The sequence below is a fragment of the Ochotona curzoniae genome, unplaced genomic scaffold (genome assembly GCF_017591425.1).
Source record: "Ochotona curzoniae isolate NIBS_2020 unplaced genomic scaffold, NIBS_Ocur_1.0 scaffold_4506, whole genome shotgun sequence".
NCBI lineage: Eukaryota > Metazoa > Chordata > Mammalia > Lagomorpha > Ochotonidae > Ochotona > Ochotona curzoniae.
The window spans coordinates 15876970-15949058 of NW_024467119.1; the positions used below are offsets into that span (position 1 = coordinate 15876970).

A 72089-nucleotide genomic window follows, 5' to 3' on the forward strand; every position below is an offset into this window, starting at 1 on the left:
AAATCAAAGGTATGATTAATTTTTAAAAATCTTAAAATTGCAATTTTGAGCAAAATTTTAGTTCATGAATAACTATGGCAACAGTGCAATAAAAACTAAAAAAAAAATACTACTAAAATAGTATGTCTGAGATTAGGAAAACAAAACTTCATCCGGTGTAATCTGTAATATTACCAACATTTATAGGACAGTTACAATTCTTTCTTAGTAAAAACGTCATAGTACACACATTATAAATTATTCCACAATGTAAAGACATGTATTTTTATTGGAAGAGAAGATTTACAGATAGGAGATTTAGAAAGAAAGATCTTACTTCTGCTACTTCACTCCCCTAGTGGGCAAAACAGCCAGAACTGAGGCTATTCAAAACCAGGAGCCAGGAGCTTCTCCCAGGTCTCCCACGAGGATGCAGGGTCCCAAGGCTTTGGGCCGCCCTCTACTGCTTTCCCAGGCCACAAGCAAGGTGCTGAATGGGAAGTAAAGTAGCCAGGATACAAACCGGTGCCCATATGGGATCCTGGTGCATGGGAGGCAAAGCTTTAGCTACTGAGCCATTGTGCCAGAGACATCCCAAAAAGTAAACAATTAAAAAATATAATTTTGAACAATTATTATTTTAAGAGGTAAAGTAATGGCCTACTTCATAATATTTGAGATTTTCATGATCCTATTTTGTCTCCAGGATTTTCTTTTTAGAAAATTGTTTCAAAAAGATGTTTTCAAAATAACATTTTATTAAATATTATAATTTTAATTCTACAACATAAAATTTTTCCTCTAAGAATAAATTTGAAAATGTTTGCCTTTCAATTTGTGTTAATGCGAATTCATATCCTGTACAATCTGTTCTCATAGCATGAATCACTCCCTTGTTGAAAACTCTCCTCAGAATTTCCTGGAAGTCGAATTGGGTAGAAAATTCATTTCCTATTTGGGAAAATTGTTAGAATTTAAAGAATCCTATTGGTTGAAGTAAAACCACTAAATTAGCATTTTACTGATCACTGGGTTTAAATAGTCATGGAGCAAAGACATTAAGCATCACCTTGATCATCTACCTGACTTGAAGCTTCTCAGGCTTGAGTTTAAGGTATTGTGTCTTCTCGTAACCAGTTCATATGTGTTCACATTGTCTAATGTCTTTCTTCAACCTTTTATTAAGATTTATTTGTAGTTTTCCATGTTTGCATTTATTGACATGCCAATCATTTTAAAAGGACTTTCAAAGTTTCAATAATAGTTCATAATTGTAGGTGAAAAGTGGAAATCATATTATAAAGATCAAATCATTTTTAATGAAGTTTTGACTAAATCTCATACTCTCTTCTTTCTTACTTGGGGCAAATCAATTTTTTTTTCTTCAGTGTCACAAAAGTTGTTATGCAAACAATTTGTCATTGTAATTGCTGTAGCAAAAACCATTTGGGCAGAATATTTCAGACTAGCTTTGTTCAATATCACTGGCTAATAAAATTAATCTTATTAAATATATGTCAAAAAGAGATAATCATCTAGAGAGAATATTTTTGAAATGGTAATTAAACCTAGATATTTGAAAGGACAGAAAATTGGATAAATAACAAATTGGCTTTGATTTTAGAAACATGCATTCCTTAACTTTTGAACTTAGTCAACATAAACTGAATCAATACACTATTCATTTGTTGACAAATTGTTAATTTAGCCTGCTTTTGTTCTAATTTTTCTAAAAATCATTTTCCCCAGGACATGGAAATGTATTTCTAAGTTTTTCCAAAGTGATAGAACTACAGACATCAAGTATGATTTGATATCTGAATCTCATGACTCAGTCTACTTATACTTTTCAGTCATCTTCATCCAGCTGAGTATCTGAGTATTCCAGAAACAAGAGTTTATGTCTGGATTTCTTAAGAAAATAATTGATGGGAGTAGTAACTCCTACATAACATACTTACAGGATTTTTCAATAAAACCTCAGGAAAGAACAATAACTATCAAGTAGATTTAGAAGAGAAGCATTTCTTTTAAAGCTACCCCAACAAAATTAAAAGTCAAATCTCATTGAATTTTTATTTCTAACTTTAATTGTTCTGATAGTGTAGATGAAAAAAATATAATCATAGTTAAATGTTGGTGTTTTTTTATTCTGCTAACAAAGCCAGTCAGCACAATAGAGATCAAATGTCTTTTTTGGAGTGTTAGTGAATAAAAGTGTTGATAAGAAATTTGTAGTTCTAAGTATTATAATAAAAATAAAAAAGATAACCAGAGTGGCATTCATTTTGAACAGTAAAATTTTAAATATTAAGTTTGTAAAAGCATTGCTATTCATATGAATCCATTATCAAAATTTGCTCCTTGTTGAAAAGGATTTTTTTTAATTTTTATTTTTATTTCAACATCTACATTTTGTAAGTACATTGAGAAAGAGAGAGATAGAGAATCTTTCATCTATTGGTTCATTCTCCAAATGCCTACAATAGGCTAGGCTGGGCCAGACTGTCTGAAGCCAAGAGCTGATAGTTCAACTCAGAACTCCCAGGTAGGTGCACAAGACCCAAGTAACTGAGACATCGCTGGTGTCTTGGTAAGAAGCTGAATCAAAGGCAGAGTCCAGTGTCACAAGCCAGGCACTCCTTTATTGGATGAGAGTCTCTACCAGTGACTTAACCACTTCTCTATAATATGCCAGCCCCAGAATATTCTCTCATTTTTTTTTTAAAGCGCTCTAATAAAAACTACTTTTTTGTCCCCTTGCATAGGCCTTGACCACCATGAAGCTTCTCATCCTCACCTGCCTTGTGGCTGCTGCTCTAGCCAGGCCTGTAAGTACAGTAAGGAATTTAGAAGATTCTAAATTCTTTTGAGAAGGGATACCACCTACCTGATCGAACACATCATAAGAATAATAATCTTAAAATATTCATGGTGCTAATGCTTCACATTTCCAGTAGTACTAATGCGTTCGAACTCTGCTTCAAGGAACATGCCAAAAGCTTCAACCAGATCTCCCACATGAGCAGGCAGCTGCCCAAGCACTCAGGCCTGGTTCCAGTGCTTTTCCAGGTGCATTAGCAGGGAGCTGCGTTGGAAGTGGTGCAGCTAGGACCTGAACTCATGGGGAATGCTCACATCACTGGCAACAGCTTAACCCACGACACCACAATGCTGAGTCTGTGTTCTGCTTTGTTTTTTAAGCAGATGATTTTTTTTAAAAAAATTATCTTAAAGATTACCATAAATAGTTCAAAAAGCTAAAGATTTATTTTTTCATCATCTGGATTAACTCAAATAGCAAAATTTTTCCTCTTTAGACACATTTTATATCAAATTTCCAAGTGTCTGTCTGAAAAAGGAAGTTAAACCTATTCTGCTTTGATATTTGTTAATAACATAAATATACCTCAGTTATTCCCAATTTTTGCTATCAAAAAACATGGGTTTTGACAAATGTTGCTATTTAACAACAACAACAACAAAATTCTTAAATAGCAATAGTAAAATTCTTATCATGCATGTATTGAAATTTTTTAATAGTTTTTATCATCACTTTGTTTTTGCTTTTCTTTTTGTTTTACAATTCTTGTATTTTTTTTTACAGAAATTCCCTTTTAGACACCTAAAATTTGTCGAAGTAAGTACTTTATTTCATGTGTCAAGAATTTATGGTAATTATGGTTAAGTGTTGATTATTGATAGCAATGTTGCTAAGCCTATTTTTGTTTTCGCTAGTCAACAGCATTTTTCACATTTGCTGAGATATCATTTCTTGAGTTAAATTGTGGAAATCACTTGCTCTCAAAAAGCTGCTAAAGAGGAGGTGACATGGATTTATGAGAGCATTTATGTTTAAACTCTTATTAGTCATTGATGAATTAAACAGAATAATGATGTCATGGTTGCTTTTAGAGTGGTCTTGCCTGTCTTTTTCACCAGTTCAAGCATTCACTTTACTAGGCAGTCTCCTTTTATAGACTTCTTTGTAAATTAGTTTCAGCTAGCCCATCCTTTTACAAGAATCAATCCATGACCCTCCAGTACCTGAACTAATAGTATTTTTTACATGATTCTTTGCAGAATCAACCCATCAACAGTGAGGTAAGCTCCTTTGGAAGTTCAGCCTTTTCTTTCCTCCATGCTCTGTCATAACATAAATGCTAAATGTCTTCTCCCATTCAAGTACTAAGCAAGCCCGACCCTGCTTAGCTTCCGAGATCAGACAAGATTGGGCACGTTCAGGGTGGTATGGCCGTAGACAGCCAAATGTCTTCTAAATTCAAGTTTGGGTTACCTCCTAATACTCAAGCATCTAGGTTTCTCTTTTACTGCATTAGAAGAAACACAGATTTAGTTTCTTCCTTAAACACTTTAGTGAATATTGATTCACTTGATCTGTTGGTCTGCAATGAAGGAAATTTAAAAAAAAGATATTCTCAAGAGATTTTAATACTAAACCATAAAAATAAAATTATCTATTTCTTCTATTTAAAAATATAGGATGGCCTGTCACATTAAATGAATACCTGCAATCAGACAGAAAATAAATCTTGCCTTGTTTGATGTTTTTATCATTTTTATCATTCAAAATTTAATTTCCACAGGAAATCATCAAAGAAAGACAGCCTCTGAGTTTTTTCCAGGTAAATGTTATCCATTTACTCCTAAGGGATAAACACACTCTTCTCAGAAACCTATTTTAGTTTTTGTTTATAAAAATGCTTCTTGTCTTGATCAACATGTCCCTTCCTTAAAGATATGTGCTAGATTTTAGTTGGTACTAAATGGTTATCTTTTTCCAAAGCATTTGTGCTTTCCTTTGCATGAACTATGTATAAATTTACAATTTCAATACTCATATGATACAATGTGATTTAACTGAAAATATTTCACCTCTTATATTTTCCAATGATTTTATAACCTAAAAATTGAATAAAACATCAAATGCTAATTCAAGGTCATTATTTAAAAGATGTTATAATGTAACTGTGGATAAATTTTAATACACTTTTCCACTTTTCTTTGTTGTAGACTGCCCCCATTGAATTAGGACAGGTAAGAATGACTCCACAGGACCACGTGTGAAACAAGGTGAAAGACAGACTGACAAAAAGTAAATTAAATTTAGAAATATTTGAATTGCACATTCACATACCAGGAGCATATGTAAAGAAATGTAGCACAGGTTAAAAATCAGCAATGTTAGTATATTTAAGAAAATAGATTTTTAAATTTGTATTAGCTAAATGATCATTTTATACTATCATTTTTACTCAAAAGAAGTTTATCTTTCCATTCCATTCTTTAGGAATATATCAATGAATTGAACAGGGTAAGAAACATGAAAAAATTTAAACCGTTTTAAATGTTTGCCCTTTAAATGCATTTGATAAGCTATATTTTTGTTCATTTTAGCAGGGAGAACTTGAGAGAGAAAAACAGATTGATGAAATCAAGGTATCCAAGTTTTCTTGACTTTTCTTTCTTTTTTAAATATTTGATCAGAGGTGTGATTAGCTGAGAGAAGAGGGAGTGGATGGGAGGCAGTATTACAATGTGCTGATTCATGCCTCAAAATCCTGTGACCTGCCAGGGTCAGACAGGAGCCAAACCCAGGAGTCAAACTCCTTGAGCCACTGGCTCCCTTCCAAAGTCTGCATTACCAAGAGGGTTAGGAATTTTTGAGTACTCCAATGTGGGATGTGAACACCTTAAATGATACGCTAAATGCACTTTTCTTAACATGTATCATAAAATATATATCCATGTAAAGTAATTTTGTTTAACAAATGTTTTTTTCTAAGACACTTATTCATTCCTTGAAACTTTCTCAGGTTATTCACACATTCAAAATAACTAGTGATCTTACTGAGAATTCTAATACCATTGATTTTATTCATTTAACTGAGTAGGCATGATGAGATTAATTAGTGTGGCTGAATAAGTAAACAATTATATAAATGTAATTATGTACTCTTCAATTGTTTACACTTTACCAAAGCTGAAATACTACTTTATCGATGGTATTATATAAAGTAATATACCTGAATCAAGAATGCTTTGCATAGTCACACTTGATTATGCTTTCTTTAAATAAATGGTTTCTTTTATATGTACAGACAAAACGCACACAGAGAGAGAAATAGAAAGAGAGAGAGAGAGACTGAGAGAGAGAATGTCCTCCCATTCACTAATGGCCAGCCCTGGGCTAGACCAGAGCCAGGACCAGGCTGATCACTGGGAAGCTAGAATCTGGAGCAGAGCCTAGGTTTCACCCATCCACTTCAGTTGGCGTGCAAGCCTTAAACTCAACATCTTATTCTCTAAACAGTTTTCAGCTGCATTATGAACTAATTTACAAATAGCTTCAATATTGAGAGATCACATGGCTACTCACAATTTTTAAGGTGAAATATATATTTTCTTATATATTCCCTGAAACCTGACTGTCTTTTTTGGCAGGAAATTAGAAATGAAGTAACCCAGGTAAGGCCCTTTGTTTTAATATTATTGAGACCAATGCTAAGGAAAGAAACACAATATTTCCTTTAGGCACCCTGCTATAAATAAGTCTTTTAAGTTAAAAGTAAAGAATATGTCTCTAATCCAAAGGGGGGAAAAAGATGTTCTATACTCTGTATTAGCCAGAAATAACCAGCTAATGAAACAAGCTTCAACACTGATGCTGAAATTCTGTTAATAATACCACTACTGTTTGACTACTGTAGATACTAGATGGAAAAATGTCTGCCTAAGTATTTTTATGCACCACTGAGGCAGTACTCTCTTTTGGCATTCTTATATTTATCACATGATCTTCAATTCTATGCTTCTGTTTAATGTTTAAAGCTAACTTTTTAAAACAAGAAATTACATTGATTAAAGGAAAATGCAAAGTTTTCAGACTGATTTATCACAATATACAAGAATGAAAAATGATTTTATTAAACTCTAAAGTATAGATTAAGAGGAGAAATTTCCAGTAAGCTTAGAACAACAGCATACTGTTTGTTTTCTTAATTATTAGAGGATTGCTTCAATTTTCCAGTTTCTTTGGCATCTATCCTATCCAGCAGTTATTAATCTAAATTTGATTATTTATTAAAAACAATTAAGTTAATCATTTTTTTCTCCCCCTAAGGAACATGTTATGGAAGAGCGTGAGGTAAGACATTTTTATTCTAATAAAGTTAGGTATCATACATAATGAATCCAGTATGCTCATTTTAAGAAAACTATCTTTTCAATTTGATAAGGAATTAGACTTTGTTGTATAATGTTGTGCTAGCAAAATGTAAAATTGAGAGAGGAAATTCAAGCTATTTGAAAGATTGTGAGTGAAAACATTTCTTATACTTAAAGAGTGAAAAAGAAAATGTGCTGGGATGTTTGGAATGAGATTCCAAAAGAATTCTACCTCTGGTGCCCTTGGAATGGCTCATTCTTTTCTACTGAAAAGGATAGATGTTGGGCAAAATTTGCCATCCGTTGCAGCAATCACCTGGGATCAAGGGTTCAGGTTACCCACTCTGAGAAGAACATGCAAAATGTACTTCTCAGAGATGAAATAAAATTTACCTTTTAACATACGAATCCTAGAATGAAACTTAGATCTCAATGCAAAGGTTGACTTAATACAACTTAGAAGAAAAGCACATAGTTCAAAGTGTAGATTTTTTAAGACTTCATACGTGTTAGTTCCATGTTGAGATTGTTTTTAAGTAGTCCTGACAGCAGATTACCATGCTTAACCTTGTGTTCTGAAATGCCAAGCTCAATGTGACTCCTCCTTTCAGGTTTCATTTTTATCAGAAAAATCAATATAATTTTTGTGTTCTCTTCAATGATACACTTGTGTTTACTTTAATGAAGTAAACTCCTTGGAAGTTGCTAAATTCCCTCACACTGGCATTCTTCAAGTAAAATTGACACTGTTAGAATACATGAATCTTTTCACACCACCTGCTTAAATTCTGACATCCTCCAGGATAAGCTCTCTCTCAGGATCGCACAGATCTATCTTTTTTAAAAATTCTCCAAACCCTGGCATGTCAATAATGCTGATTTTCTTTCTTTTAGCCAAGAGAAGTTAGCAGCAGTTCATCAAGTGAGGTAAATTATGGTGATGATCATTGAGTGTCCTGATTAAGTGGTTTGAAAACTTTATTCTATAAATACCACAAATCCTACAAGACCCTCAGCACTGTATATGGCATTATCCTAATTTTAGTATGCTATTGTCAAGTCAAAAGAAATTTTTAAAGATTATAGAATTATTCTGGGCAAACAATCCTGTCTGATCACCCATAGGGTCTGAACTATTCTTTTTCCTATGTATTTTTTCCTGAAGTTTGGGTAAAATGCAATTTTATCATTGAGAATTGCCAACAATAATACAATCATTTGTTACACGAAACAAAATCAATCAATTCAAAGTTAATCAGACACTGGAATCCTCTAAATTCTGTCCAATGTTTGTGCTTGTTCATAGAAAGAGAACAGGCAGAAAAAGTGATGGGTCCTTTCTCCTTAGGGGAAAATCTCCATACAAGTTGTCAACTAAGAACTAATTCCATGGGGTTTCTTAGTAATGTCTTCATGAAAACAGTGAGAAAAGGAAAGAAAGGCAACATATATTTTGATTTAGTCATGCAAGATTCTGTGGCTAGTTGTTACTTAGTATCTGATTGATAGTATTCTTATTTAAATGTAAAATCTTTACCATAATATTAAAACTGAATGTGCATGTTTTGTTTTTAAGGAGGTTGTGATCAACAGCACTGAGGTGAGACATAGGTGTTAAATTTAAAATATATTAGTATTGTCCAGGATAAGTTAAAATTTACTGAAACAATTGTTGTTTGTGTTTTTTTAGAAGCAGTTCATTCCCAGGGAAGATCTGCTCTACCCATTCTACCCGGTAATATTTAAGATTTACATTGCATATGTACCAAATAATGAGTGAGAATGTTGTCTTGAAAAGTAACTTTCTTCTCAGTAGTTGGTACAACTATACTCATTGGAAGTAATATTTACAACTTTAAAGGTTTACTCATTGCGCTCTAAAAGCAAACATTTTTATATCAGTATGTAAGTCATACTTTTTTTTGAAACAAGTATTTGTAAGTCATACTTTTAAATACATTTTGTTATTATGCTTTGAATAAGAATAACATATAAGTTTTTCCAAACTTCCAGTGAACTTAAACTTTACCTGTATATTTTTCTAAAGTCAGAAAATAAATGTGTTTTGCTGTTTTTGCAATCATGGCATAGAATACAGCTTATTCTAAATTTCACTAATGAGTACATACTCTTGGTATTTTGTGAGATGAGTTTGTTTTCCAGATGTCTAAGTAATTGGAATGTATTCCCTTTTAAGCAACAGCAACTTCTCAGAATGAATGAACATTACCAAATCCAGGTAGGAATACTTTGTTTAATATAATTGCATTGTTTAAGTTTAAATATGCTTACTTTTTCATATCCAGACTTCAGAAGGGATTTGTTTGTTTCTAAGCATCTCACATTGCTCATTTCCTGAAATGGTTTACATTAATTCATCTGAGCAGTAAGAGCTATTTGTCATTATTTTGCAGAGTGAGAAAGGTTCCGTCTGTCTGAAGTTGATGTGGGCTTTACTTTTATAATCACAAGCGTGTTCAGGAATTAATTACCTCCATTCTTCTTAGCATGTTTCTTCATTTTATAGCTTTCGATTCATAGTTCTGACTCTTAAGCTTAGCTTCGTTTAGGAATCTAAAAACCAGCTACCATTAAGCAAGATGTATTGGAGATTTGCTAGCCACCACACATTTTTTTTTTAAAGAACCGTCAGGAGAGGCTGAGTGTTCTGATACTCTGATCTTGTTTTCTATGTAGAATGTGTTCATGAGCAATGCAAAGCACATACTAGTTCTCCCCTTGCCTATCTTCAGTTGGTTCCTGAGTGTTTCCAGGATTATGACCTCATTTTAAAATCAATAACTAATTGTCACAGCAATTCTGGTTCCTCGGAATAGCGAGGCCAGTTTTAGCCTTCAACCGTCACCTACTTTACACAAATAGATCAAGATGAGGATGTCCCATATATCTCAGAAAGTGCAATTTCTAGGTCATCAAATGTAAATGGCAAAATCAATGTCAGTTTCCAAATCTATTCATGCGACAATATTTAAAAATGGGTTGTTTAGAAGAATCAGTCTTAAAAATAATCCTAATTTATTTTCTTTCCAGAGAGAGCCGATGAGAGTGATGAATCAGGTAAATCAGGAAATATGTGCATGTGCATTTATTTGTGTGTGTCTCTTAACACTGCCCTAAGTATTATCTATGAGCAGCCACTGTTTTCATTTTCAAAAAACTATTCAACTAGTACAGCACTAGCTAATACAATTTTAGCATTTCTAAACAGTTGACTAGGACCGGATTCCTCAGTGTTAGTCCTTTCATTGCTGTAGAAGATTGGGTCTCAGTTAACAAAGAAAAATGAAAACTGATTATCTGGTCATCTCCAAAGTGTGATGAAGATAACTTCAGGACAACGTTAAAGTTATGGAAAAAAAACTCAACTGATCGTTCATGATACCCAGATTTGAATCTCCTATTCAATATTCCTGTGTGGCAGAAATAATCTGAATTTTATCCCTCAGGAATATACTTTTAAAAAACTATGTGTTTAAAAGGCATAATGACAGGGAAACAGAATAGTATACACAGAGAGATCATCCATCTCCAGATACCCACAACAACCAGAATTAGGCCAGGCCAAAGCCAGGAACCGAGGGTACTTGGACCATCATTTACTGCCACCCTTAGCTAAATGGGAGGCTGAGAAGCCAGGATTCAAATCAGACACTCCAATACTAAAAGCAGGCATCTCAGTAACAGATAAACCAACTGCTACAGAACACCCATCCCAGGAATGACACCTTCTAATAATATGACTGACTATTCTCTTTGACTTCTGACTTTTTATTTGTGGAAAATTTTACGTATCTTTTGATCCCTTCCCTTCTTCATAACTCCCATATCTTGGTGTTTGTAGTATATTGATGAGGAGGTTTTTTTTAAGCAAGAATTTGGTCCACCATGGTATTCAATTGGCTATAAACCACAGTTTTTTCAAAGATCTCTCTGTCTCTCTCTCTCTCCAGCAGCAGGAGGTTCAGTTCTATCCTCAGGTAAGATGCTTTTTATGCTTATTTGCAATCTAGTACTTTAACAAGTAAAAAGAAAATCACATAAATTATATCTGTTTCAATCTAAGTCCTGTGTTATAGTGGAAGTTGAAATGCTCTGCTATGTTTTCCATCTCAACACATAATTGCATGTAATCGTATGCTTGAAGACAGAACCATAGAAATGGTTAAGTAAAATGACAGACATAGAATTTCAGAAAGAAAAACATTGTTTGGCCCAAAAACTCCAGTGTTTGGCAAGAGCATGGGCTAGGTGAAAGTTGAGAACTGCTCTCTTTTTATTCCTGGCATAACTCAAATTCAACTGTGTAGACACAGCACGTGGAGCCCCTCCTTTGATGGCAGTGACATCATGCAAAATCGAAGTATTAGTATAAATGACAAAAATCATTTTTTAGAGTTTAAAGCCCACAAGTCTATACATTAAATGACAATGAAATTTCAGAAAGGATGAAATGATTTCTGAAACATTCAAAGAGCAATTGGTTCATGCAGGGCTATTTTTCAATCACCTTTCCCTTTAGCTTCTCCAACCGTTCTACCAGCCTGATGCCTACCTCCCTGCTCCTTGGTACTACCCCACAGACGTGATGCAGTATGTTGCCTTCCCACTTATCTATGACATCACTACACCCAACACCCCTGTGAACGTTGAACAAACTGATGTTATGCCAGAGTGGTGGTGAGTATATGTTAGTTACTGCATACTTATATTCTGCCAAAGAAATAAGACCACTCTCAGTAAGAACATAAAAAATTCAAGCCTAGAGTGGAGTCCTAGTATATCTGAAATATAAACTTAACTCATATGCTCTGGCATCCATGTCCAATATTAGCACATCGGTTAGTAACAGGTGTAGCATGTTAACTACTCAATAAGAGAAGTTTATTCTAATGAGGGTAGGAAAAAGCTTTTCTCCAAATTAAAACTAGACTATGACTTGTAAAATCTCCTTTTGCTAATATTTAAGTGCCTTCCTTCTTTATTACATATATGAGAAATATAAAAATGCTCCAAAGGGAATAAGATACAAATTTACATTTCTTTAATTCAGTTTGACCTTTTTGCATGTGTGAAATGATGCAATGTTGTTTTATGTTTTATAACCCAGAAGGTTGAAGTGATTTTTTATTTCACACACACACACACACACATACCTGTTTTAGGAGGGGAGGGGGGACAATAAGCACAAAATGGGTAGAAGTCATTTTTCCTTGATTTAGTGAAATTTTATGTCATTACAGTTATACATAATTTCTATTTTTTTTTGTTCTTTCAGAAGAATTAAGTCAACCCTCAGGAACTCCACAATTATGACCAATGGTAAGATTGGAAATTCCCTGTGCAGCCGTTGATGCTAATTTCATTTGAAAATTATTTTCATGATCACAAATGCATTGAAATAGCAACTGCAACTGGTGCTATTTACCACATCAGTCTTAATACCAACTTTTAAAACAGGAAATTTCAACTGATAACTATTTACAATGTTGGGAACGCCAATACAAGTATGGTGTTGGTGTTACTAATTTCCTATGTAGATGTGCATTTGGAACACTAGTGAACCTACTGGTGGGACCCTATTCTTTGAGATCAATCTAGTATGTTTGCCATGTTTGCAAGGAACACAGCAATACCAAGTGTCTGCTTGTCACCATCATGGAAAAGGTCTGCAAATGTGATTAACTGTGTCATCCACAAGGCTGTGATCTCTAGTTGTACTGTATGTTTTCCCTCTTTAGTTGAGAAAACTTCCCTTCCAACACATCAAGCTCAGAAAACTGATAAATAAAACTGATCTATGGAAAAGCCTTTTCTCATAATTGCCTTTCCATATAATGTATGATAGACAAGGAAAATGCCATTTAATAATATATTATCTTTAAATCTTAACAATGTGTTGGTTACAGGTATGCACACATAGCATTGTAAGCTGATCTAATAGCATAGTCTATTGGTAAAGTTTTTTCTACTCCTAAAATGTTTTATGTAACTAACCACATTTTATATTTCTATTTACAGATGTGACTGAAAATTTCACACTATGAAATTCTCTTCTTTAATATGTGAAACCATTCTATCCAAAGGCTTTATTATTTTGGAAGGACATCTTCATTTTTGAGTAATCTACTCTGTGTTGCATAGTGTATCATCCTTTTTCCTAAAGAAAATGGTATTAGTTTATTATTTAAATTCTAGCTGTATCATGCCAGTATGGAAAGCATCTGGTTAGAAGATATTAAGAACTGCTAAGTTTCTGTAATGGAAATTTTGTTTAAAAGCCTTTGGATAGCCTTTTCTTTAAGGGCAAGCTTGTCAAATAATTGTGTGCAGTGACTGAGATGTGTTCTTCCTTTTCTTCAATAAATCACATTTTAACGCAAATCTGTATTTCTTCCATTATTCAAACCATCAATATCTACATAATTCTGTGGTGTCTCTGTGTAGTATTTTGTTTCTGTCAATTATCATTATACTTTCTGACTGATACTTGCAGATCAGAAGATACATTTGTAATCTATGTCCAAGATCTTTAATTTCCAGTGATTTGCTTATAGAATATCTCCCATGAGGTCATAATTGTGGCTATAGAGTTATGCAACATACTTATGCCACCGGGCTTTACTTCAATATGTAGCTAGAGATAATAGATCAAGAGCATTAACAGCTCAGATGAGAATACACTCCAGCCTGGCTTCCACAATGAACTCTCTGCCAGAATGCAAGCAAGAGGTGTTTCAGAAAGTTTATTCTGATACTTCAAAGTTCCAGGTGAGACTTACCTGGCAGAGTTTGTACCAAGTTCCTTACACCAACCAACTTGTCACTAACTTTTAATGAACCCTCAGATCTGAACTATTTAGAAAGCATCGGGTATTCAATGTACTGCTATACTACTACCGCACACACAAGCACATATCTCCAAATACATATTTTTGTCTTAAAGCCATTTGGTATTGTGCTATAAATATTTTGTATAGAGTATGTTTTCTCAATGTTCATAAATACAAAGGGAAACTACAGAAGATCTGTAAATGCATAAAGGGTAATTAGACCTGCAGGGAATTAATGGAGGAAGCAACCATGACATGTCTCCCAGTTTGTGTTACTATGTTTCCTTTCCAAGGGATTGAAGGCAGGTACAGCTTGCTTCACGAGTCCTGTAAGAATAGTCACCAGTTCAATACAAATATCATGAACCACAGGATGATAAGACAGTCGTATTTCCCACAGATTAACTAACAACATTAGTGTAACTTTATGCTTAAAACCAGACGTGATACAGAAGTCTCTATTTTGAAAAAAAACAAATTCTGTTTCTGGTACTGTTATTCTTTTTAGTTTTCAAATTACAATGATACAAACGCATATTTACCAGAGTATTGTTTGCAAATCAGATACCAATAAATCAAGAATTTATCTGACACTAACCACATTTAAAATATCATCTGCAGAAAAATATACATAGGGGCCAGTTCAGAGGTAAAGCAGGTTCAGAAGCCATCTGTGATGGTGGCATTACACGTGGGTGCCAATTCAAGTCCTGGATGCTCCATTTCTGATTCAACCCCAGGTAAAGTGCCTGGCAAAGCAGACACGATGACCCAAGACCTGGGCTCCTGCAACTACTAGGGAAGACTTGGAGATAGGCCCAGTCCTAGCCATTGAGGCCATTTGGGGAGTGAACCAGCAGATGGAATTTTGTCCCTCAAATACAAAAATCTTTAAAGATAGATACCACCTACAATAGATATCATATATATTACTAACTCAAAAGCTTGCAAGAAACCTTTACTAATTCACAAGAAATTATCCCAAAATACAAATGAGGAAACAGAATATTACTGTAGTATTATTCACAATCCTGTTTTAGTTTATAACAGCTATTGCAATTTTCCCAGGGATATAATACTTTTAGTTTGTCATCTTGTTACAGGAATCCTTATGACAGTTACTGAACTGTGTATTTAGTTCTTTACTCCATACTTGAGGAAAGCAATATGGAGCTCATAACGGTTTCTTAGCATATCTATCCAAATAACACATTCTGGGCTAGGCCATTACTGTGAATGGCGTAGGTTCTTACTTTGCTGAGAAACAAGCAAACCGGTGGTCTGGCATTGTGGTACAGTAGGTAAAGCCAATGCCCAAGATGCTGGAATATTAGATGCAATCCACTGGCTCACTCTCCAAAATGGCCCCAAAGGCAAGAACTGGGCCAGGGAGAAGCCAGGAACCAATATTCCGTCTGGTTCTCCCATGAGAATGCAGGGGCCAACCACTTAGGACATCCTCCTCAGCTTTCCCAGGTATGTTAATCAGGAGCTTCTGGTATGAAGCAGCTGGGATTTAGCCGGTGCCCACATGGTGTGCTGATGTTGCACCCAACAGCTTAATCCATTACCCACAATGCATGCCCCAATTTAGGTATTTACCTATCACCTCTTTGGTTTTATGAATCTTCAGTGTCTTTTCACTTTCCTTGAGGTCACAAATGCAATATCAGTTGTCATAGGGAGCTCTTCACTAGCGTTCCCAGTCAACCATAATTACACAGGTGCAGGGTCCCAAAGCTTTGGACCATCCTCAACTGCTTTCCCAGGCCACAAGCAGGGAGCAGGATGGGAAGTGGAGCTGCCAGGATTAGAACCGGCACCCATATGGGATCCCGGGCGGGTTCAAGGTGAGGACTTTAGCTGCTAGGCCACGCTGCCAGGCCCAGAACTCACTTCTTACAAAGTCTATTCCTCATGAAACATTTAGGGAAGTCATCTATGTTTTTTCTTTAGACACAGGAAGTAGCTAGATATTAGTAGAGTTAGCTCTATCCATCAAGATGTATTTCCCAATGTTTTCCTTTTCATTATGGCCACCAAAGTGTCTTGTAGAGTGGCATTTTACAGATTATTGAGAAAAACTGACTATAAAAAAAATGCTTGTGTTAGAAGAGTGAAGAATATATACCTGCACCTTCCATTATGTTTTCTAATCTTTGGTGACTGTTCAGGAATACATGCATCTGGTGTGACCAGATACTGCAACTTGAAGAAATGAGAAAGGCTGATTGATACACAAAATTTTCCAAATTTTTTAACAATCTTACTTTGCTTTTTAAAAATCATATGCAGTCTATTTCTCCTTAAAACATTACAGTTCACTTAATAGATAAAGCTTTTCTGCTGGGGTCCATGCAGTGGGTGTGGATGACACAAAGAACAGCTCCCCTGTTTGGCAGGGCCCTGGGGAGCTTCCAGCTGTTTGGCAGGGCCAGGCGGATTTCTCTCTGACCACCTTGACGCTGTTTCACCCCCTGGCTGCGTGGACACTCAAGCACCCCACTAAGAATTCTGTAATCTATTTATTGAGACATTGCTGTTTGCCCCTGTGAGACAGTTTTTGCAACCAATGTGAGCATGAGAGTTAATGTCATTGATAATGTCTTGGTGAATGGGCCTTTGACAATTGACACACAGGAACACAATTAAGCCCGTGCCATTTTTGGACACCTTATTGGGTACTTAACCATTGCCTCAGAATTTGGCCCATACACGTAGCATTCCTTCTGGGAAGGGGCTTGAAAATATTCTAAACATTAATGCAAGTGATGGGAGTAAGAGCTGAAACTGCTATGGCAATGAATATAGTTATTGTTATCTCAAAGGTTAGTCTTTCTTTGCAATTTTTTGGAGCATAGAAAATGTAACTGTTTTAGCTGCTTTTATAATTTTTAGTTAGAGGGATTAAAATGCTTTTATTAAATAAAAATGCTTTTAAATATTGCTTCATTGTTTATGGGGTTGTAGAGTCTATGGTTGTAGCAGGATTTGACGTTTGAAACTTTTGTTTTGGATTTTACATTTTTTTTTCCTGTAACCTATTTTCCCATTAAATAATAGCTAAATAGTAGAAATAAAAATGTGGTAGGAATGTACTACTGATTAGCAGGTAATCACATGTGCCTTGGCCTTGGAGTCCTGGCCGTTGCTCCATGGCTAGTAGTACTGAAGAATGAATAATGGCTTGCTTTGAAGAATATGAATACAGTATTCTGCAGAATTATCTTTAGGGGCACCTGCTTAGCCCTGAAGTGCAGATGGAGTGACCAAATGTCTGTACATGCCCCCTTAGTCTTGAAGTAAAAAATAGAACAATTAGTTGCTTGTGTAGAAGCTTTTGAGGTGTCTGAGTAAATAAAAAGGATGGCTTTTTCTTGAGCTGCTGTGAGAGCGCACCAAGTAACAGTGTCTGTGTCTTTATCGCCGACTCCACGTACCCTTCCCGAGCTCCGATCTCGGCTGGAGCTGGACTCCGGCACTTTTCAGTCAACTGTCTCAGGGTCTTAGGCAAGTTATTAGAAGACGAATAGCATGAAAAACTAAGCATGGACTTCCAAAAAATGTATCCAAAATAAACTGATTAATATGCCATAGTCTGATCATGGTCTAGTTTGAAGCACTAAGGATTAGACATAATTTTTAAAAGGCCACTATCACAGCAACACCAATTCTACTAAAAGTGAAGTAAACGTAAGTGTAAACTTATGATGAATCTTGGCAGTAGGAAGACAAAAAGATATTTTCTTCCTACTGGATCACTCTCAAAGTGACTATAACAGCTGGGGCTGGGCTAGGCTGAATCTAGTAAAAATCATTCAATCTCTATCCTTTCTAGGGAGACTTGAAGCACCACCTGCTACGTTTTAGAGCTCACACAGACAGGAAGCCACAATGAGAAGTGGAGCTGAAACATTGATATGGGATGTCTGACATAGTGCATGTCAATCACCTTTCCAAATGCCTGTCCCTCAGCCTACATCTCAACCATTATGAAAATTCTTCAAAACATATTTTAAAGTCTTTCATACAAATTTACTTATTTTTCTCATCACATACATTAGTTAAGACAGTTTGGTTTACATTTTTTGAAGGGAAGATTTTCTTTAAAATAAATTATGAGGGCCTGGCACAGTAGCCTAGCAGCTAAAATCCTTGCCTTGCAGGCGCTGGATCTCATGTGAGTGTCAGTTCTAGCCCTGGCAGCCCCACTTCCCATTTAGATCCCTGCTTGTGGCCTGGGAAAGCAGTCCAGGACAGCCCAAAGCCTTCGAACCTGCATGGACCTGTACCTGCGTGGGAGACAGGGAAGAAGCTTCTAATTCCTGGCTTCAGATTGGCTCAGTTCTGACCACTGTGGCCACATGGGGAGCAAATCAGCAGATGGAAGATCTTTCTCTCTGTCTCTCCTCCTCCCTGTATATCTGACTTTCCAATAAATAAATAAAATCTTTAAAAATAAATAAATAATGAAAGAGTGACTGAGTTTTCTCGCGTATAGCCTCTCATGCTACAACAGTTTACACAAAGGAAATTTGTTTGCTGACTCTCAATTTCATATAAATGTTTAATAAGATATCAGTCACAATCTTGGAAATTGGTCTTATTTGAAATAGTTGTATTTCTGACTTATATTCTGATTCACAAGAAATCATGACAAAATAGATAGAAAGCTTGGAATTGTGGAATATCCTTATGAAATTGCCTCTTTGTCACTCTATCAATAATGTAGAGGCACACAGAAGGCATTATGTGCAGAATAACTCACTTATTTTCACTAGTTGAACATCATGCTTCAAGATAGTTGTTCCATAGTTTATATAAACATTAATGTTTCTACTTTTCTGAAATAAATTTTAAATTGTAAAATGTCGAGTTGTATAGTACTAGGACATGTTGCTTTAGAAACAAAGTAGACTTATTTTCAAGAGTTGTTATATGATTTTGTTTCAATTCATTGTATAAATGTGTCTTTGTTTCTCTACATTATCATCAGCATTTAGTGACACTATTTTTCATTTTACCCTTTCTGATAGGTTTGTAGTGAAATTTTAACACCCATCCTTTACTGGCTAGTTTGTTGCACTTCTTTAAGATTTTTTTTTTTTTTTGGCAGTGTTACAAAGAAGAGAAGCAGAAAGAGAATTCTTTTATCTGCAGTCTCACTCCCCAAATGTCAGCAAAGGACAGAACAGAGTTGATGCTAAGCCAGACTGATCTAAAGGCAGGAGCGAGGGGCCTCCTCCGGGTCTCCCACTTGAGCTGTCCTCCAGTTTTCTCAAGCCATAAGCAAGAAACTGGATCAGAAGTGGAACAGTTGGCACCTATATGGGCTGGCTTCACAGGCAGAGGCCTAATCTACTACACCCTGTGCCAGTCCCTAAACGTATTATGCCGGGTTTATTTCCATTGTGGTGAAATGTCTGTTTATATGATCATTTTCTAATAATTGTTTCCAATTTCAAATCTACAAGAATATCTAGCAATGATGAATTTTTAGGGATCTCAAAGATATATTCTCCATTCACATATTGTGTAGAAAGCATGATTTATAAATATGTTTACAGAGTTGTCAGTAGAACAGAAGTTTTTGGACTGGCTTAGTGATAGAATAACATGTCATATTATTACCCTGATGTAAATGGCTTAAGCTTAAATGTCATAGATTAGTAGACTGTATTAAAAAACAAAACCCATCTATTTGTTGTCTAGAAGAGACACATTTCACCAACAAAATCAGAGGAAAACTATACCTCATGGATTTTGATGTTTTTGTTTTTGTTAGTTTCATCTCTTCAAAACAGTTTCTTCTTATTAAATTATTCAGTGACTCATAGATCATACAGTGGCATCATTTTCTTCAGGAGGGTTCTTGATTTTCTTTTTCATTTCTTCAGTTACACATTACTCATTCGATAGCATGTTATTTAACTTCATGGTGTTGTTAAATTCTTTTTTCTTCCTGTTGTTTTGTTTTAGGGCTTTTCATTTAAGGGAATGTATAGTAGCTGTGTAATGGAGATTGTCATATCTAGTAACATGTTATTTAACTTCATGGTGTTGTTAAATTCTTTTTTCTTCCTGTTGTTTTGTTTTAGGGCTTTTCATTTAAGGGAATGTATAGTAGCTGTGTAATGGAGATTGTCATATCTAGTAACATGTTATTTAACTTCATGGCATTGTAAATTTCTATTTTTACTTCCTATTGTTGATTTTGTATTGTGACTTTTGATTTAAGGAGATGTGCAGCAACTGTGAAATGGAAACTAACATATCCAGATGTGACGATACAATGTAGCATGCATCTCCACTTCCAGACAAACATGGACTTGCAATGAAATTGTTTAATATATCTTGACAATAGGATGCTGGACTCTCTGCCATTGTCCATTTCCTCAATGATGGACATGACTGTGTAAGAAGAACTATACTTTAGTAAATGATATAGAGGAACTCTGTGGGAGCGGGAAATTGGGGGGGCAGATAAGGGAAATCCTAGGAGCCTATGGAACTGTATCACAAAATGATGATGATAATAATAATAAATAAAAATTTTAAAATTATTTTTAAAAAAGACCACTATGAATACCTCCAAGATAGTTGCTATGGAATAGGCTAAAGCAGTGGGAGAAATGAAAGCTCAGTGCTCATGACAATTTTTTTCTTTAAATTCAGGAGATATTGAGACAAATTTTTGGCATAGTAGTTATGTCTCTTCCTGGGATATCCACATCCCTTATCAGAGCACCTTGGGACATACATATCCAGGCTGTGCTCACAATTCTAACTCACTTCCAACATGCATCATGGGAGAGAATAGATGACACCATGGCTAATGGATCCCTCCCTCTCACATGAGAAACCCAAGTTCATTTCTTGGCTCCCACCCTCAGCCTGGGCCAACTTGGCTCTTGTGTATCTTGGGGTAGTTAACCAGGGAATGGGAAATGCCTCTTTTCATATCTGTCTCTGTATCTGTACCCCTGCCTTTAGAATCTGTAAGTAAAACTTAAAAAGAAAAAAGGTTGATGTAGCAGGATAGGCAAGATTTACATCAAGCATAATAAGCTAAGGAAAACTTTGGAGATAAGAAAAGTATATATATGTACACACACATGTGTAGACACATACATACAGGAATGTGATCAAGTGTCCAAGATAAGACATAGAGGGAAGGGGCTAACTCATCACAAAAAAAAATTAATCTTCAATTTTAGACAGTAGTTATCATAGTTTTATATAAAAGTTTTACTTTGGGGCCATTTCTGACTAAAATCACATAATTTAGTTGATTGGTTATGAAAGAATTCTTGGCTGTTTTCGTGTAACTGATATAAACAGTGCGGAATAAAAGGAAGTACTTATAATTTAGGAATATCTAATAAATATGTTTCTGATGCCATCAAAACTTTGGTGATATTTTTCACATGACCACTGCACGGATGTGGAAATCAGAAATCCGAAAGACTGAATGCCTGTTATAGTACCTCTTAGCCACTATTTGAGAGTAATTAGCAATACACATTTGTAACTATTTCCCTAAGGTGATCACACAACTTTAGTTCTAATGTTAGCTTTTTAAAAATTTACACAGGTGCAATACACACGTGCAATAATTATCCTGGGAGAATGTGACTTTTCATGAGCAAATGGACAAACACGCAATCACTCTAGCTTTTCTTTCACTCCTTCAGGTGATTTAATATTGAACTTAAAATATTCTGTTCAACTTCAAAGTATTCTTGTATAATTATCTTTACTATCAATAGTAATCTACAGATAACATTAAAAACATTAGAAATATTGAAAACATAACAATAAAGACAGGACAAGCTAAGTATGCCCAAAGGATTAATTTATTGAAATGACTGGAAAGGAAACAGAGTCTGTAAGAAATAATGGTAAGAACTATTTTTGAACATATTTTGGCGTGGTCATAACATTTCAAACGCAACATAAAACTTCAATTACTAATTGAAATTGCAATTTGTCAGGTATAAGGAATCTATGAGTCAGATTCAAATTAAACAAAATGTAACTTAACACATAAATAAATAAAAGATTTCACTTTTGCCATGAAGATTAGTTCATGCATGTTTAATCTTTTATAACATGATAGAGAGACAGAAAAGATGCCATAGCTCCATTCTCAGTCAATTCTGTGGAATAAAGAACAAATGCAGAATTAGTTATGCTCTATTGTATGATTACTAACCAATTTCCATTTGTAATTTTGGTGCAATTAATTAATAAGAAATAGTATTGCTAATGCATTATTGTGCCTTCCTGTGCAAATGTGCCAAATTCCTATAATATAAATATCAGTTCACTCAGACTATTTTCTAGTTAAATGCCTAATCATTATCATAAAAAGGTTTTGTATTCTTAAAATTCTAACAATATCATATTTTTCCATGCCTTAGTTATTTTAAATGGATACATTAAAAAGTTGTGACGTTACAGTGCCCATTAAGTTCAGTAGTGAGGGTGACTAGGTCCCATATTACTTGGGAATAAACAATCAGATGGTGACTCTCTCTTTATTCTTGTATCATTTCAATCTCCTCTTAATCTTTACTTAATGTTTTGATAGAATGTCCAAACTAAAAAATAAACACAGCTATTTTGTTCTCCTGATTTGACTCATTGCATTCATACTAAATATTTTCCTTTTTACTCATGAATTAAAAAATAGATTCAAATGAGTAAACAAAAAGTTTTTAAGGCCCAATTCAGAAGTAACAGCACAAATCAGTCTTCAATCAAAGTTCAAAGATATTTACACAGATACAAAAGAAGTCCCTCGTTTTTGCTTTTCCTAGGCATCGGCTGGTGAAAGTAAACCTGTCAGATCTGTCAACTGCACATAAATAAAAGTAAAACTTGTCATGGACATGAATGATGCATAGTTTCTGACTGGCAAATAATAATCATGGTGAATAAATTGCTAAGTCTATCAACAAAATTTGTTATTATCTTGGATTTTTGGAGGATGGAGGATAATGAAATAGAAAATGTTTTCAACTATAAGACAATCAATCTAATCTCTAAACTCTAAAAACTTACCAAACATAAGAAGAAGATACTAACATTGAAATCCTCTTAGACCTTTAAAACAAACAAATGCAGAGTAAATAAATAAAGAGCTCACAGCTTGGGAAAAAAACTTGCCTTAAAATGTTCTAAGTAATGGACTGAGAACCTCATCTTTTGTGCTTATGTATGCATATCACAAAGAAAAGGAAGTAGACATGAACAAAGAAATTTTTTCTAAGTTATAGAAAATAATAATGCTCTTATTTCAAGTCCATTCAGATGACAATAATTCTGGATTTAGTAGACTTCAATCACTTTAAGTCAGAATTCTCAACAGAGGAATGAAGTTGAAGTGCCTATAATCTTTTCCTTCTAACAATTGCTTTTGTCTTCATAGAGAAGCAAGGGTATTGTATCAGAGTCGCTGCAGCTGGCCTTTGGCACTGGCATTTGAGGACTGAGAGCCTCCAGATAATCCCAATGTGTAGCTATCATTGAGAATCACTAATCTCAAACATGATTGTGGAACAATTCATTACATATTCCTTTCGTCCTAGAGTTCTCACAATTATTTCACCATCACCAACACACTATGAGTGAAGCAGCAAGACAACAGCAAAATTCGTACTTACATTAACTGGGGCAAGTGGCTGAGTCACAGGGTAGAACCCATGGGTAGGGAAGCGCAGGTCTTGGAACAGTTGAAGGGCTTGCACAGGCATGTCTCTTTGGGTGTAGGGTACCATTTGTTGGGGAATGGGCACAAATTTGGTCTGAGAAACAGGCAACTGGGCCTGAGGATAAAGCATGGGAGTCTGGAAAAAAGGTTGGAAGAGCTGGTGCATGAAGGGCAGGAGCTCAGGCAGAAAAGGGTGCTGAGTTTTCAGCTCCCTCAGATTCAGGAGTTGAGGGTCAACAAAGGGGAAAGCCATTGGGGATTTGAGGAAAGGCATCACTTTGCGCTTAGGAAAGGTGGTCTCCTTAACTTTGGGATCTTCCATTATTTCAGGCTGGAGGAGAGGGAGCAGCATGTCAGGTTGGACAAGGTTCAGGGTGTTCTGTGGCAGGACAGGGATGGGCTCAGCATAAGGATAGAGTAGAGGCTGTGACTGAATAAAGGGGAGGATTTTTTCCTGGAGCTTCTCCTGGAAAGAATGAGAAGAATCATGAGTCCTTGACTCAATTTTGTCATTCATGGCTTTTCATGATAATTTTATAGTAGGATGTATCATAATAGTTTCAGAAATATCCTCATCATCAACAAATTACCTCTCTTTGTAGCTGCTCCTCGTGTTTAACCTTCTCAAGCTTCTGCTAAAAAATAAATTATATATATATGTACATAAAGCTGTTATCATCTATAGAAAACAAACATGAGAAACTGAAAATATGGAAATTCTGGAGAATTTACCTTATTGATATGTGTAGTTGTTTCCTATAGAAAAATGAAAAAGAAAATTAGATTTGGATTTAATGAATAATGCTTATCTTTCGAGAGAAATTAGAAAATGAAATCATTTAACATATGAATATGTATTTTGGTTTGATGATATAATACATAATAGAATTATTGCCAAAACTTGCATTTACACTCACTGTTCTTCATTAATCTGTTATATAAGATATCAGAAAAGGACAATCAGGAGACAAAAGAAAACTGCTTATTATGGTACAAAAATGGCATTTAATCAATGCTAATTTCTCTCTACAACCATGCTGCTCTCTAAGAAAAAATTATCTCCAACATCCTTGTGATTGTGCAAAACTGTCATTGAAAATACATCTTAATAATGATGGAAATATAACAATGATATGCTTCATGAATTATGACACAAATTCCTTACCAATTTGATATTGTTGCTTTATTTAGTAAGCATAAGATAGTATAACAAGAATGCATACTGAGAGAGTATGTGTCTAGCTGCCTCTCCTAGCTAGGTTTTTTACTGTTTCTTATTTACCAAAGTGGCAACTGTAACAACAAAGTGTGTCCTTTTGGGTATATATCTGTTGGCCGCATTGTAAACTTTACATTGTAATGACATTGGGGTTTTCTTTCTGTGCATTGTTCCTATCAGTTGTATCACCCACAGAAAGGATTAGATAAATATTAAATGTGAGTGAAGGGAGGACAGAGTTCAGGAAATCAGGACTGTAGAATCAGTAAAACAAGAGATATGAGCTGGCAAGCTGACACGGCTTAGTAAGCGAAAAGTGAATCTACAGACATTTGATTCTGACTATAAACATGCATAAAGTACATTTACATTAGCACTTACATGTCAGAAGACTGCATTTTGTGTAACATAACACAAATATAGTATTTTGCTTCACTGTTCTAAAAATGAGAAATTGCTTCTGAAAGAACTTTGTCTTACCTCACTGGTTGAAACACTTTCCAAAGTCTGTAATGAAAAAGAGGGAAAAATTAGCAACCAGGTAAGAGCTGTTTCAGACAATGTTACTGTTTTGTGGTTGCTTCTCTGGGACCCCCCAAAAAAAATCTTACCTCAGTGGGTACACTGATTTGTTCCTTCTGAAAAAGAAAAACACCATTTTAGTTTCTATCTAAATTCATTGTTAAACATGTATTCTAGTTAACATTCAGGTCTTTTATGCACAATTCTTTCACCTATTGGTACCTTAAAAATATTGTATGCCTTTCAAGAGATCTTGCCCCCACCAAAATAAAACATTTTTATCTAAGGTCTCCATAAATTTGATTGTTTTTGTTTATCATATGGGTTTTTTTTTTTTGCTGTTTTTCTGTTTCTCTTTCTTGTATTTTGTTTTGTTACTTCTGTTGTTATGTTTTTTAGATGTTTAACTTCAATTCAAGGACTGATGGTTTAGTAGAATAAAAAGCATTTTCCCCAGGTTGTGGGCAACATGGTGTGGGGATCATTTTTATGACAATGGATGTTCTGCAGAACCCTTCATTACACACATACACACACACATATGTGATGCTGATGCATTGTATATGTAATGCATACATATATAAAATGCTGATGATGTTGTTGGTAAGTAGGTTGAGGGTTCACTGCATCCTAACTATACAGGAACATTCTTCAACACATACCTCCCTGGCGAGAGCAAGAGCCACCAGGCAGGCGAGGATGAGGACCTTCATGGCTGTCCTGTGAGTGGGAAAATGGAGCAATGGTAACTGATTAGCTGATCAGACACATATTTTTACCCGAGTAGAGTTATTGTTCCTTTAAAAGCTAGTACATTCTAAATGCCCATGCTTCAGAGCAAAAGAGTACTAATGAAACTCTTACCAGACTCAGATCTTCCATGTCCACTTACAATTATATGCCAAATTCAAAGGTCATTGGGCGCCATTCAGATTCTTAGCTAATAGCTCTCCCCTGTTCCTGTTTTTCTCACTTAAGTATATGTCATAATTTTTCAAAGATATAAGAAAGTTATGAACATTTATAGATTCACCGATTCGCTCACTCAAAAAATATTATTTAGCATCTTTCATTGTCTGATACTGCCTATATACTGATACTATAGCGATGAGCAAACTACCAAGATTTTAGCTCTGGAGGAAACTCAGTTCCATTATAGGCAGATATTTAGTTAAATTGAATATCAACAAAGATATTCAATTATAATTGACCTTTTACTTTGATATTTTTCTACCAGTTAGCAAGAATATTTGATCAAATCATATCTGCTCATTTAATGTGAGATTTTCATTTGCTGTTTCCTTGTTTAATTCTCCAGATAATTTTGTCTTCTTCATTTATTCCCACTCTGCAATATTCAGCTACACACACATAATCATGCCACATGACTTTAATGATAGCTCCTTAAGCTGCTTCTCTTGCTATCAAAATGCGCACTGATTCCTTGATGGTTTAAAAAAGGCCAGTTAGTCTTGCTCACTCTCTTACGCCAAGCTATCTCTTACAAAATATACATTAACACCCTTGACCAAGATATACTAAAAAGCCTCTGAGATTTTCTTCTTATATATTTTAATTTAATTTAATTTTTATCTAAAAAGCAGAGCAGCATAGAGTTAGAGAATTCCCATCTGTTGATTCACTCCCCAAACGTCTACAAAGGCTGGGGCTGCATGGGGACAAAGACAGGAACTGTGAACCGAATCAGGCCTCCCACACAGATGGTAGGTGTTCAATTGCTTAATACATCATCCATTACCTTTCAGGGTATCCATGAGCAGGAAGTTGGAGGAAACTTAGGACTCAAACTCAGACACTCATCGAAAGCCTATGTCTGTATCCCAAAGAGCCCTCTAGCCACTAAGTCAAATACCCTCCCTGTTTTCATGTGGAAAGTTCAGAAAAAGTGTAATACTCGCTCATAAACCACTGAAGTAGCAAAAATCCCACAACATTCTCTGTCTCTTACATATAACACTTTAAACACTTGTTGTTGAGCAAAAATTTATTAATAGGCATACCTACACTACTTTTCTTCAAATCCTCTATTTCCTTTACACTTTGTTTGCAAATTAATTTTGTCTCCTACAGAATTTTCTTAGAAAGAACATATCCATAGTTTAATTCTGTACCTTGTCTCTACTGTAATATTATTTTGAACTATCATAAACTAAATGAAACTAGGAAATTAGAGTCCAGAAAAGTTTTAAGAATATGCTCTTCCCCTGAAAAATTTACAAATATTTAAGGCATTGCATTTCTCAGTTAGTCCTGGTCTTACTTGGATTAACTTGCTACCACTTTAGGCTACCTGTTGAGAAAAAAATTTCTCAGTATTATTTATCTTACCAAAGTGTAATTTAAATGTATCTTCTATATTTACAGCATAATTAATCAAGTTTGAACACTTATTTAATTCAGGAGATATCACCTTAATATTAGATATTAGATATTTTTATAAGATGCATGGTTAATTACTATATTTTCAGGGACTGATGAAGCCTCTATTATTATTATAAGTTTTAACCAATAACACTACCATAAATAGCTTTGTTTCAAAAATATATTCTAAACAGTTATATTATTAATATAAGCCTATATAACTTGAAATAAAAGATGATTGGGTAAATTAAATTCATACCTGATATCCTTACCTTTCTTCCAAAGTGGAAGACAAGAAGTGAAGATAAGGCTTAGGTGGATGATGGTCTCTGCTTTTGCAGCTACTTATATATTGCAGTTAATGACATGCTAATTTTGTGGTTTTAAAAAAATGAATTTTGAGTTTCAATTCCAAGAAGTTCACATGATCAGAAAATGATTTCTACTCATTATCTTTACCCAGAAATTCTGGGGAGCACTGACAAGGGAGTAATTCATGTGCCAATAAAGGAAATGTGTCCAGGAAATGCAATTGTCCAGTAACAAAGACAATTGTTGAGGAGAGTGCTACTCCAGCCTAGTCCGCAATATACTAACATGTACACAATTAGGTCTCATTAGGGCCTCGTGAGGGCATGAGGTCTCAATTGTAGGGAAATTCTGCATGGACACCAGAAATACACAAGGATTCATGAAGGCCATGATTTCACACTGTCTAGAACGTTGCTTTACACCATAAAGAGAAACCGACAAGGCAACAAGTTCATCGTGACAGCTGAGTCCACCGAGGCAAACAGCTTAGCTCCCCTAACCACTTGATCTGGAAAAATTAAAAGCATTCAGCTCAAATCAGTATTTTGTACCAAGAAGAATATGCCTTCTTCTACAATGCTACAAGTTAAAATGCAAACTGGGTATCCTGGAGACATTTTCATATGACAAATGCTCATTGCCATTTTCTACTGTTGGCATGATACTAAGATGTTTTGTTTTAGTTTTACTTAATGTTAATTCTATCCAAGGCATTGAGAACTTTGCAGATAGCATTTTGTATAATTGTAACAAAAACATGATAGGGCAGCTATCCCCCAGATAGAAGAAACTGAGATACCAAAACTTAAGTAACCTACTCAGAAATATATTGATTGTTCATTATGAGAACTTACATGTATCTGATCCTGTGTTACTCTCTGATAACATGTACATTCCATAGGCTATGTTTGAGTCCTCCTAATATTTTGTTACAAAATGTGTCTATCTGTCCATAAATGTGCAGAATTTAATTCTGGCTAGACTAAAAGAATGGAAAAACTACAGTGAATGTGGGCATAGCATCTTGTCTCTAAGGTACTGCTATTTATGTGGCACCATAACAAATGAGTTGAACTCCGAAAAAGATTAAATAGGAATAAAGTATGTTGCCTAAAGACAATGCAAAAACAATATATTAGGGGTGACGAATATACAGAAGATTTACGGGCCAAGTTACCAATGCACAAGTTTGATGGTGTCTGAACATGACCTTTGTCCATGAACTTCAGCTGTGAAGATGTGTCACACTCCAGCAGCCTCAGGAAAGGATAATAGAAATTTGAAATAAGTTGGATTGCACAGTTTCTGGGATTTTATAACAATAATTCAAGTGAACTAGTAAAGGGAGTTGTTGTGGATATCACTACCGCAGTTTAAAAAAGATAGTAATTTTGTTTCAATCAGGGAAATGGTGCTGTACATATTTGGCAGTGGAAGGTAAACTAATCGTTAAATAAAGACATGAAAAATTGATTAAACTGTGCCTGAGTAATTCAAAATGTAACCACGTCATAACCCGGACAGTTATGACAATGCCACATTGTTCCAATAAGAAATAGGAGCTGGAGATAATGCTGCTGGGATAATATTGGAGGTGTTCAGATGTCATGCTCAAGGGAGAAGTCACCAGTCCAATTTTAGAGATAATTCCCCACCACTAAAGGACAAGGTTCCAAAAAAGTGGCAAATGAGAAAAGAAATTGGGCCCAAATGCGTAATTTCATGAAATACACAAAGCAAGAAGCACGAGAGATAAAGAAAGAAAATGCTACAAAGGTGTGGAGTGTGGATGATCCCCCTGAGGAGACTGGGACCCTAGGTGTGACAACCACACTGAGAAAGATCAGGACACAAGGATGCAAGGCAATTGAAACAATGCACACATTATTGAACTGACAGATGACCTAGGCAACCACACAAACCCCTCTAAAGATAGCAAACAAGAAAATGAAGTAACAATCGCCATAGTGTCAAAGGAGTAAACATGTTTTTCAGGAACAGATTCTGATGGTCAAACCAATTACTGAGGAGGGGGATATGCTCAGCTTCAAGCAACTAATGAGAAAATAGGCACAGGGAGGCTCCGCTCGCCCCTGCCATGCTTGGCCAGCCAGGTAGCCACAGTTCCAGCCAGGAAATCTGCTTCCTGCTAGCACTCTCAGTCTGCTGAAAGTGTATGAGTTCTGGGGTCCTCCAGCATCCAATGGACTGGCTCAAGGGGCACACTTCCACATGGAGCAGATAGAAATAGATTTTTAGATAAAGCAAGTCATTACCACTATAACCACTGAAATATACTCCACATGGTTAACAACCAAGTAATTTGCACTTAATTAAAAGCAACATATCTACTGCTCTTCTGAGACTTTTAGAAGAATAAACAGATTTATAAGACGGTGACTATATAGGGACAATTAGAGTCATAGGAAGGATTTTTCTTTTAGTATAGGGAAGATTTGTTACTTGAAGAATGACAACAGAGAAACAAAGAAATAGACTGAAAAAGTAGTAGTTAATTGATGGAGTAAGTTTCTCTATTACCAGGCTCTCAGTTAAAAGAATAAGAGCCATACAAAATGCATCAATTTTCCAAAGACAAGAAGGTGAATTAAAAAATAAGATATAAGGAGCTACAAGACTACCTTAATTTTCTAAGTGAAGTGGAAACAGAGAACTTAACTGAAATTGAGAAAAATAGTTTTGCATTTAAAAATCTCTAAATGAAATAAGCCGAATCAGGAGAAAGAATTATAGCATAATATGCCTTGAATGTGAACTGTAGATATATGTGAAATATATGAAAGTCAAGGACAGATTGACTACAGGTTAGAGGGTGGAGGTTGGGAAGATATACACAAAAGATGCAAAGTCCCTGTTATAGAAAACAATGAAGTTTGGCGATCTTGAGTATAGCATGAAAATAATAACCAATGATACACTATTGCTTCATTATGAATATGCTGATAATACATTTAAGATGTTCTTATACACAAGAAAAAACACAGCTGTAAGGAAACCAGCAAATTTACTAATCTTTTATCTACATAAGGTTACTTCAGGAAATTCATGGAGATGCTCATTGTCTTTTCTGAAAATAACAGCTCCCAACCACTAATTCACTCCACAATGGCTAAGCAGCCAGGACTGGGCAGAATGCAAACCAAGAGCTAGGAATGAAATTCATTTCCTCCCACATGAGAGCAGGTACTCAACTACTTGAGCTATCACTGTTTTCTCCCAGGAACTGAAGTCTAGGAAACTGGAGTCAGGCATCAAATGCATGAAGCAGATATCTTAGTTATCACCATCACCAGTAGGTGAAGGATCGCTTCTCGGCCTCTTGGCTAAGATCAAGTGTAGTACCAGTAGGTGAAGGGTTTGTCCCATGCATTATCTCTTAAATCTGTTTTCCATAAATTTTTGCATCATCCTCATATGCATATATGAATGTTATATTGCACATTTTAATTTTATACAATAAAATGGAAATTTTAAGTCTAAAACCCATAAACAGTAATTATAACAGACCAGACATCAGATACATGGCATGTAAATATTTGGCAAGATCTTGTGAAATAATAATAAGTCAAAGGAATCATTTAAGTAGAACTGGAATTGATTGCATTTGTGCAGAAATTTTTATCCACAAGATATTGTTTGATCTATATGAAGAAAAGCCAGTACTTAAAGGAAAAAAAATTTTGAATGAACAGCTACATTAAAATTGTCAATCTTATCTACTGAGAGTGAGTAGTCTCAAAAAGTACATTACAGCTTTTTTCAGACAGAAAGTTTAGCAAAGACTTCCTAGATCCTGGCTAGATGCAAAAAATAGCCATAAGTTTCAAAATGCTGAAAATGGGTGGATGTGAGCAGAAGGACTGAAATATATTCCAAACAACAACGAATAAACAGCAATATTTTTTAAATCCAAAGAGGTAAAAGCCTCATAAGGAAAACTGCTCTATCTGAAATATGATAAATATTTTAATAAATCCATAATAAAATACAATAGACAAAAGAAGGAAAATGGTCAGATGGTTTCCTTGAGGTCTGAATCCTGAGCATTGTGTTGCAGCAAGATTTAAAAAGGTTGTCTAAGAAGGAAAGGAAATTCTAGGCTGAAAATGAAGGAAAAGGAAATCTTCGATCCAAGAAACCAACAACTACAACTGCTTGAAGGAAAGAGAAAGAAACGAATACCACGAACAGAGACAGACGACAGGGCCTCGCACAATGTCTTGGGCTGAATCCTTGTCTTGCACACTCAGGGATCCCATGTAAATGCTGGTTCATGTCCTGGCTGCCCCATTTCCCACCCAACTCCCTGTTTGTGACCTAGGAAAACAGTAAAGAATATCCCAAATTCTTGGAATCCTGTACCCGGGTGGGAGACCCAAAAGAAGTTCCTGGCTCCTGGTTTTGACTAGGCTCAGCTCCAGCCATTGAGACCACTTGGGAATTGAATCAGCAGATGAAAGGTCTGTCTCCATTTCCTGCACTGTAAATCTGACTTTCCAATAAAAATAAATAAATCTTAAAAAGAAAGAGAGAAGGAGAAAACAGAGGTGGAGACCAGTACATCCTGTGCTCCTAAGGATGTGAATTTGGCTCTGTAGATAGCTGGGATTTGGCATGTCTTTGGGCAGATTGGAACATTTAGAGATTGGCTGCTTTTAAGAAGCAATGTGGATATATTTAGATGGAATTGCCTTGATTTGGGCCAATGCTAGTTTTACTTTTTTTTTTTTTTGCTGTGAACATTTACTATTTAAAATCATGAGCATACATTAAAATAAGAAACAAAATAGAAAACTGAAGTTCAAAGAGAAGCAGAATTTCGCCTAAGGGAATCTGAACCAAGCTTCCAAACACTTGATTTGTTTCCTTTCACCAAAGCTTCTTTGTCTTCTAATTACTGATGTTCATAAAAGTATTTGATTTTATTTGATGCTACTTAGTCTTATGACACATTTTTATTTACTGTCAATGACATATATATGTGAAACATAAGCAAAGATGTGCCTTAAAAATAATAAAGCAAAATATAAATTATTGACTTTTATTTATACCATTGCTTGAAATTGTAAAATGTTAGACCTGTAGAACACTCTTGATTATCATATATATGCTATATGTTTAAGTCCATTGCATATTGAGACTTTTCAACAGATACTCATTATAAGAATACATTCATGCTGAGCCAGGAAGAGGCAGGAAAAGGAATGATGAAATGGCTTCAATGTCCTAACTCAACAAGGAAAGGCCCTAAGTTCCCAGTGTACCCTATGTGCTAGCTTTGAGTTGGAAAGGCCACAAGCAACAAAGAAAGATTTCTAAGAAAGTAAGTACAAAAGCAGACATTCCCTGCCCATTTTCCGTTTCCTCTTTATTTTCTCAGCAAAATACTTCACACTGCTGCACAATAAATGCATCTTTTCTTTGCTACTCTGGCAACAGTTTTGAATGACCAAGTCATTATGCTAACAGTCAATAAGGCCAGACAAGTAGAAAAAAATATGAAAAACGTATTAGCAATGCTTTGAGGCCTTTCTATTAGAGAGGTGGGAAATGAAACGGCAAATTTAAGAAAATTAATTTAAGAAAAAGACGGTTTTAGAAGGTATTTTAAGAAGAACATAGTAACAAGTAAGAGGAAAACCACCAGGTGGGGAGGCTTAGACGTTGCCATTTTCAGAGTAAAATGAGAACTGCATCCATTGAGATGTCCTGATGATCTTGGGAGAGGAACAAGACATTAGTAGTGTTCCGTATGCTAGCATTATTTGTCAGCAATATAATTTGGTTAGCTATACTCTTCCCAATATTGGGTGACAAAGCTGAGATTCACAAGTACAATATGCAGCTGAAGCCATGCAAATAGTGCAGCAGAGAGAAAAGATACGAAAGCAGGATGAAGAGTAGAATAAAGCACGTTCAGAAAATAGGAACTGCAACAAACCTTAGGTGTCTCTTATGCAAGTTTTCCTGATCATATTTTAGAACAAAATGGGGAAACTGTAAATTTGGCTCCATGAGATATGACAGTTGTACCTACAGCTGATACTAGAATCTGTAATATTTGGGACAATTTGTAGTATCTCCTTCAAAATAGGATTGTTGAGGGGTATAAAACAAAAATGTACATTTACATAAGGGTTCAATTTTACAAGCAATATAGCATTACTATAAGAATATAGATAAGTATTTTAATGCTTTTATGAGATTACTTGACTGTATTAAAATGGAATCCAAATTATGGTTATTAAAATTGATGTTTAAAGGTAATCAAGAATCATGAATAATGAAAATATTTCCTAAATAGGCATCATAGAAACAAAGTCCAAGACCAACATTTCTCCTCTACCTACATCTATTACTGTTCTCTCTCTCTCTCTGTTACTCTGTGGTCTTATTCATGCAGAGTTAGTGAAACCAAAGAACGTGCTTATATCCTGAAAGCCAACCTTCCTGTGATACTGCATTGTCATTTTCCCACTCTAATACTCCTTTCACCAACCTGCAGACATTCTCTAATTTCTCATTTCTCTCCTATTCTTTGCATGGTTGCAATAGAAAGTCTTTTTAAAAAAATTGGACATACTTGGTACCGCCAATTTCTCACTTGTTATGTCTTGGTATCACATTTTGACATCGATAATTCACAGAAACTCTTATCATGGTCAAAATGCACACTTTTTTAAAAAAAAATAACAGTCATTTTTTGGTCTTCCTCTCACTTGTCCTATCACAAGTATTTTGTTTGTGACATTTTCTTCACCCAGTTCCTCTTTTATTTTTTAACCTCTCTGCTCTCTGGTCAACTTTAACCAAACTCACTGAAAATTTTATTATCGCTTACAAAACTGGTGATGCAAAAAAAGCAACCATTTCTGCAAATATTCACTTCCTTATTGAACTAATCCAAGATGAAGTTTTTAACTGCCAGATGATTCTCCAGCACAGCACCAAGACAAATCGCAGCCTGAAACTTTATCTTTTTATATCCAGTAGCAGGGTCACATAGCTCTTTGGCTGCCTTAAAAGGTGATCTCAAAGTTGCATCTAAAGCCAACTGCCAGATGTTCCCACAAATGTGCCCCCTCTTAAGCCCAGCACAGTAGCCTAGTGGCTAAAGTCCTAGGCTTGAATGAGTGCCAGTTCTAATCCCGGCAGCTCCGCCTCCCATCCAGCTCCCTGCTTGTGCCTGGGAAAGCAGTTGAGGACAGTCCAAGGCCTTGGGACCCTGCACTCATGTGGGAGACCCAGAAGAAGCTCCGGGTTCCTAGCTTTGAATTAGCTCAGCTCTGGCTGTTGCTACCACTTGAGGAGTGAATCATGGGCGGAAGATCTTCCTCTCTGTCTCTCCTCCTCTGTATATATCTGACTTTGCAATAAAAAATAAATAATTTTTTTTAAATGTGCCCCTCTTACAATCTTTCTTGTTGGTTATTGAAAATTCCATTCATTAAATTTATCTTTGATTACTCAAGCCCACAATCATAAAGTTATTCTTAATTTCTCTACCTTTTCTTCACACCCAACTTCTAATCCATTAAAAGGTCCTTTGGCTTTATTTTGAAAGCTATCTAGAATCTAACTCCTCCAATACCTGTCTGTGTCAAGATTGGTAGCAGCCTGTGTTATCTTGTGGTTAGGTTATATGAATAGCTTCCTAACTGGGATCACTGCTTCTTACCTTTAGGTCATATTGAAATCACAAACCAGAGAAATATTTCAATGAAATTGGGAATTTGTAGTATTTCTGCCTTCTACATGCAATCTTTGAAAGTTTTACTGTTACTCCTAGCTTATTTGACTCACCCATGGCATCCCTGCCCACATTTCCACAATGTCTATCTTGTACCTTTCCTGTCTGATGGCTACTTTGCAGTTGCTCCATGGCACACAAGACAGGTCATCACGTGGGTGCTTTCCTTTGGACTGTGTTTCAGTCTGAAATGCTTCCTCCAGATTACTTGCGTGAGCTGCTCCAACTCACCCCTCAGGTTCTTACTTGACCTTTTCCTGGAGACTTTCCTTGGCATCCAACATTCTTCCTAACCCTACCTCCCTGAGTCTATTTATTTATTATTATTTATAGTCTTAGCACATGATATAATCTAAATCCTATTTTTCTATTTCTGCTGTTTTCAATTATTCATGTTTGTATTGTAACCTTTCTTTCAAGTTCCTCAAACTAGATCTTATTGAAACATCTTTTAATAAGCCAGTATGAACCTAATGTGGTACAAAAAAATTTTATTCCAATTTTCTGCAATATGTTTTGTATGAAATTTTTAACACTTTCTTGTTTTTATAATTTTGATTTTAAATCAGTATGGTGTTAAGTCCTAATCTGTAGTTTAATTATGATGATTCTAACAAATTCAAATAAATTACTTCCTGGGTTTTTTCCATATAGTTATCTTTAATCTCACCTGTTTCAAAAACTATATGGCACAACCTTAAGGAACAGGAAGTAAGTTCATCACTTTGCAGCTCCAGTCTAGGAGGCTCTATGGTATCTAGTATATATGTTTTTATTTTTTTTTAATGTTTGTCAGCTATAGTATTCCTCATCTTAGTCTTTTTAAACAGCTTTTGTATAGTACTTTTTCAACATTCACTGTACTCTGCTCTCATTACAAGAGAAATGGAGGAACAGGAAGAAAAGAAGGAGGATTCGGAGAGGGAACCCCAGTTAAGTGTTACTATAAATATGCATTCATGAACTTCATCCTTAAGTGCCCATTTTAATGTCACCTTTGTACTATAACAGTAGCTCTCTCTTGGTGTTTCCCCTGAAAAGGAAAGATCATGGCATTTTCAAAAACATTGTGTTAATTATAGAAAACAAAATATCAGCTGAACTTATTCATAAACTATCAAGACTCGTTCTGGGCCAGTGCTCTTCCAAAAATTGCTTGTTATTTTTCCTGGTGCCTCAGACCATAACTGACACAAAGAGGCTACTTCTGTGTTCATAGTTTAATGTTCCTCTTTTCCACATCATAAGTAATGCCTAGATTTTCTAACCTCCTGAAGCAGGATGTAATAACTGGAAAAATGTTTATATTTGGCATTACCACTTGAACATACATGACTTAATTTTAATTGTGTATTATAAATTATATATTAGCATTTATGAACATGAATAAGCCAGTAGTTTGCTATGACTTGATACTGCCATTTTGTTACATGATCATTAATATCATAGATGTAATAGAATTGTGTCTACTAATGCTGATTAAATACATGAATATATCAAAAATGATGCAAGAAATAGAGACAGAAGAAGGAATCATTGAGAACAGAGACTGTTATACAAATTGCTCTCTATATCTTTTTCTGTTGATAGTATGCTAGATGCTGGATTTTTTTTTTCATGGAAAAAAAATGTGTGGGTCTAGGATGTACAGAAATCACCTGATTGGGCCTAGCACAATGGATCGGTGGATAAATCCTCACGTCAGGTGCCCTTATGCATGAAGTTTCAAGTCCCAGCTGCTCCACTTCCCTTTCAGCTTCCTGATTTTGGCCTGAGAAAGCAGTAGATGACGGCCTAAAGCATTGGAGCCCTGCACCCATGTGGGAGACCCTTAAGAAGCTCCTGGCTCTTTGCTTTGAATCAGCTCAGCTCTGACCGTTGTGGCAATGTGGGGAGTGAGCCAGTGGATGGAAGATCTTTCCTTCTGAACCTCTTGCTCTTTGTAAATATGCCTTTCTATTCAACCATATGACTTAAAATTTTCTATGGCAAAAGCATAATTTAAATAATAATTATTGGACAAAATTGAAACAAGTTATGATTATAATGAAGTTATGCTAGTTGTCATTTGCTTATTAAAGAACAGTTGAAAATGTTGATATGCCAGTAAATATCACTTTGATATACAGCTGATCCACACTAAATATGCACTTGTTGAATAGATCAAATGGTGTCTTACAAAAACATTCTTATCAGTTCTATCATGTCTACGTTTGCTTTACTCCAGCATGCATTTTTCAATTTCCTATTCAGCCATGCCTAGAATAACAGTGGAAATATCACTGGATTAACATTTGGTGGGTTCATGGCTTTCCTGCTTGGTCTTGCACAGTCTTCTGTTGTAAAATCACCTTTCAGTTCATTCTTTCACCTGTCGAGACAGATTTTGATCATAATTTTCCATTTCCAGAAATGATCTCATGATTGACATTGTCTAGAGCAGCAAATGTGAATATCAGTGGGTTTAAATATAGCAGAGCTCCAGGCTAACAGTCATCACCAAGGCTTCACTTCACCTCTGCCTCTTGAGTCGTACCTTGGGTAAAAGGTAATACATTCATATGCACTGTAATAGGATGGTTCGGTCTAATCTTTTCTTTGCTAAAATAAGTTTAGAATATTTTGTGAAAAACATGTTATCTACTTATAATTTTTCAAAATCTGAAGGGGAATTCAAGATTCTAATTTCCCTAATTGATCCTAAGCATTCATTATTCAGAGTATTATTGTTAATGAAAAAGGGAAATTTTTCTTTTCTGTTTGATAAGATTTCCTAAAACCTTCTTATGTCTTTGGTGAGATATGTTCCATCTGATTTTATAATAATTATTTTTACACTTAGCTTAACATTGAAGAACAAATATGAAAAAAAATTGCAAAGTTTATTTTTTTTGCAAATATATATAATATTCCAGGAATTTGAAGAATTTCTTAAATTTATTTAAACTTATTCACTAAAGGAAATATTTACTTCTACCTTTTATTATTCTTTTCACCATTTAACACTTTTATTACTTTGTAAAATTACAGATTCCTCTGTTGCTTTGCTTATTTAATTTTATTTCATGTGTAATTCATAAAAGAAAAATTTTTTTCATTAAAAACCTTTACATTATATTCAAGAAAATGTTTTCTCAAATTTCTAAAATATATGTGATTATATTTATATCCTTCTAGCTATCCATTTATCTGTCTGTCTGGGTCTATCAGATTATGTTAACATAAACCTTACTAATCTTGTATTTTTAACAAAGAGATCATTCAAATGCCATTTCTGAAAGTAGTAACAAATATTTTCACTATAACTCCTTTCCAAGTGGGTTTTTTCTCCACTCAATATTTTCAACATTATTATTTTCAGCATAGAAACCTGCCTGATTTTCTCTAATTCCTAATGACCTAAATATCTCTCATTCTACCCTCTAAATATCTCTTCAGATTGTGCCTTAATTGCCATCCCTAGTGCCATTAAGACAGAAATATATAGCTTCACAAATTTAAAGTGACAACTCTCTTGCCAGTTTGGGCCCTGTTAAGTGCTGTAAATTGTATTCTCTCAATTTTAAATTTTTGGACACTGCCAAAATCTTTTATTCATCCTGGGTAATTCAAGTCAACCTTTATTTTCTTTCATATCTTTTTAAAATAAGCATTGATTTGAAAGATGGAATTACCAGGGAGAGGAAGAGACAGAGAGGTCTTCAATCCACTGGATCATTACCTACATAGTTGCAAACACTGGGGCCTGGCAAAAGCAAAGCTGGGAGGTTGAAATTCCATCTGTGTTTTCAATGTAGGTGTCAGAGTCTCACGTCCTGGGTTCACCCTCCACTAAGTACCCAGGTATATTAACAGGGAACTGGAATGAAAGCAGAGTAACTGGTACTTGAACCAAAACTTACACGGGATGCTGGCATTGCAGGTGTTAGCTTAAATGATATTACCATTATGCCAAAAGCTTTATTTTGTATCTTAATGTGAGTACTGTCACTGTCTTCCAATGTTTTAGTTGTATTTTAGTGAGTTTTTTTGTTTGTTTTTGGGTGTTTTTGTCATTCTGGAGGACTCACTTTCACATACTCCCACTCTCAATTTTGGCCTCCTCAGAATTCCACAAACCCAGTCAACATGTGTCATGTGTCCTTTTATCACTAAAAAGTTTCAGAATCTGTTCAGCAAATACTTTTTATGTGTGCCGGTATGCGTGTGTCATTGACGCTCCCCATTGCTTTCACAGGACTCGGCCAAACATGAAGTTCCTGGTTTTTGCCTTCATCCTGGCTCTCATGGTTTCCATGATTGTAAGTCCATCCGGGAATGTTTTGCACAATCTGTTCTTCAGCACCAGTCCTCAGAAGTTCCCTATCTTTTGATCTAAATTTGTATTACCCAGAATATTGCTTCATAAATTTAATATTCTTTCAATAGATACTTTGAGTTATCATGTATAAGTCCATCCGGAAGATTTAGAATATATATTTGTTACATACAAATTAATTGTGCTTGGTTAGAAAAAAAGTACAAACATTTTGCAATGAGCTCCTTAAACACCAACTCATTAAATGTAAAACGCAAAGCATCTGAATTTAGATCTGAAAATAAAATATGGTCCATTAGAATAGAACCCATGTTTGAAAAATGTCAAAAATGGGATTTTCAACACAATCCATTACAACATTACTGTCCAATTTGGAAAACACTTCAACTGCAGTGAAACTGAATTTGCATTTTCTTAAACTTACCAATACTATATCCACTAGTGATCAAGAATCCCCAGTTTGTATTATAATTTACTGTGTCAGGTAACTGGCTATAGCACTTGACCTCTTAGGAGTTCATACTTTTTTCTTTTTTCTGTCTCCTATTCATTTGCTTGTGTTCCTGGGAAATTCATTGCAAGCCAAAAATAATCAAGTATTAACTAATTAACGATTAAATAACAATCAAATAATTCAGAAAATGTTCATGTAAATTTTAAGAAGCAAATTGCTTGTGAAACACTGTTAATTACAATATTTTGTTATAAAAGAATAGAAGTGGGGAAAAATCTCAGTAAAAGAACTAGAATCTTGGAATCAATAAATTACATCATGTATCTGCATTGAGTATCTTTGAAGCTACTGAAAATATCCCATAAAATCTCAAAATGCAATGACAGGATTTTACATGTGAAGGAAAAACAAACAAAAATGAGTTTATATTGCAACTTAGAAAATTACCTTTAGAAAAATACTGACTTCGTATGATTTGGTTATTATTTATAGCTGTTGTCTCTATTCCTGTGTAATCATTGTGTCTCTACTTTACTTGTGAAACATTATGGTTAGTAATTAGTTAAAACCATGACTACAAAGTAAATTAAAATTATGTTATTACAAAAATTAAAAGAAAATAAAAAGGAAAGAACAAAGGAAAGAGCATTGAGGAGGGAGGGAATGACATATGGTTATTTTTCTTAGAACTATACCTGTAAAATCATGAAATCTGTTCTCTTTGAATTGATTAAAACAAAAACAAGAAATGCACTAAAAATACTTTTACTCACTTATTTTCAAAGGCATCATTAGGCAAAAAATACTGTGTAGATTATAATCTGTGAAAAATTGGCCTCCCTGCTATTTAATCAACAGTTATGATAAATAGTGCATTTTACACTCAATCTTGAACTATAAAATTAAGATGCTAATAATTTGTTTAATTTTCTCTTCTTCCAAGAAATCTGATTCATCATCTGAAGAGGTAAGACACTTTCATTCATTGGGACAAATGGTAACCAAATACGTATTAAAATTTTAATTAGTTCTTTATTTTCACAGAAGTATCAAGGTTATAGGAACAGACACAATGTAAGTTTTTCCCTGATAAGTTATTTATATCCTAAATGTATTTTCCTTTCTAAATATTTATAGTATAATAAGAATCAACACTTATCTATAAGTATCTATATAAAGTATAACTAATGTCCCCCAGGGATTTCATTTTCTAGTGTTATATTGATGATACAAGTATATGTTAACTTACCTACAACTCAGAAAAAGCCAATGATTCTTTCATAACTTAAATACTTTCACTTTGTAAATAATGAGCTAATCTTTAACAAGGCAATAACTTAGAGTTATTGATTAGAACTCATACAGAATATAGAACCAACAGTTACACAAATGATGTGTTAAGTGCCTCCTGATTTCTTGAGGATGGTGTCAATTAGGTGAAACTGATCATGTCCAATGAAATAAGAAACTTTCAGTTAACATAGCATTTTTCTGAATGAGAGCTATCCTCAGTGCTTCACATTTTTCTTACATAGGATTAATCTCAAGAATTCCACAAGCACATAAATAAGACATGACAATAAACCCAGTTGCCGAAGAAAAATAGACATTGAGATGAACAGAAGTATTAAAATAAGAGTTTTTACATGCAGGAAGTTCATGAGAAGTCAAAAAAAAAAAGAGAGAGAAAGAGAGATAATGTGATTCCGCCAAATTTGAAAGTAGAAAAGTGATTTTTTGTGTGTAGTATTTAATAATAATGGAAAAGTTTGTGGCTTGGAGATAATGTAAGAACATTTGAATTCTATTTTGAGTTATTGGCTAGAATCAGGAGCCTATAAGTATTATAACATCAGAAAATTTTCAGGAAAAGTTGAAATGTGAATACCCTATCATGTTTATATTTCATGGAATATTTTTCTTATAAAACAGCTAAGGTCTAACTAAAAGCTTGAAAATATAATCGTAGTGATACTATATTCGTGATACTATAATCGTAGTGATACTATATAAAACATTATTGCTATGGGATTGCTAATAATAATTACTGTGGAACCTACACACTGTCATTTACTGTTTTTACTGTTTTGTAATTCTTTTGTGTGTGTGTGTATGTGTGTGTGTATTTTAGAGATATCGTCAGGCTAATCAAAGATACTTTGAAGATTCACCATTTCAACCATATCCAGCATATCCAGAAAATGGCTATCCATTTTTCCCCAATGCTCCTGCTGGTCCTTACCCTCCTGTTCAGTAACTGAGACATGATATCAGAGGTAAGGCAGATTAGTGATGTTTATTTTCCAGAGATGCACAATACTGGAAACTAATGAAACCAAAGGCAGCCTTAGTTTGGGAAATGCGACCTGGCAGAGCTTTTGTGAAGTGCATTTATCTGTGTAACTGCTCTCAAGAGAAACACCTGTCACGGTTAAGAGGCTAGACTCTGTGTTGATGTTCTACCCCTGACTGCTACTAATGGTAGTTTTGACTTCCTATAATTTCCATAAACCTCAATTCAATCATTTGATATCTTCATAATTTGCAACCACTGCATGGAACTGGTGTGACTTTTTAAAGACATTATAAAATACCCAAGACAAAATTGTATATATTTACATCTACAGGTTTTTCTACCACTGCCTTGTTCCTCAGAATAATATGAAATTTTTCTCATAAAACATATCATTCATAAAACTTTCAATTTGCTATTCAATTTTATTTTTTGCTTTTAATGATACTCAAAGATTTTGACTAGCAATAGCAATATGTATTTATAAAGTATAGTAATGCATTTCAATAAATACATACAAGATGTACCTATATGATTAGAATGAATTTTGAGAAAGTACAATAAAATTTATTTTAAATTACATTTTACAATAATTTTTTTTAATTTTTCAATTTATTTTTTATTTGAGGGACAAAATTTTTTTAGCATTTTGCCACATTTATGACTTATGTAGATATTAAGTGCATGTATATCTATGTTTTCTTTATCTATATAACTACTTAAATATATATAATACTTAAAACACACACATATATATATATAGTTCAGTGTTAGTTCAGCAGTTCATCTGCTGACGGGCACCTTAGCTAATTCCATGTCTTTGCTATTATGAACAGTGCTCCCATGAAAATGGAAGGGCTGATACCTCTCTGATTCAGGGATTTCTGTCTTATGGACACTCCTGCGCTAGTGGGATAGTAGGCTCTTACACTCAACCCATTTTTACTTTTTAAAAGACTCTTCATACCTTTCCTGTAGTACTTGCTCTAATTCATATTCCTGCCGCAGTAAGAGTTCTCTTTCCCTTTGAAATGATCTTTGGAATCATTTGGTACACTATTTTTTTTTCTTAATAGTCAGCATAACTGATGTGGGTTTGATTTGAATGTGTCTGACAACAGTGCAAGAACCACCTCAGTCCTTCTGAGAAATTGAGATTGTGTAGTCATCTCTGGACTCATGAAACCAAAATGTACATTTTCACATGTCTCCATAGACACTCACTGACACTCACCAAACTTGAAAGTTGAGAAAGCCTGCCTTGTAGAACCCTAATGAATTATGAGGATTAGATAACTAACACAATATAAACGAAAATACAGAAATTTTGTAAATTTAAAATTTATAAAGTCAATTTGATAAGGCTGGCATTAGGGCCTGTAGGGTTAAGCTGCTGCTACTGCACTGGTATCGTATTGGAATATCAGGTCAGAACTAGCTGCTCCATTTCTAATAATTCGCATGTAGGGCACGGAGTGATCGGCCAAGTACTGCATCACATGTGGCAGACCAGCTTCTACATTCAGCCTTGCTCAGCTCTGCCTGTTGCACCTGCTACAGCCACTTGTCAAGTGAATCCGTGGGTGGGAACTCCTTATCTCTGTAACAGTTAGATTTTCAAATAAGTGAACAAATCTTAAAAAGTAAAGAAATGTCACTTTTACCTATCACCACACGAATGAAAATTTTTCAAATTCAATGAAAGATGAAGTATTTTGCTATAAAGCACCAATAATTTTAGAGAGAGGAAAGTTAAAATGGTCCTTAGAATTTTGTCATTTCTAGCGCATGCTGATATTCTATGCCAGGTGAATCCCTACTGTCTGTATGAGGGGGAAGAGTTTCAACTTAGACCTATACATTAGGGAACAAATATTCCACCAAGGAAGGACATGTTCAGAATATTACTTTGGAGGCCAATATTTGGACTTGCAAGCAGGACCTCACATTTCATCAAGGTACCTGAGTTTCATTACTTGGCTCTGGCTCCTGAACTCATCTTAGCCTTGGACCAACACTTGCCATCACAAGCATTTGGAGAGTAAGCCAACAAATAGAATCTCTCTCTTTTTCTCTCTCTCTCTCCATCATAAACAAATACTTAAATAACTAAATATTTAAAGTTCTAGATTTGAGATTAATTAATCAGTGAAATGTATACATTGTTTTAAAGGGAGACTGGGATAACATGGATGATAGATTTAAATGAATTTAAACTTAAATGAAATTTAAGTTTAATATGCAGATGTCAGATATTGTTTGTCTTTATCCTGATAATTATTCAAAATTACCTATTTTTCTTCCTTCTGTTAAATTCTGTTTTAATCACTACACATTTATGAAAATTATCTGGAAGTAGCTATTGCGCACTAGAGAGTTGTAAATGGATAATTATAAACCATACATTTTAGAGATAGAGTGTTTTCTTTTATCTACAGATACGACTGGAAAATCGGATTTCTACTTGTGCTTCCTTCATATTTCATACTACATCTTACTGCCTTCATGTTTGGAAGAATTATCAAAAGCATCAGCATATTCTTTCTTCACATTTGCTTTCCTGATTGATGATTGATAACAGACCTACAATTTCAAAATGTCCTGCTTTTGCCACTATTACAGTGTCATGGAACTCCTTTTTATTGCTAATAAATTATAAGTGCATGTTCATTTCCATAGTCTTTATTTTCATTTCTCAAATTTACAACCTAAACTCATATCATCATTCTTGTAACCAATTACTTTTCCCAGTTCGAGTGTCACTGGAGCAAGTTTATGTGAAACTTCCTTTGAAGTCAGTTTATTTCAGCATAGTCTGTATTATTTAACTTCCTGCAAATGCATGATCCTGAAACTAAACCTGATCATCTCAGCTGCATGGATTGATAGTTGACATTTGCTACTCACAGCATATATTTGATTTCCCACAAAGACTAGCTTGGGATCTATAACCAAATCATAGCTGTAAATGCCACTCCACAGTTGCAGCAGGCTCTGGGACAAAACCCTCTAAAAACCTCCACCAGTGAGGCAGCAAGGGCTCCCATCTGCATGTATGCAGTGACTGACACTAGCTGGCGAGTGCTGCTGTAGATCCTACAGGTAGAGTAAAGGATAAGTCAAAAATCGCACCTTCATGTGGTTTGCATTTGGTTAGGAGTCATAGATAAGTAAACCAAAAATGCATCATGTCCTAGGAAGTGATAAGTGAGCTAGACAAATTAAAGCAAAGCAGATTCATAGCTACAATTTTAAGTGGGATGGTCAAAAATTGCTTTATTTCCAGCAAATATTGAAAGATGTGGAATTGTGTTCCCATAGAAAAAGAAGCTTTCAGGCAGAAACAGCACAAGACAACTCTCATTCAGCAATTCCAGCATATTCCATGGGTTAAATTGATGAATAAGAGTTATTCCCATTTTCATACATTTCCAGGCAAAGACCCATTGTTAATTCCACCTTTTACAAATGACCGTGACCCCTAGCCAGCATTTGATTTCTAACCTTTCACTAAAATACAGAACAGTGCAGCCAACATCTTCCACTGTCACTTGGTACAGTTCTAAGCACTTCAAATCCCAGGGTAATTTCTCTTCACAAGTTTTAACTACCTCTTTGGCCTTTTCAGTTCAACACAGGAAGGGCTCTACACACCCAGAGCAGGAAGTTACGGACATGACAATGTGTAAATGCTTCTGGGGCTTTAGGCATAATAGCAACGTTGGCTTACAAAGACTCAGGGCAAAAAAAAAAAAAAAAAAAAAACCCTCATCCAAACTGCCCTGAGCATGAGAGTTGCATAACCTTGGGATTTGATTACATTTCAGTACCTCTTTAGAGTAATGGGAGCAATCCTGTGCATACTTGCCAACAGCACAATTTGGAATCCTGGGTGTGCACCATTTTCCTCATTTGTGTCCTTCATGAACCAGTAGTCTTTTAGAAATTCTCCTGTAGGACTACTTGAGAGCGCTCTATCAATTCACAATGTGACAGGGGAGGTGCCCTTGGTGAATGACGAATCCACTGTCATGGTTGCTTGCTTTGCAACAACATCAGCTAGATTATCCCTTCTCATCACTCAAAAATCTCCCTTTTGGTGTTCTCTGCTCTATATTGCAGCTAAAGCTTTAGGCATTTCTGCAGCTTGGAGAAGCCTGAGAACTTCTTTATCATGTTGAGTTTGTTGTTGTCATTTCCAGATGGCTCGCTTTGCAAGAAGCAGAGAGAAGTTGCATCTAGGATCAGCATAAATATTACAGTCTTTCCTGTTGCCAACTCAAGTACACTGGTCAGGACTATCATTTTTGCCATTTGTGCACATATCCCAGGAGAGACTCAGTTTTAACAGTTCCATGGAAAGAACTGGATACCCTGACTCCATTAACAATGTAATGTAAAGCTACTATCATCAGCAAACGTATTTCTTCCATGTTAAGCAGAGGCTCACTTCTGAAATCTTTGCTACTAGAATACACTAGGATGATCTCAACTCTTTTTAATGTGTCAATACTTGGATCACAACACTCCACTATAGCATCATCTTTTGTATACATACCTGTCAAAGGGTTTCTTTTCCAAATCAAGAAGTCCTAAAGCAGTGACACTCAGTAGCCCATGAAAAGCCTGATTACATCATTTATTCAATTACAAATGTTCAGTTTCCTTTTCACATGTCCTACAGGAGTTTTTATTTTTGTGAAATAAATAAACAATATGTACCCACATTTAACAGAAGCTACTCATTCCCAGGAACCCTGTAATTATTTCCTAATCTTGAGTGGAACTGAGTTACACATTGCTCACTTGTAGTACTAGAGTTGTATTACCTTCCTTGAGTTGTTGCAAAGCCTTCCCACCTCTACATGTCTTTGTAAATTTTTGCCATTTCTTTCAACACTTTGTATTCTCTCCCCTCCCTGCAAGGTAATTTTTTTAAACACTCTTGTTTGCAGAAATCTCCTTTGAACTGCTGGCAATAATACCATCAGCCATACTCTAGAATATAAACTGTTTCTTTCGTTAATTGTAGCTCTTCCAGGTCTCAACTCAAAATTTTCCTCAAAATGGTAGAAGGGTTTTAAACCTTTCTGGTTGAACTGTCTAAATATATTATATTTCTAGTGAATTTTTGGATTCTGCCAATCACAGCAAACAGTTTTTTGGGTTCAAACTATAAAGCAAAAAAAATGCACCCTTTTTTGACTAAGACAATATAATATTTGCTATCCCCTAGGCAACTAAGACTAGAGATACAGTATTATGGTATACATATTCTAAAATGCTTAATTAGTCATTCTCAATCTGTTTTAACATGTTCACTTAATCCAAGTTTATAAACAGGTAATTTAGTGGTGTTACAAAGAAATTTACAGGGCCTAATTAACCTTTAACTTAGCAGAGTCTGTTCAAAGTTGGAAGATTCTCATGCTTATCATGTTGATTGTTCCATACTTGTCTACCTCTGCCCTGACCACCTTTGTTGACACAACTGACTTATTTTGTTCTCAGTTGTGGTGTCATTGAGCTTTGACTCTGTGTCCTGGGTAGAGCTGATAGTGATTAAGCTGTGCATGAGGAGGGAAGTCCAAAGGGCATGCAGACCAGGCTTAATGTTGATCAGTAACATTCAAAAGATAATAGTAATAAAAATGATAATTATAATACCAAACACTTATAGGTAAATAATTTTTGTTTTCAATGTGATTTATAAAAACACCTCATTTAGTCCTTTTCCAATGATTGTGATAACATCTTGTAGATAATAAAATTGTTATTTTAAGAAGTTGAGCAGCCTCTGAGTTCTCTGTTACCTACAGAATGCAGCAAAAGAAATTGGCCTCAGTTCTTGTCCCACATAAAAGGAGAATTTCAAAGTAGGCAGAGTAGCAAGCAAACTGAGGATTATTTAGGTCAGAAATCTGCTCCTACAGCAGGCAGGAGGAGTCTCCATAGAGGAAGATGGGAAAAAATCAGTGACAATTGAAAAAAGCAATGACAATGGCATCACAATCTTAGGAAATTTTAAGCACAAAGTTTAGGAAAACAGGAACTAATAATAAATTAAAGGGTGTGGACAAAATTCATCAGAGGACCATAATTATAAACTATCTAGTTTGCTCATCATAAAATAAAACAAGCTCTCAGAAGGGTGGGATAGGTAACAACTTCTTTGTGTTCCCATGATAAAACCAGAATGTGGGAAGTGTGTGATGACAACTTTGTCTTGTTCAAATCACCTTCTGAGCAGAAGTAAGCATTTTGTACACTTTTAAAGCAATTCCTTCTTTTGTCATTCCAACAGGGACCTGACCTGTTAACTCATCTGTCAACCACAGCTTTTACTCATGGTGTTTAAACTTTGAAATTTTATTTCCATAGCACAAATAGCCTAGAATGCCCCCTCTCTTCTGCTTCTTAGAGACTTTCAAGTGTTTGCATCATCTTTCCTGCGTTACATTGCACTTCTCTAGGGATAGGAGCTAAGCCTATTCTCCTTTCTGTATGTATTCCTTTTGGACAAGCTCTTCCTCAGTTATAGTTTTGATCCCACTCAGTAAACAGGTGTGTTTCAAGTCTGCATCCCCATCCTAGGCCTTCTTTCACATTAAGTGGCTAATTAATTCTGCTGCATTTGTCTTTACATGTTCACCCTTGTCAATTTTCCAGGTTATAAAGAAAGACCCCAAGGAGCAATAACAGAGATTGTCATTTTGTGTCCCTAGTGCCAGCAAATTCTGTTGTCCCTAGTAGGTAAGAACATATTTTGTTTCACATTCATCATTTTGATCCATTTTTAAATGGATTTTAGTTGTTCCCTTTTTGTTAAAAATAAACATAATAGATATTTATAGACATACAGCATAAATTGAGAAATAAGACAGATTATAAGGGGGAATGATCAGTTTAAACATTATTAAAGGGGCAGATGTTTAGTCACTACAGCATAGCTTGGGATATCTACAACCCATACTGGAGTGCCTGTGCTCAAGCCTCAGACACAGTGCTGCTGATTCAGACATATCTTGGCAGGTTTGGGTTTAAGTAGTTGAGTCCCTGCTGTTCAAGTGAAGATCTGAATTGAGTTCCGCTGACCATCTTCAATATGGCCCAGTCCTACTATCATAGTCATTTGAGCAGCAGCGTGATAGTGGAAATTTTCTGTCTCCCTGTGTTAGTCTGTCTGCTTCCCAAGTTCAAAATATCATTACATGTTCATATTCCTTGGTTGCATATTTAATTTACTATGTAATGGCACACTTGCGTTATAGGTAGAGTGCTTTATTACTTTTTCTCTTGCAAATGAAAGGCCATGACATTTCCACAGAACTCAATGTTGACTTTATGGAATAAAATGTCTGTTTTCTTACTTCTTGTAGATCTTCAAGCTTCTAAAATGATCTGTTGTTCCTAAATAATAAGATCATCTCTATCGCAAGAAGGTTGCTTCTGTCATTCTTGTGTACTCTTCTAATTTTCCACTGACATACATAATCCTTGCACTTCCTACATTTTAAACAAAACCTTATAAACTGAATAATGCCTATGTTCAGCATTCCAAACTAAATATAAAATGATAAATTTGATTGTCATTTTAAAAATGTGGATATTAACATCCCTCAATTTTCCTGTCAGCGAGTTTGCTGCTGGTTTGGCAGTTTCTTTGGAGTCTGCTTACTCTTTCTTCATGAAGCAGTGGGTAAGCAAGAGCTAGTGACACAGTTCCTAATGGAGTTGTTTATACATACTCAGCTGTAAAACAACAAACAATGTAAACCTGGAAAGCTGATTGCTGACTCCCTGCTTGTTTTTGTCCTACAGTGCCCCTTGTCTTGTTCTTTCTCACAATTTCTTTCGCAGAGCAGGATGACCTGGTCAGCTCTAGGTCTAATCTGTAGACCCCAGGAATCATCATGATGAAACTGAAAAAAAATGTGTTGCCATTGTTTGACTGTGAATCCTTGGCACCTAATACTGTAGATCTGTAGCTCTTTCATGGTTTTGCCATACCAGCATATTCTTCTTTGTAACCTATTCCAAAAACTCCCCAAACTATTTAATTGCTAAAACAAATCTACAACTGTATGTGAAAATGTATATTATCTGTTGACAAGTATTTATAAGTAATTAATTTAAGATATAACCCATGTCAGGCTCTAAAACCAAGTCCAATTCCTCTGAATGTGTAGGGGAGATTTTCAAAATGTCTTGCTTCGTGGAATTTTGTAGATTCTTCTTATTTCTGGGGTGACATATTTGAAGTCTACTTTAATAACAATTTTACATTTAACTTTGAAGCTTTTTTAGGAAAGTAATATAAATTCTCTTTTGGCAAAGTATATATAGTCTCAAAATTTTATGTAACTTACTTTCCAAATTAACTGATTCTCATTAGCAAAAATTTCCTGTTACTTTCTCGTTTTCCTTTTCATCATTAAGTCACTTCTGTAATATTAAAAAAATTATCACTATACAACTTCTCTCTGACATACTTGCTTCATTTAACAATTTTTATTTCATTTGAGATTTGGCAAAAAAGAGTTTTTCTAAATTTTAAATTGCATCACTGTATTTCTTAAGAAGCAGTTTCTAAAAATAAAACCTTCAATCTGAGGGTATTTCAGAAAGTTAGTGAAAAGAGAATAAAATTTATCTTTTAATTATATTATCTAGGGGCTGGTACAGTGGCATAACAGTCTAATTCTCCTCCTATAGCACTGGTACCCTATATGCGCATATGTTTATATTCTGGCTGCTTCACTTCTGAGCCAGCTCCTTACTTATAACCTGGGAAAGCATCACAAGATGTCTCAAGTCATTGGGACCCTGCACCAACATAGAGATCCACAAAAAACTGCTGGTTTCCAATTGGCTCATATCTGGCCTTCGTGGCCATTTGTGGAATAAACCAGGAAATAGGAGACCACCCTTTCTTGCTCTCTCTCTTTATCTCTGTGTGTGTCTGTGTGTGTGTGCATGCATGTGTTTCTCTTTGTAAATCTGCCTTTCAAACAAAAAATGTATGAGTCATTAATTATATTGTCTATAACTTTTAGAAAATTCCTTAATATACACATGTACACATGCATACATCTAGGATCTAGCCTGCTATCTGTAACCACTTCATAGAATTGATGCAACTTTTAAAAGTCGGATTACTCCACATCTAACCTTTGCATTTGCAAGTTGCAAGGACTGAACAAGCAAATGGAACTGCTGTCTCACTTTCTCCTTCTCTCTCCATCAGAAATATTTTTAAAAATTATATTTGAAATATGCATATCTGTGTAATGTGTACAATTAAAAGGGTTTGATATAACTTGGTGGTAAACTTAATTGAAATTAAATTTAAATGAGATTCAAATTTAAAATACTGATTTCATATATCAGCTTCCTTTATTCAGGAAACACTTATCTACCAAAATACTTATCTACCATGTCTAACACTATTTTTATTTTATTTTAATCTAGAAAACATATTTCATGTATTTAATGAACAAAAATTTTAAAGATATTTGATTTAAAGGACAGATTTGCAGAAAGAAATAGAGATAAATTGAGAAGGTATTCCATTTGCTGCTTCATTTCCCAAATGGCCAAGACATCCAGAGCTGAACTGTTGTGAAACTTGGAGGCCAGGAGCCTCTTCTGGGTCTCCAATGTGAGTGTAGGGATCCAAGATTTTATCAATATTTAGATGGTTTCTGAGACCATAAACAGAGGGCTGGATCAGAAATGGAGCAGCCAAAAGATGACCAAGCTCCTATGGGATTCTGGCATTACTGAGTGGAGGACTAGTCCTTTGAACCATGCCATATATCCATTAATAAATTAACTTACTGAGGAGATAGCCAGAGTTCCCTATTTCCCTCTCTCAATTCCCTTCCTAGTCTCCATTTTTTTTTCTCCAGTTTTTGTAAGAGCTTAGCTCACTCTACTAATCTTTATTTTTAAAAAATTAAAAAGACCACAATTCCAAAGGAATTTAAGCAAGGGCTGAGAAAAATTACATCACAAGATATGTCTTTCATTTCTATCCATTATTGGTATTGTATATGAACTCCCACTAGAGAAAACATGGTGTTCATCTTTTGGAGACTGACATATCTCACTAAGCATACCAGATTGTGTATCTGTTTTATTGCGAAAGACAGTATTCACTGCTGTTATGGCTACACAGTATCCCATAGTGGATATGCACTGGATTTACTTTGTTCAGGCATCCAGTGATGGGCATCAGGGCTGATCCCATGTCATAGCTAGTATGAATTGAGCTGCAATAAACCTCAGGGTACAGATAAGTCTCCCCGCATATGCTGATTTCGTTTCCATTGGGAAAATTCCAAGAAATGGCATAGCTTGGTCATGTGTCCGTTCTATTTTCAGATCTCTGAGGACTGGCCTTATTGTTTTTCATAATGATAGTAGTAACTTACTTTCCTACCAATAATAGATTAGGGTCACTGCTACCTGACATCCTTGCCAGCATTTACTGTTTTTTAAATTTTGAATGATAGCCATTCTAACTGTGGAGAAGTGAAAATTCACTGTGTTTTTAATTGCAGTTCTTGAATAACTAGTCATCCTGAGCATCTTTTTAATTTCTGTTTGCCATTTGTACTTAACTGTTTGAAAAATACCTGCTCAGGTCCTTTTTTCATTTTTTTTAAAAAAAATTGTTTATTTTTATTAGAAAGGCAGATATACAGATAGCAGGAGAGTCAGGAGGAGAGTAAAATCTTCCATCCGATGATTCGCTCCCCAAGTGGCTGCAACAGCCACAGCTGTGCTAATTAGAAGCCAGCCAGGAGCCAGGAGGTTTTTCGGGTCTCCCACTTGGGTGCAGGGTTCCAAGGCTTTAGGCTGTCCTCAACTACTTTCCCAAGCCACAGCAGGGAACTGGATGGGAAGTGGAGCATCTGGGATATGAACCAGCACCCATATGGGATCCTGTTGCATTCAAGGTGAGGATTTATCCACTAGGTTATTGCGCCAGCCCCCTTTTTAATTACTTAAGTGAATGGTTTGGTGGGTTACTTTTTTTTTTTTTTGAGCTCTTCATAGATCTTGATATTAATTCTTTACTTTTGTAAATATTTTCTCCCAATCTGTAGGTTGCCTCTTCACTTCGTTAGTTGTTTCCTTTGTTGTGAAGAAACTTCTTCACTTGATGTAGCCCCTGTTACTTCTTTTTGGTTTGTTGTCTTTGCAACGCTAATGTCTCCAAGTACATACCTACATTTTCCTCTAGTAATTTCATGGAATCAGCCCATAGATTTTTCATCCTTGACCCACTTTAAGTTGGTTTTTCTGCATGGTGCAAGTTAGAGTCTTGTTCAGAAAACATTTTTTCATCATCAGCAGCATTATTATTATATTTTATGATACAATTCCATAGGCTCTGGGATTTCCCCTCCTACTCCCCAAATCTTTTTCTGCCTCTTACTGATTTCTCATCTATTATTACAGTGGGTGATTCTTCACATCATAAGTCCATTATTTTGCTATTGATGTGTGTCCCAATATTGTAGGCATGGACAATGTCAAAGAATCACCTTTTATTGTCAGTACATGTTCAACAATTTCACTGGGAGTGCATCTTTAACCTGGATTCAGGAATGTATACTGCACTGTGTCTCCACATCTGGACATGTCAGTCCTCACTACACTTCTGTTATATATATATCCCATTAAATATAGAGCTGGAAGTCACAATCCACAGCCATTATTTCATTGGGTTATATCACTGAAAGCCATGTACATGTATAAATAGCTATATTTTTCACCAGGCCATTGTGTACATATGACTTACTAAATTACACAGACACATTATTATTTTCTTCTTCTGTACTTGGATGACTAGAAAATCTTATTTCTATATGTTTTTCCTACAGGCCACAAATTACCTCTTACTACTATCGTATTTTGAAGAACAATCAAAAGGAAAAGAGCTATTAAAGAAGCAGCTTGATTTAGCATTACACCCATGTTTCTTGATACTTGCTTTGCTAATTGATGATTAATAATACAGTTGCAATTTCAAACTCTTCTGCTTTTCTCACTTATTTCAATGTCACAAGAATCATTTTTTACTAGCAATAGATCTTCAGCAATTCTCATGCACATAACTTTCATTTATTTTTTTAAGTTTACTAGTTTGAAACCAATGATATTTTAATACTTCCTTTTTCTGGTTTGGTTGTCAAAATTAGCAAGTTTATTTGATAACTCTTAAGATACCAATTTATTACAGCCCATTCTATAAAGTTTCATTCCTCACAAACGCATGATCATCAGACAAAACTTGATCCTCTCACCTACTATGTTGATACTTGCGTTGTCCCTGTTTTCTTTAAACACAACACACCCTAAATATCCAGATGCCTTCTCATGCTAACTCTGTATCTACAAGTCAAATCATAATTGTCAAGGGCACTCCATAGCAGCAGCAGGCTCGCAGAACCAAAATCCTTGAAACACCTTTGCCCATGATGCAGCAAGGACTTACATGTGCATGTGTATAGTAAGTGGTACTAGCAGACATGCCCTGTTCTAGATTCTGTAAGTACAGCAGGAATATGGAAATGCCCTGCCTTTGTGCCATTCGCATTTGGTTTAGAGACATAAATGAGAAACAAACCGGGCCCGGCGCGGTGGCGCAAGTGGTTAAAGGTCCTCGCCTTGCACGCCCGGGATCCCATATGGGCGCCGGTTCTAATCCCGGCAGCCCTGCTTCCCTTCCAGCTCCCCGCCTGTGGCCTGGGAAAGCAGTCGAGGACGGCCCAAAGCCTTGGGAACCTGCACCCGCGTGGGAGACCCGGAAGAGGCTCCTGGCTTCGGACTGGCATAGTATCGGCCCGTTGCGCTCACTTGGGGAGTGAATCATCGGACGGAAGATCTTCCTCTCTGTCTCTCCTCTTTGTATATCCGCCTTTCCAATAAAAAAAAATAATAAAAATAAATCTTTAAAAAAAAAAATGAGAAACAAACCAGTAACACATCATATCCCAAGCAGTGATAAGTGAGCTTATCAAGCCAGGACAGAGCAGAAGAAGGTCAAGAATAGCTTCACTTGCAGTGAACATCTTCACAAAAGATACAAAATTGTGTTGGTGTGCATAGAAGATAAAACTGTTAGGCTGAACTGACAAGTGTAAATTTCTTGTGGTAGAAAAATTTTGCCTTTGAAGAAACTTCAGGTCCATGTATAGGGACAGGAAAAGACATGAACAAAAATTATTTTATACATACAATATGTTCTGGTCATTAAAACTCTGTGTGTGACATTTAGACAATAGATAAATTTGGATGCTTTTGAAAATGACACAATCTGACTGATATTTTGAAAAGCAATCATATTTTATTTTATTTAGTGTGCACATATATACATATATACGCATATGTATGCTAGGTGTCATTATATGTATATCATGTATGCACATTTGCATATATATGTATGTGTTAGACATATATACATTTGTATTCCATGTATGTGCATTGTATGGTTTATTTAATTGCCTCAAAGACAAAATAAGAGAGAAAAGGAGAGACAGTGATTAGTCATTTTCTTGTTCACTGTTCGAATGGCCATAATAGCCAGCATTGGGCCAGAATGAAATCAGAAGCCAGGAGCTTCTTTTGGGACTTCTGCATACATGTTAGGGGCCCATGCACTTGGGCCATCTCTGAATGTTTTTCCTAGCACATCAACATGGAAAAAAGCAAAAGAAGCACAAATCAGCACCAACACGGGATGTCAATATCGTGGAAAGCATTTTAACTCGCTATGCCATAACCTTCGCACTGACGGCTCCATATTTTATAAGTTAAAACATATTAGCAAAATGATATCTTCTAACTCCCTCTGTTGCAAAGCTTTACTGACACATCCTCCAGAAATGAAACGAAAAGATCAACATTTCTCACTTTTTGTGATCATGTCCTACTGTCCTATTTTTGCATTAAATCTACACTTGAATTACAAATTGACTCAGGGCAACGAACCCCTCCTCCACATTGCTTTAGTTAAAAGGGGGTATTGGATACCTATTATTTTTTCATTCTAAACCAATATGTGTCTTGCTTAGCAGCTTTTTCCAATGATTTCTCTTTCCATAGGGTTTTCATTACATTAAAGACCCAACAACTTGTTGCATCCACTTGACCACTGGAATAGAATGTTATATATGCTTGCGACAGCCACAGTGGTTTTATTACAATGAGAGACAAGGTGACCAACCAGGACTGACACTCTTACCAGAGTGCAGTCCGTCCTAAACAACACATTTATGGGGTTTTTATAGGGGCAGTTTATAATGGTGTGCATGGTGTAACAGGAGGAGAGATGCCATTCATTCTCTGCTTTTCTCAGCTAAACAGCTTATGCCTGTCCATTTTCTGGCCCAGCTAAGACAATCAGACTCAGGCCTTGGTTTCTGAATTGAAAGTCATCTGTGCTGAAGATCACATAAGCAGTACAGACTGCCAGTCCACACAGCTAAACAAGCAAAGCAGAAGTGCTAAACAAGCAAAGCAGAAGTGCAGGAAGTATTGCAATTTTAGAAATAAGCCATGCTTACTCCAATTTGTGACTGGATTCCACAAACCCAGCCTAAAATCCTGAGAAGCCACCACTGCACTCTCTGAGTCAGTGATCTTCTGAAAATTCTCTTCTAGTGTTCATCACTGTGGCATGGTGGGTAGAGGTTCTGTGACATCAGCTTTCAGTATGGGCACTGGTTCAAATCCCAGATGCTCCACTTCTGATCCAGCACCCTGCTAATGGCCTAAAAAAGCAGCCTCAGATAGCCCTAGAACTTAGGCTTCTTAGCCAAGTAAGAGATCCAGAAGAAACTCCCGGATTCAGAATGGCCCAGGTCCAGATGATGTGATAATTTGGGGAGTAAACCAGAGGATGAAAAGTCTCTCTTTCTCTTCTCTCTCTTTCTCATTCTCCCCCACCCCCTCTGTAACTCTTACTTTCAAATAAAATAAATGTTTCATTAAAAAAAAAAAGTCTCTTGTTGTGTCTTTGTTAAACTGCCTGAGAACACTTGGTATCCAAGTTACAAAGTAGCAGGGGAGGTGTTTGCTTTGCTGAAGCATCAGCTAACTTCTTCCCTCTTGTTGCTTCAGAATGTCCCTTTTCTTTTTCTCTCTCTCAGCAACAAATAAGGCTTTAGGCTTCAGTCTGGACCAGCCTGGGAACTTGTCTTACTTGGTTTCTTTTTGTCACTGTCATGCAGGATTCCGCTTCTTTTCCAGATGGCTTCCTTTGCATGAAGCAGTGAGAAGGCACATCCGGAGTCAGCATAGATATTACAGTCTTTCCTGTTGCCAATTGTAGTGCCCTCATCATGACTATTATTTCTGTCTTTTGTGCACACATCCCAGGAGAGACTCTAAGATTTAACAGTCCCACAGAAACACAATTGGATATTCTGAATCCACTAGCAATCAAAATAAAACTAACATCTACAAGCATATATCTTCCATGTTCAGCAGATGCTTAATTTCAAGGTCTTTGATACTAGGATATACCCTGTGTGCTACTTCAGAACAGTCATGTGTTGAGTCCAGAGAAATTGACAGCAATGTAGTGGAGTTCAGAACCTAGCCCTCTTTTGGAATAACGCTTGCAGTATCCAATACCAAAGATGGCCACTACATTAGTAGGCAGAAGGATTTTCTTCTTATTGCTTCTGTAACTAATTTGTGGAAGAGCTTATTGCATGCTTTTCAGTAGCATATTCCTGCAATGTTCCAATCTTTTTATGTCTTTTCACATACTGAACTCCCAGTTTGAAGTCATCACTTGAAATGATTCTTCAGTCAGCCTCCAAGCCCAGGTTATTACGTTAATTATCAACTACTTCTCAGCTTCCTCCCTAAACTTGAGTAGCTCAACTAACTTTTTCTCTGTTGTCCCCAGATGGATAACTTCAGTTGGACATCTACCCACCCAGGTTGAGTTAGATATAGAAATACTCCCTATCACTGTATTCCTCAGGGTTTACTTTCATAGTCTTAACATGTGCTTTGTAATTATACACATCAGAAGTGGTGATGACAGAAGATTCTCTCTCTCTCTTTCTGTCTTTCTGTCTTTAATACTAATTTTCAAATAAATTAATAATTCAAGAAAAGTGTTTATTCTGCCTACATTAGAAGGAGGATTCTGTATGTTTGTTAGGTCAATTAGTGGTACTCTTAATCAAGCCTTCTCTTTCCTTATTGATCATCCATCTAGAAGCTAATTCATTACTGGAAATGAACTATTAAAATATTCTACCTTTATTATGTGGTCATTTATTTCTCTCTTGATTTTCTTAGCATTTGCTATAAATATTATAGTTCTCTGTTTTTGAGCATATTCGTGTTTATGATTATATCTCCCTGGTGATTTAGGGATGTCATCATTATGTAACTTTGTTCATTGACTGCTGGGACAGACTATGACATAAAAATCTATTTTCTTCTTTTGTAATTATACAATCTCTGCTCTGTTTGGTTTAGTATTTACATGGAATTTATTTTCTATCATTTTAATTTTTGCCATGTGTTTCCTTCAATCCAGCATGAACTTCTCAGCATATAAGTAGTTGTCCTTTTTCTACTCATTTATTCTTTGCTTTCTGAATAAGTAATTTAATATATTAATGTACAAAGTTATTGTTGATAGGCAAAGACTTATATTATCATTCTGAAAAGTATACTTTCTTCATGATATAACTCTCTTTTCTGTTCCTGCCTCCCTTTCTGCTTCATACAGTTGTTTTCATTAATATGCTTTCACTGTTTTTTCACATACTCCATAGGTATTTTGTTTGTTACTGCTTTGCTGTTCCAGAAGCATTTTAGCCACAATAAGCTGATAACAAATTAACTTCCATCACATAAAATTTCTACACTTTTACTTCCCCTACAAACAGATACTTTATTTTGGCTATGTTAGAAATTGTGTCTATCTATATCATATAGAATTGAGCATATTCTGCAGTCGTATTTACTTATGCTTTGGTTTTCTTCTATATTTTGATTAAAAGTGACATGTTCAACTACACAGTACCCTTTTATTTAACCTAAATTTAACCTGCTACAGAAGAAGTGTTTTTCTAAGTATTCTAACAATGCCTCTTGCATTAATAGGTATTTCCACTCTGATTGGTGTTAGCAAGTTCCAGGAATTATTCAGCCTGATCTTTTCTGGGATCTTTTCCCAATTTTATTGAAATCTCTTCATATTTATTTGTTAATCAAAATGCAGCAAATTAGGACAAATTTTTTAATTCTTCCAGGATTCTTTCTCTATGCAATTCTTGATGTTGGAATTGGTTTTAATGAGATGATTTTATTTATTTTAAGATTTGTTTATTAAAAGTGCAGAGTGATAGAGAAAAAGAGAGAGAGAGACATCTTGCATGTACTGATTCAACTCTCCAAATGGCTGCTGCAACCATAGCTTCACTAAGCTAAAGACATAAGCCAGCACTTCCGTTTGGGTCTGCCATGCAGGTTGCAAAGCTTCAAGTACTGCAATGTTAACTGCTATTTCTGAAATGCCTTTTCAGAGACATGGAACCAAAATAATTTCCTAAGACTCAAACTAGCACTGAAATATGGATGTCAGCATTCCAAACAGCAGTTTGGCCCACTTTGCCACAATCCCCACCTCCCTGGTATTATTGTTTTTCCCCTTGCCCCTTCCAATCTCAACTAAGTCTCTTCAATTAAAGCAGATTGCCTATTTGTTGTTATGTCACACCCTCCCTTCCTGCCTTTTTTTTTTTAATTCATTCCAACTAATAAGCACAAAAAATCAGATTTCGTCTTTCTTTCTCCTTCACTCTGGGACTACCATTCTGCAGCATCTAAAACATTTTGTCTTGTGTTTTGTCCATTGTTTTAGTTGCTCAAAGACAAAGAATCAATCCAAATGATTGCATCATCTCACCCTATTTGATTTTCTGGTCTCAGAATCATCCATTTGATTCAATTCCAACCACACTGTAGCATTTGCATTTTATTAAACCATACCGTGTATGGTCGTGTGAGTACCCAGGCAGGCGTGCTTTTCCACCTGGTGGTTTACTGGCTTGCTTCATTTCTATCACATTTTCACTCTTCTGCATAGATGGGTTGGAGGATAATCCCTGCACACAGTCGTAATATTGAAAATTTCATCCCCACACACTTCTGCTTTCTTTTTCCAGTTCAGCTTTATTTTTTTAGTGCCTATCACCATCGAACTAACTATATATTTTAAATGAACATCTTTGTTATGTCTCTCCACGCGCCTCTGGAATAAATTTTATGAAGCCTTAAATTTTTCTTTTGTTCAAAAATTTACTCTAACACCTAGAAAAGTTCTTGACATTTATTAGGTATACAATAGTTATTTGTTAAATCAAGTGCACTGATATATTAACATTTGTCCACAAATCATTTTCACATGAGGATATCCTAAAATATTTGTGGAAACAAAATTTGAAAGTAAATTGCTTTGGTAGGCCCAAACTTGAAACTGACACACAGTAAAGGCTTTCCAAAAGATCATGGAAAATTCTTAATTATAAAACTACGCGTAGATTTCCAAAAAATGTACTAACGTAGACTTAACTTTTAGTCTACCTTCAAAAATATTTTGAAGGTCCCAGTGTTTATTAGATAAAAAATGATTAAAAAAAACCATATAACTGATTGTGCAAGATATTTTCACAGCTCTCTTTAGATCCTAAACTCATCTTAAAAAATTTAACATGAATGTGAAGAGATGTCACAGGAGGAAGGTGGAGAAACACAGAAATATGCAAATACATGGCATAGTCAGGAAACAAAAAGGACAGCAAGTATTGGTGTGATAATATCTGTGTGAGATTTTTAATAAGAAGGAAGAGGGAAATAAAATTTATCTTGAATCAAAAATCAGCTCCTGGCACAGTTCCTTTTATCATGTCCTCAATCGAACTATGTTGAAGTACTCCTTGGAATTTGTAGAACAAAATTCAGAAATAAAACCTCGAATCTACTTCTTAGAATTCAGAGACCTTTCTTGGCCTCTTAAACCACACAATTACCATATTGTGGACAAACAGGATTTAAATAGCTTTAAAATGACACTTGCAGATCAACTGCGTCCGATCCTTTCATCTTCCATTTGGAAAGCCAGGTAATATTTTATATTTTCCCTCTCTTACTATATAAATATGAAACAGTCTTTCAAAGTCTAATGTTCTTCTGCACAAAAAGTCAAAATCTTGAAGGTGACAAATTTTAGGATACATTTAGTGAAAAATAATCATAATTAATATACATTTGATTCATCTGCCTTCAATTTTAAACATATTTAAATATTTAATACTTCATTGTTATACTGTTTGATGAAATGCTGAAATCAGAATCAAGACAATCAGGTTTCCAAGTATCTAGAGACTACTTTTATTTGAGACCTGGACTACCTCATCTGAAAACTAGAAATAAAAATACTTGCAAATTGTGCTGCACAGAAATTCTGGGGATTAAACATAATATTATAAAATGTTTCCCACAGCATTTGTCACATAGCAGCTGCTTAATAACTGCAGTTTCTTTAAACCACCTTCCCCACCGTATTAGTCATATATCTGATTAAGAACTAGCATTATCCCACTCTCTCATTTTCCATCTACATTAAATTCTAACTCTAAGCAAAACTTGTTGGAAAACAGTTACATAGAATATATTTAATTCACATACTTAATTAACATCTTTCAATTTTTTAAGGATGCATTCATTTTTTATTAGAAAAGCAGATATACAAAGAGGAGTAGGGACAGAGAGGAATATCTTCTGTCCCATAGTTCACTCTCCAAGCCACCACAATGACTGGAGCTGAGCCAATTCAAAGCTAAGAGCCAGGAACTTCCTCCGGGTCTCCCACACAGGTGCAGTGTCCCAAGGCTTTGGGCCATCCGTGACTGCTTTTCCAGGCCACAAGCAGGGAGCTGGATGCGAAGTGGGGCTGCCAGGATGATAACTGGCACCCATATGTGATCCTAGCACTTTCATGGCAAGGATTTTAGCTACTAGGGTATTGCGCTGGGCCCAGACACCTTAATTCAAACAAAGCCCCACTTATGCGAAATATGTTGTGTACATATTACATGCACCAAAGGTTGTCTTATCTCAAAGTAATAAGGGAATATATTGTCAACTATACATTAGTTTAATTTGCTTCAAGGGGAGTACATTTTATAATACAACAACATTTGGGAACTATTTTAAAAATTATAAGGAGCAAACACTAATATAAGAAGTACAGGCATATACACACCATGGTTGAAATCACAGACATTTTACCATGAAATGGATAAAAGTTTAAAATATTTATTAAAACATTTTAAATATGTTCAATTAAAGAATTAAAATATATCAAGAATGTGTAAGTATAACTCATTTGTATTTTATGGACTTATTTAGAATGTTGTATATGTACAGGCATTGAGAAAAACATTTGGGCTTGTTTATAGCAACAGAATTAGAAATTTGTGTCACTGGAAGGAATTTCTGAGGTTATGCAGTCACATTTTCTAGATATATTAATACAAACTATTCAGTGGCTTGCTTAAGCTTCCCCTACAATACAACATGAAGCTGAACTTTGCAAGATCCCCAGTTCTTTGCCTAGTGTTAGTTCCACTGTTGCCTCTCTTTTAGGGTACCAGATTACCCGCCCATTTAATTTGTTGTTTGCTTGTTTGATTTGGTTTCATGAGTGTATATACTTAGTGGTTACAGTGTGATAATTTGGTACATGTTTTCAGTGAAAGGAATTAAATCAGACTAGGGTACATTTTTGGGTTCAGCTGAAAACTGATTTTGAATTTTCAACAGTATTCCTGGTATGCTTTGCTTTTTTGATCACTCTCCACAGAATACTCATCAGTGGGAATTAATTCAATGAGCTGACTAAATTTGAATGAACTTTTCACAATTAACAATTACTGCTTTAAATTATGTCCTATTGAGAAGAAAAAAATAGATCTGTTTCAAAATAAATTGATTTTATATTCCTATTCATGAACTGCCCAACTTTAACTGCTTCTGTTAATTCCCTTTATCCCTTCTGCGTCATCTGGTATAAAGACACTAAAAAGTCATGGAAGAACAAAAGTATTGGAAAATAAAGCTAATCTTGATTTTCTGTACGTGACTTTACAGGACTAAGTAACCATGAGGGTCTTCATCTTCTCCTGCCTTTTGGCTGTTGCTCTGGCCACGCATGTAAGCACAATGGGACATATCGTGATATCAATTTATGTTTAAACCTATTTGAGGAGTATATTTTAACTATGTACAGAGGGTGCAGGCATTGGCAGCAATAAACAGACTAAGTTGTGTATTTCCATCTCTGATTAGTGATAGTTTGACTTTACCTTATACAGAATGTAGAGTTAAACAATACTTCTATAGTGTCTTCACTAAAGTATGGAGAAGGACGTAGGCTCCAGAGAAAGGACATAACTTCCCCACCCAGATGGGTTGAACATACTTTTGAACTTTCTGTAATTTTCTCATGTCCCAACATGTCTGAAAAGTAACAAAGCTCTGCTGTAATAGTTGGTGTTCCAAAGCATGTGTCAATGAAATAACAGATTTTATTGTTTTTGATTAAAAGAGAAAATGTTCATAAATTATAACCACAGAAACCCAGAAAAGGAGAGCATGTTTCTGAGTTGGTAGGTCTGGACTGGAGCACTGACCTCAAATTATTTGCCCAGTGATCTATGAGATATATTAATAGTATTCATGCAACAAAATTATATGTAATGGATAATGATGCATACATACATACAAAAGCAGCATTTATAATTTTAATCTTTCAACATTGCTACCTCCTTTATATCCAGGAGAAGTTCACATACCTTCTTACCCAATGTCTCACTCTCCCCGTAAAGTCACCTTGAACTTAGAATGCTCAGAATCCTATGCTTTAACACACGTCCCTGAATCTAAGGGAAATGTGCACACAGGCATTTGTGCCCTCTTGAAGGCACAATTTAACAGTAAACTTAAAAAGAAAATGTTACCCAAAGTTAGTTTGAATAGACCACCAAAGCAACTTAGTTGTATCACACAGGCTTCATGATTTCTTCCCTCGCTCTCTTATTGATTATTTCCCCATTATTTTGTTTAATAGTTGGCCTCCATAGCTTCTGTGAAGAGAAATGGTTATACAGCCTAACATGGAGAGGTATCATTAGCAAGGGGTGGAACAAGACATTCCATTGACTTATTGTATTTAAGATAATTTTTTATTTCTTATTAATTTCTTCTGTTTTATAACACCATTTAATAGGTGCTGGGGTCTCTCTTCTCCCTCTCTATGTTCCTTCCCCTCCTCATTCTTCTTCCCTCCAGTCTTATGGTGGACGTCTCACATGACTTTTCATAAGTCCATTATGTTGTCACTGAGGTGTCTCCAACAATGTAGGAGCTTATTAGCTGTATTGCTGTTAGCCCTTCCTTGCACTGCATGCAAGAGGACATCTGTTCCCACCTGTGAACATATTAATTTCTGTTACACTTCCTTTATGCATCCCCTTGAGTGCAATCCACCACTGGGAGAAAAAAAATATGAACATAAAAGAAAAAAAAATAGTGAACCTTCATCCACTTGAGGTTGACGAACATATAACAAAGGTCTCAATGTGGGGTGGTGAAAAAAGAGTGCCCAGCATCTTCACATAGAAAAAAAAATGCCAGCATGTATCCCATGTGGCACTGAAGAGTGAAATAATGACTAGATTATCATTACTTATGGGCAGTAGCAATAACTGTGATAAAAGGGACATTGACAATCTCAGGTGATTGTAAACAATCAGTCTCTTATGCATGATTGATAAGTGGATTACATCACAACGTATTATTACAAAAAGTACAAATAATTAGGAAGCACAATAAGATAGAATTTACAGGAAAAATCCTTAGATTTGACATCATCTTATATTAGGGCAAACATATGATATCTGATCTTTTGGAATTGGCCCATTTCCCTTAGCATAGTGGTCTCCAATTCAGCCCCATTTGGCTATAAACGATTGTATTTCATTTTTTAATAGCATACTAGTATTCCATAGAGAAGATGAATCACAGTTTCTTTATCTAGTCTTCTGTTGATGGACATTCCAGTTGCTTCCATGCTTTTGCAAATATTGCTTGTGCTCCAGTGAACATAAGGGTGCACGTTCTTTCTCATGTAGCATTTCTTTTGGATAGATTCCTAGAAGTGGTATTGCTGGGTCGTATGGTAGGTAGATTTTCAGTTGCCTAAGTATTCTCCATACTGACCTCCAGAGTGGTGGCACCAGCCTGCAATCCCACCAGCAGTGGAGTCGGGTTCCTTTTTACCTGCAACCTTGCCCCTATTCCACTAAATTCCCCCCAGCCCCAAAAACAGGGCTTTTTAAACATGTTGTCATTAAACAGTGTAGACAAAGATTGATGTTGGAATTTTAAATAACTCATAAAATAATTTTTTTTATTGATACAGAAGATCAAGGAGCGCAGTGAGGTAAGTTCCTGGCACCTGATAACATGTACACAGGGTAGATTTCTCTGTGGGAGTGACCAGAACCGTTAGTGCTGCAGAATCATGGAAAACTTGCTCAAAGCGCCTCAAATGTCCTGACAGAATTGTTCTGTTCTCCTGATATGTACTTAATATGAAAATCTAGGAGCGGGAAAGATAAAAGGAAACTACAGAGAACAAATAAAATTACTCTTTCCTTTTTATTAGTATGCAAGATGTAATAGGGTTGCCACATTTGTAAATTGAGAGTTCAGAGTAAGTTATACGGAATGTAGAGTATAATGAGCTATTTACCAATAATATGTAAAAATGTTGATGCAATTTACTCTTCATTTGAATCAAAGGCTAATCTTGTCTTGACTTAACATATGATAAATATTTCTTGATAATTCTGTAATAGTGCAAAAGATATTCAGAAGCATATAAAAATATGTATATCAATTTTTTTTCCCTAAGGATCGTGTCAACCTTTTTCAAGAAGTAAGTCATAATTTTCTGTATCACATACATTTAAAACAATTTGGCATTTTACATTGCTAAAACATAGATCTCACCTTTTCCCAGGAATACAGGCAGGGCAAAAATATGGCCTTCCAAAAAAAGCAGATAAAATTGATTTGTTGATGCTTTGAGTATGAATTCAATTATGAGTTATTTTCCCTCTTAGCAATATACATATTTTCAACTCTGAAAAAAAGTTTGTATAGTCTTTACTGCTGTGAAATTATTTAAAAGGATTCCAAGAAAATTTACGTGTTTCACTTGTGAACTGTGTCTTTATCCTACTTATGAGCTGCCACTCTCTTACTAACTACCATTTTAGATCACCATTCTGAAGTTTCTCAAGGTTATTATATGTTAAAAAGGCAAAAAAAAAAAAAAAACCCACACAGGAATTACAGTGTTAAAGTAGCTCTTCAATTAAGATTGAATTTACTCTAATTTTGTTTGGAAGAAGGCACTTGCTTCAAATTCAATAAAACCATGGTTTCAAATATGATTGCCAAGGATAGTTTAATTCTGCTAACCAAGATCAAAGCAGGTACTTTTCCTAATTCAACTTATAATGCAATGAAAGCTATATGAACCATTAGTCACCTAACCACATCTCCAGTCAGTTTCCACAAATAGAGACTTATGATCTTACTTAGGCTAATATTTAATATTTTTCTCAAAATTTCCTCTTATTTAAATGTTTATTTATAGAAACGTCATGTAACCTTTAATCAGTATCTACTGCTCTAATTATAAGTGCTTCAAATACACATTAAAATAACTGCATAGTTATTCTAGTTTTAAGGTACCCAGCAGGGCACAGCCTAAATTACCTGTTGTATTACTCATTTAACAGACACTTAGTGAAAAAGAGCTATGCCTTAGACTATATTCTAGGCTCTGGGATACAACAGTGAATACATTTGATAAAATGCCTCACTCATGATAATTACATTTCAGTTTACCACCGGCAGCACACTTATTACCAACTTGGAAATTTTAATATACTTCTTATAGACATGCACAGTGAAAATGAATTCTTACATCTGCTACTTTTTTTTTTCTATATTCAGTGTAGCCTAATTGATACACTGTAACATAAAATAATACTGTAGGGATTATATATTTTGAGTGTCACTAAACTATGATTTTATTTTTGCTTATATTCTTGAAGGTAACCTCTAGTGTTTCATCCAGTGAGGTAAGATATTGGCTCCTTTCTTATCAAAGAACCAGTCTGTTCAGAAATAATCATGTTATATACAGTAGTTGAAGAGTTCCTAGCAAGCACACTTCTAAACATTCAAGGACAGAAATAGGAAAATCATATTCTTCACATGATTTATAGTAATTGACTATCTTCATGCTGCACTTTGTTATCCCTGAAAAGGTAGCTGTGACTGTAAAATCTGGTTTTGCCTTGAAGGTTCTGCCAAATCCAGAGTTTATCAATTATCTTCATCAGTATTTGCAAATCCATGTAATATGGTTTAAAGGTATGATTCTCAAGAGGTTATTCCCAGATAAGTAGCATCAACACCATCTGAAAATTCAGTAAATATGTAGAATAGTAGGTCCCACAATAGATAAATGCATCAGAAACCAAAAATTAAATGATCTATATTTTAGCAAGGTCTCTCAATGTGATACTATTGCACATTTAACATTGAGAAGCACTTTTAAAGGAGTCAAAGAAGGGATTAGTTTAGGGGCTACCTTGATAACCAACACCTGAAAAAGCCAGGATGTGAGTCTGTCTCAATAGAATGGTGAGTAGCAATGTGGAGTATGGCCAAGAACCTTGTGGCCTGATATGTCACCTAAATTCTTCATAGTTGCTGCCTTACATGTTTGCTTGCACCTTTTTCCAATAGTGAGTCCACCTAGAGAACTCTGAGACATTTCCATCATTTCAACAAAGATGCAACGTTTTGTTCATGACATTGCTGAAGGGGAATTTGATAACTGTTTGGTCACCTGCCTATACTTTACACACATATAAAATTGTCTGAAAAATAAAGCATCAATATAAAACATAATTAGCCACTCTATTATAGAGTTCTTATAAGTATTTTAATTATTAATAAATGATGTCTCTCAATACTAGAGAGTTGAGCTAAATATTTCAATAACTGTTTCTAACATTTTACTAAAATCATCTCAATATTAAACCTGTTAAGTAAAAATATTTCTCATCTTGTTCCTTTAGGAATCCATTGAAGTACCAACTGAAGTAAGTAATTATCATCCAAACAAATTAGTATCATTAATACCATCTTATTTGATATTTCTCCAACATGTGCTTTGTTTTTTTGACAGAAAAATGAGCAGATTGAGGAAGAAAATGTCTATATGAAACAGTTGGTATGTTTTTCATGTGATATATTTTTTTTCAATAATAGAATAACATTTTACAACTTTATCCTTCTTCCAAATAAAGATGTGAATCTTTATCATATCCTCTCAGTAAAATTCTCACATTAACAGCAAATTGATTATCAAATTCATTTTTCCTAGTGTTGTGACTGGGATACTAAAGATTATCTGAACAAGTAGTTCCAGATTCATCTTTTAAGAAATGTTAACAATATTCGTAAAATAGGAAGCTGTGAAAACCTCAGAAAATTATTTTGAAATTTTAGTGGTCTGCTTAATATAGAACTGTATCATTTCATCACTACTTAAAGTGATGACAGGGATTGGTAAGGCCAAAAATTGTTTGTGTTTCTCATTCTAAACCAGAGAGGATCATATAACCCATCTCACTTGTTTAGAAAAATGTGCAGGCTTCAACTTCAGTTCCCAAGTGTTATTCAACTTCTGCAAGCTGTTTTTCTCAACTCAAAAATGAAGTTGGTAAGACTTCTCTGTAAATTTTTATGAGTGTAATGCTAGCGTGTTTAGGTAAATTGTATAACAGAAAATTCAATACTATTTTTTAAAAACCTGAAAATGTGAGAATTAGTATCAAATACATCACAGGAAAAAAAATGTGTTCTTTTTTTTAACAGAAATAGATCTTATTGAGGAATTCAAGCTAGATCTCTAAAAGTATTTTGTGCTAAAAAAAAAAACCTTATAACTGTCTAATAAAAATTCTTCCACTCTGTCTAAAACCTTCTAATACAATGTGTCTTCCAGTAACTCATTATAATTAAATTCCATCCAACATTGTTTCAGGCCATTTTAAATATATTCTGCATACTTAGTGCTGACCATCTATTGAACCTCAGACACCACTAAAGTAAAGATACATTTTAACTGATTCCAATTTTAATTTACTCAGTAATTTATAGTTAAATATATGTAGTCAAATCAAATAGGAACATAGAGTATTTATACTTGAGTGGGAAATATGTCCATTTATTTCTCAATTAATTTAAGAACTCAAGGTAAGTGATGATCTGAGAGGCCAAGCAGGGAGCATCAGACCTGCGTGGAGTTCCTGCTTCTGCTTCAGTCTGCCCCAGCTACAGCTGTCACTGGAGAGTGAACCAGGAGATAGGATCCCTTTCTCTCTGTCTGTCTCTCTCTGTCTCTCTCTGTCTCTCTCTCTTTCCCCCTCCCTCTCTAGCCCCGCCTCTTTCCCTTTCTTTCAAAGAAATGATTTTTAAATGAAAAGAATTCCATTAACTGTAAATTTGCTTTAAAAATGCACACACTGTACAAAAAATTTCAAATATTCACACACTATCTCAGGGTTTTGCTTGATCAATTTGATACAATTTTAACATTAAGTTTTGTCCAGATAATGTTGTGGTCCATGAAAAAGGTTCAATGCTTCTGCAAATATTGATACTATGTTTTCCCTCCAGAACCAAATCATCAAGAAGTTCTATCAGAAATTTTACTTTCCACAATATCCTCAAGTGTACCAGCAACGGATGTTTATGAACCCACAGACCCAGATGAAGACAACTGCTTATCCTGTGCCCGTTTATGTGAGTTCTACACTTTTTGTTATTTTCTTATTTTGATATCAGGTTTTTTTTTAAAGATTTATTTTTATTATTTTTTCACTGGAAAGGCAGATATACAGAGAGGAGAGACAGAGAGGAAGATCTTCCATCCGATGTTTCACTCCCCAAGTGAGCGCAACGGCCAATCCTATGCCGATCCGAAGCCAGGAGCCTCTTCCGGGTCTCCCACGCGGGTGCAGGGTCCCAAAGCTTTGGGCTGTCCTCCACTGCTTTCCCGGGCCACAGGCAGGGAGCTGGAAGGGAAGCGGAGCTGCCAGGATTAGAACCGGCGCCCATATGGGATCCCGGGCGTGCTAGGCGAGGACCTTAACCACTTGCACCACCGCGCCGGGCACTGATATCAGTTTTTTTAAAGTAATTAAAACTACTTCAACTGTTCTAATTTGCAAAACAAAACAAATTTAGACAACATTACGACAAAAATTAAATCATATTGCCAAAATACTATCGGAAAGAGTTTTAATGATTGCAAGCTTAATTGAACTTGGTTGTTTCAGTTCCTGAGTTGGTTGTTATCTCCCTCCATCCTGACAGAAAGCCTTAAAGGTAGGCAGGGAAGAAAAATCCACATTTTATAAAAGAATTGAAATTTAATGAAATTAAATATCTTGCAAGTGTTCTGGCTCATGATTCTTTTTTTAATAAAGATATTTGTTTAGGGACCTTTTGTGAACACAAGTATTAAGTGGCAGAGCAAGAAATTGAATCTAAGAAGCAAGTACTTATTTATAATTATAATAATATCTAGGCAAAATTCAGGAAACTGATGCCACATCTATCAAAGGCAGATTACATGTCTATATGACATTGGACATGTCAGTGGATTTACTAGGTGACCCTTAGAAATAAAGTTATCAGCATTATTAGAGGAAATAAGAAATTTTCTTTTAAAATTCTAAATGCCTAAAGAACATCTTCATATTCAAAATCTATTTTTCTGTGAAATTGAAAATTCTGAGATTTTATTATGTCCACAAGTAGCAGAGTTGAGAAGTTAAGTCTGTAAACAAGGAATTAAGCCAGGATCTTATCATAAACAGT

The 72089-nt window shown here is 35.3% G+C and overlaps 3 protein-coding genes and 1 pseudogene across 6 annotated transcripts in view; 3 read left to right on the forward strand and 1 right to left on the reverse strand.

Moving 5' to 3' along the window:
• Positions 1 to 1048: 1048 nt before the first annotated feature.
• CSN1S1 (casein alpha s1) lies at positions 1049 to 13561 on the forward strand. The gene is made up of 19 exons (XM_040967083.1): positions 1049 to 1093; positions 2748 to 2810; positions 3587 to 3619; positions 4063 to 4083; positions 4587 to 4625; positions 5014 to 5037; positions 5291 to 5314; positions 5398 to 5439; positions 6445 to 6468; positions 7124 to 7147; positions 8062 to 8094; positions 8744 to 8767; positions 8858 to 8902; positions 9365 to 9406; positions 10219 to 10245; positions 11139 to 11165; positions 11708 to 11865; positions 12464 to 12507; positions 13207 to 13561. Coding segments are annotated over exons 2-18 (639 nt in total). The 5' UTR covers positions 1049 to 1093; positions 2748 to 2759; the 3' UTR covers positions 12465 to 12507; positions 13207 to 13561.
• Positions 13562 to 21860: 8299 nt separating this feature from the next.
• CSN2 (casein beta) lies at positions 21861 to 28171 on the reverse strand. 2 transcript variants are annotated; one of them, XM_040966919.1, is made up of 9 exons: positions 28129 to 28171; positions 26137 to 26194; positions 25564 to 25590; positions 25433 to 25459; positions 24466 to 24489; positions 24324 to 24365; positions 23687 to 24199; positions 23085 to 23126; positions 21861 to 22177 (listed from the first exon to the last, which is right to left on the reverse strand). In XM_040966919.1, the coding sequence occupies exons 2-8, from the start codon at positions 26185 to 26187 to the stop codon at positions 23121 to 23123; spliced, it is 690 nt and encodes a 229-aa protein (XP_040822853.1). In that variant the 5' UTR covers positions 26188 to 26194; positions 28129 to 28171; the 3' UTR covers positions 21861 to 22177; positions 23085 to 23120. The 2 variants fall into 2 exon arrangements, with proteins under 2 accessions (XP_040822853.1, XP_040822852.1); XM_040966918.1 differs by having other exon boundaries at positions 24324 to 24368.
• A 3321-nt stretch (positions 28172 to 31492) lies between these two features.
• LOC121147648 lies at positions 31493 to 31652 on the forward strand (annotated as a pseudogene).
• A 30477-nt stretch (positions 31653 to 62129) lies between these two features.
• The window catches only part of LOC121147383 (alpha-S2-casein-like A), a 14565-nt gene continuing 4605 nt past the window's right edge, over positions 62130 to 72089 (forward strand). For 2 of the 3 annotated variants that reach the window (XM_040967236.1, XM_040967238.1), the window contains exons 1-6: positions 62130 to 62172; positions 64203 to 64265; positions 67030 to 67053; positions 68243 to 68269; positions 69278 to 69301; positions 70884 to 71009. In XM_040967236.1, the coding sequence (XP_040823170.1) occupies positions 64215 to 64265; positions 67030 to 67053; positions 68243 to 68269; positions 69278 to 69301; positions 70884 to 71009 (252 nt within the window). In that variant the 5' untranslated portion in view covers positions 62130 to 62172; positions 64203 to 64214. Of the gene's footprint in view, positions 62173 to 64202; positions 64266 to 67029; positions 67054 to 68242; positions 68270 to 69277; positions 69302 to 69387; positions 69433 to 70883; positions 71010 to 72089 lie in introns of all 3 variants that reach the window. The other variant, XM_040967235.1, reaches the window with a different exon arrangement.

What these genes read in the sequence shown, in the direction of transcription:
- CSN1S1 (XM_040967083.1), top strand. Translation starts at nt 2,760, where the DNA reads ATGAAGCTTCTCATCCTCACCTGCCTTGTGGCTGCTGCTCTAGCCAGG. An exon ending in AGCCTCTGAGTTTTTTCCAG is followed by an intron (nt 4,626 to 5,013) that starts GTAAATGTTATC and finishes TCTTTGTTGTAG; the next exon opens with ACTGCCCCCATTGAATTAGG. An exon ending in AGGTTCAGTTCTATCCTCAG is followed by an intron (nt 11,166 to 11,707) that starts GTAAGATGCTTT and finishes CTTTCCCTTTAG; the next exon opens with CTTCTCCAACCGTTCTACCA.
- CSN2 (XM_040966918.1), bottom strand. Translation starts at nt 26,187, where the DNA reads ATGAAGGTCCTCATCCTCGCCTGCCTGGTGGCTCTTGCTCTCGCCAGG. An exon ending in CTCTTGCTCTCGCCAGGGAG is followed by an intron (nt 25,591 to 26,136) that starts GTATGTGTTGAA and finishes TTTCTTTTTCAG; the next exon opens with AAGGAACAAATCAGTGTACC. An exon ending in AGGAGCAGCTACAAAGAGAG is followed by an intron (nt 24,200 to 24,323) that starts GTAATTTGTTGA and finishes CATTCTTTCCAG; the next exon opens with GAGAAGCTCCAGGAAAAAAT.